General features: G+C 39.6%; 1 protein-coding gene, 1 non-coding gene and 1 pseudogene across 2 annotated transcripts; 1 reads left to right on the top strand and 2 right to left on the bottom strand.

Moving 5' to 3' along the window:
- Positions 1–1,751: 1,751 nt before the first annotated feature.
- On the bottom strand, positions 1,752–9,749 carry LOC112169852 (zinc finger CCCH domain-containing protein 5). Its single transcript, XM_024306910.2, has 9 exons — positions 9,252–9,749; positions 8,839–8,988; positions 8,602–8,736; positions 8,284–8,442; positions 5,788–5,880; positions 5,536–5,652; positions 4,023–4,097; positions 3,642–3,859; positions 1,752–3,313 (listed from the first exon to the last, which is right to left on the bottom strand). The coding sequence occupies exons 1-9, from the start codon at positions 9,582–9,584 to the stop codon at positions 2,533–2,535; spliced, it is 2,061 nt and encodes a 686-aa protein (XP_024162678.1). The 5' UTR covers positions 9,585–9,749; the 3' UTR covers positions 1,752–2,532.
- A 20,517-nt stretch (positions 9,750–30,266) lies between these two features.
- LOC112171203 lies at positions 30,267–60,357 on the top strand (annotated as a pseudogene).
- A 4,660-nt stretch (positions 60,358–65,017) lies between these two features.
- Positions 65,018–65,124, bottom strand: LOC112174984. Its single transcript, XR_002926284.1, has one exon. It is a non-coding gene; the product is annotated as a small nucleolar RNA R71 (small nucleolar RNA).
- Positions 65,125–72,089: the final 6,965 nt, after the last annotated feature.

The raw sequence follows: 72,089 nt of genomic DNA, 5'->3' as shown, positions 1-72,089 counted from the left end.
ATCCTGAAAAGGATCCTCTTCGTTCGAAGGATGATGACGAAGATGCGCTAGGGGCAGAAATGCCCTAGTTAAGTACAATAGGCGCATTATTGTACTTAGCTCAATGCACAAGACCGGACATCTCATTTGCCATGAACTTGTTAGCTAAGGTATAGCTCTGCGCCAACGCGACGCCATTGGATTGGTATAAAAGATATCTTTCGATACTATGTATGACTGATATGGGCATGTTTTATCCCTATAGAGAGATGATGGATTCGAACCCATCACACACCAGAAACGCCGCCAACACTGTCCTGCGTCCATTATCCCCATCCCAAAACGACATGTGTTTTGAAAGGTTATGTTGATATTTGGTATCTCTCTAACCCACACAAAGGTCATTCCCAAACTGGTTAAGTGTTCACCATGGGTAAAGACCATGATATCTTGGAGATCTACAAAACAGACCCTAGTCGCTATACCTTCGAACAATGCAGAGATTATTGCTCTTCACGAAGTGATTCGTGAATGTATATGGATTGAATTTATAGTTACGGATTCATAGTTACGCATGTTCGAACAATTGTAGTTTGAAGTCTACCACAGATGAGCCTACGAGCATATAGGATAATGCTGCTTGTTTTGAAGCAAGGCTGTATCAAAAGCGACAACACCAAGGATAATCAGTAATAACAAACTCTCCTCAAGATCAAAGTGAACTAGGTTCAATCTGAGGACAGTGTGGCAGGCTTGCTCCCTAATTTGTGTTTGGCCCAAACTCTAGGTTACTTGACCTAGTGGTAATAGGGTTTAATTAGAAGAATCTAGAGATTATCTTTCCTTGTATGATTCAGACTCTATGCATTATAATCCTCTATATAAAGAGGCACCTATTATCAATGAGAATATACAACAAATTCCTCTCAATTTCAGTTTCTCTACAACAAAAAGTGCATTTTTATGAGTGCGCCTCCTAATTTAATTTATGAACCTCCTCTTCTTCCAACCTTTTTACCAATAAGTTGACGATGATCTCCAATGACCACTCTCTCTCTTCCACAACAATGACCAATTGGCTGCTCATACACTCTCAATAAATTTAATTTTTTATCAGCCTAAATTGATTAAAAATTTTCATTTCTGTAATCATGTTCCCAATCGGATAAAGCTTATTCTTCATGTATAAACATTGCCAATTATATAAGTTTATTAAGTTACTGATGTCCATTAATTTCATAGTTTAATTAAGAGAAAAACAGTAGACTTGGCATTTGTTTTCGACATTAGTTATTGGTCGAGCCACCATCAACTTAATTAACACTTGGCACCTTCAAGTAAGTAAACGTGCCATAAAATTAATACAACACTACCCCTTCAAAAAACAAATTGATACGAAAGTAGAAGAAAACCTTCTAACAACGCAAACATCTATCGTTGGCCTTCTATCGCACTCAATTGTGAATTTGTGATAGGAGATGTTAACGGGGATATCTTCTCATAGTGGGTTTGTATTTGATGGCGTGGTTGCTTTGTTCCATCATAAGCATCTCTTTATCCTTATGATCTGCACTCAACGGTTTGAATTGCTCTGATAATCGAATTCGGTTCGTATTTGGATTATAGGATTTCATTTGCACTTCATTTCCTATAGCTTTGGATATCAAAACAAAATTATTGGCAGATTTAGGTCAGACTCGGATCAAATCGAATTCATTCACAGGTTTTCTAGTACTTGGAAAGTAAAAGACTGAAGAGGTACACAGACTAATTTAGAGCATCATTAGAAACTAAACATACACAAGCAACAAGCACCATGTCCTTGACATGTTTGATTCTAAGATTAATGGCTGTAACTAGATAATAAGCAAATATGAGTTACATTCTTCAGTGAGAGCTTTCTTCCAAATATGATTAGAGGAGAATGTCATGCACCTAACTTCCCTATGTTACAACTAATTTTTCTTACGATGACGTTTGCGATCGCCAGATCTATGGCTCGCATGGTGCTTATTGCGTCTCCTTCTAGATTCTTTGTTATCTTCAGAAGAATCCGTCACCTCATCAGAGCTATTGGAGTGCCTCCTATACCCTGATTGGCTGCTACCTCGTGATCTTTTTCCACTGTCACGTTCACCAATGCTGTTTACAGATTGTCTCCTGGAATTACGGTGTTTTGAACTAGTTACCTCTCTAGATTCATAATGTTCTGCCTTGCCAACTTTATCATCATAGTACAATTTAGATTCAAACTCACTTGATTCATCCCTTCCTTTGTATTGACCCGCCCCGCGAGATTCATGGCTTTCTGAACTTCCTGCCTTTCCTTCAGAATTATGTTTTTCCACGCAACCAGGTTCAGGTTCCCAGCGATCCTGTTTGTCAATCTGCACATCAGTGGCACATCTCGTATTATCTTGATCCAAAATGCAGGGCGCAGGGGTTCCATACGATTTCAAAATTTTAACAGGGGAATCTGCTTCCTTTATCTTTAAACTCAAATGACCCTTATTGTGTTTCAGATCTTGTGCCAGGGCTCGATCACCATCTGATTTATCTGCCACTTTTATCCCAGTGTTTTGATCGTTTGCTAGCATGACTAGAGTCTTTTTCTGCATCTTTGTCCAACATTTCTTCACTCAATTCAGCAGTACAAGACCTGGCGGAACTTTCCTGTTGCTTTAAGCTATTAGAAGCATTGCCAATATGCACCAAGCTTTTCCTTATTATATGGGGCTCATCACCTTTCCTGTTGCTGTCCGACCACTCTCCATCTGAATCATGAGCTTTACTCTTACGTTCCTTGTGATTATCTGCATATCTCGCTTTCCTCTTGTGTCCTGAACTTCTCCTGCAGTCATGGTATGATTCTCTGTCTCTAGTTGACCAATCTCCACCAACTTCATGAACTTTTTTCTCACAATCACCGTAATCATGATGCACTCCTGCTTTTCGTCGTTGGCTTGAGCTTTTCCTGGTGCTACCATGCTCAGTTACCCTGCTCTGTCCCCTCTTCAATAAATGCCCATCGGAATCAGTTTCATAGGTTTTGTTCTTGTGGTCTCCGTTTTCTTGTCTTGCGCTTTTCCTTCTGTGACCATGGTATATATCTCTATCCGTATCTCCATCCATATGCAACAATTCTCCATCAGATTCAATACAATACTTCCTGTTCTTCCTGTGATTGAAGTCCTTCAAGTAAGCGTTCTCTTCACCTGAAGGTCTATGGTGGCCGGTGCCCTTCGGAGCATTATTTTCATTGTCGTATCTTCTACTAGAACCAGTAAAACTTGAGCAACTCCCATCTCTAGAACTAGATCTTTGCACAACAAACCTGCCATGAAATGGAACCTCTGAGAACCTATCTATGAGCAAAAGAGGAATAAATACAAGCTAAAGCAGATAAAAACACTCCCCAACTGATATACTCATTTGCATTGCCAGCAATATAGAAGCATTCATACAAATAACTAGAAGTTCCAAGGAAGCTATAGTATGTTCACCGTACCAAGAAGTTTTGTTGGTGCCCATTCTCAAAACCTTGAGCCGGACCAGCTGGTAGTATATGGGCCAACTATTATTCATATTCTAATGACTACATAAACTAGATTTTACACACACTAGACTACGCAATCAATAACACTGTTAAAAGTACAGCATACCTCTGTGAATCCGTCATTGACTTCTTGCTAGAGTTCCTCAGCTGTCCAGAGTTATCCTCCATCATCTGTTTCTCGTATGCATCAGAATAACCAAATAATGCAACCATCTTTTCCACCCAATATTTTTGGGGTGGTCTATCACTATCAGCCCATTCATAGTCTCCACCAGGATTGCGGAAACAGTGGATAAAATTGCATGTCCTACCACGGGAACATGTCTGCAAGATGTAATGAGAAAGATTATCCACAGGATAACAGTAAGGCATAACAAATAACACATGATTCTAATGTTTGGAAACAAGTCCTGTAAAGTCTTATTCAATCTAACAAGCAAGACCAAATTTAACAGCGAAAGAGTAATATGAAAGGGACCAGCTGTACCTTGTACCTCGACTTCACATATTCCCCACATATGGCAACCTTCCATCTCGTCACATTGATGAAGTCACAACTTATCTGTCAAATACCATAACTGGATCAACAGAACTTTACCAAATCCCATCACAGAAAGTCATTCGTTTAAATAAGAAAGCAGACAAGACAAATGCAAAATTCTGTTACACAACCTGACAGCATAGTACTAAAACATAAATTGATTGAAAATTTGATAATATCAAATAAGCATCAAGACGTGTGATTTTCATATGTCAATCTGTAGGTATTGAGAAAACATCCTGGAACACCAACACTCAACCCAACCTGGAATATGGTTGCCACCCGTTGCATGTTTTATGAATAAAACTGCACTGGCCAGCCTGGCCGAATCTTAAAAGTTGGCACATAGCATTGTCCCATGTCCTATTGCAAAGTTGAATATTTTTGAAACAATAAGGGTACCACAGTGCTTTCAATTGCTTTATGCAACCATAATTAACTTCAGGTAAACCATACTGTTAACTGTAGAAGTGCAACTTGTGAAAATATTTTAAAACTCAAGGGTTGTTGTTGCAATTAAACCCTTGCAATCCCAATAACTGAGTAAACCCTTATAACATTGAGCATAAATTCTCCTAAAGGAGCAAAAGAATATCAATCCGAAACATAAAACAAATGCTACAGCCACCATCTTACAACAAAAGGGGAATACAAATGCCCTTCCATGCTTGCTGGTATGAAGGCATTTCCTTCGTCTTAAACAAGATTCTTACCCAATCCTCCTCTCTAAACAACTGATAACAGATTAACAGCAATATATTCCCCCAAGCAATAGATATATGTAAACCTGAGGAAAGAAGCTTTCCTTGTGCCTCTAAATTCATAACATTCCAGTTCCTACAGATTTTTGAAATGAAAATGATGCCCCCCTTCCATGGTCTCCTAATATTCAACCTAGTTTTATCCTTGCAGTAAAGCCCAAAGTACAATAGAACTTGAATCTACAATCCCTGGAAATGGCAACTTCCACACTGATTGAACCTAATATTCAACCTAGTATGTGCTGTACGGAAGGAAAACAAAGATGCATCTAGCAAATAGCATAGGCATTGGGGCTTCCTCAGAATCTCCATACCAAAAGAGAGCAGCTTTAGGATGCAACTCAGAACACAAATTCTGAATTACTGATCAGCGATTGAGAGATGCATGCACTAACAAGCAAACTGACTGAAACAGCCTGCCTCGTTGAAAATAACCACAACCATGTGGGAAGGAGGTGGGACGTCATTGATTAAGCTGATAGCCAGCTGTCATTAGAGACAAGTAAACAGCTAGGTTTTGAAGATATGTTGTAGGTGCTTCTTCATTAAAAGCATCAACAAATCAAAACGCAGACTTTGGTCTCTGTTCATTCATCACAGCCCCATAAGCATTTGTTTTTTATTTTATTTTATTTTTTTATTTTGGATTTACTCATAAAGTCTTAGGCATTTCCTCAAAAACCAAAGCAATGTAATACCTGCTTCCCAGCAAAGTAGCGACCATTGATAAATTGATGCGCCACCAAAGCTGACTCCAGTGCATTGTACTGTACGTACACATTTCCCCGCAAGTGGGGTGCACCATTTATGCACACCTGACATAGACATGAACGGGTAAGTGATCTTCTGAAGCTGTGGGATGTCTAAATGACAACTTGTCATCCTAAGATTGAAAATAGGGTGGTGGCGATACAGAGGTGATCTCAAAATTAAATGAAGCTGTCAAGAACCTTGAAATTTATAATTTCTCCAAACTTCAAGAACTTTGTATGAACATCCTCATAAAATTCTTCATAACAGCGCTCAATTTCTTCATCAGTGTACTGAAAAGAGAGAAGAAATATATTATACTAAATTTTGCCACGATGCACAGAGCTGAGCCATACATCCTCCATCAAGACAGACATCAAGAGATTTAATCGGTCATGTCTACAGATATTAAGAATGACTGTTCAGTTTTACTTTTTTCTTTTTTTGAAAAAAAAATTTCAACTTTGCACTGTGAAAAGATGCAAGTGAATTTCAAATTTACTTACTAAAGTATATGTCTATTAAACAAAGTAGAAACAAATTCATTCATACCTTGAATCTAAAGAATCACAGGGGACAAAGCTAGAGTTCCCTTCATCCCTTATGGTTCTAACTGCCAACTTAAAGATACAATTATACAAGAAAAAAATCTACAGCTAACTCGTGATGCATTGTCATGGCAGTAATTAGAACCAATAGGGTATATATTAATACAGCTGATAAACTCCACAGCTCCTCCACATTAAAAATGTTTGTCACATGCACTAAAAAAAAAAAAAAGACTAATCAACTCAAGACTTTTGACAAATAATAAAGACCATAATTCTCAGTGAACTTACATAGCTTATCCAAACCAATTCTACAAAATGTACACTTCACTAAACATTCTGTGAATTAAAGTAGCTTATCCAAACCATGAGATAACTCACGGTTGATCCACACATTTAGACTCAACTATAAAACTATATAAGTTTAGAAATATAAGCAAGATAACTGATTCCAGTTCCTTATAATGGTTAAACATAACTTCATGTGACATAAAGTATCAACAAGCTATTTACATTCTTCTCAATCTGATCATGGAAAACTAACTAATATCTCTGTAATAAGCAGATGAACTGGGTTATAGACATGAAAGCATAAGAACTCAATGGGACCTATCCCCTCTTTCCTTGTCTGATTTGAGGGGGATCCCATTGAGTTCTTAATAATATTTCTTTGCATAAATGTTTCAAAAAAATCCACATTTTCTTATGATTGATGTTTTGATTCGAATAAAGAAGATTGTGCGTTTCTTTTAAGATAGTTCCTTAATCTTTTGATTTCATTTTCCCTTTCCATTTAACATCACTACAGTAATGGAAGAGCTAATTGCAGTCACGTACTTCTTAAAGTTGCCGCCAACATTCCAAACTGTGGGATGTCAGAATTGATATAGGATAGACAGCTCCAATAACCCCAGAACAGATATATTGCCCAATGACTGATAGTAGTTAAGGAGCAAAAGTTGTAATACAGTAAACTCATGCACTTAAGAAACAATTGAAAACTTTAATGAGAAACAAATCTCAAATACAGATACTCAATTAGAAGTAGCATATGATATCTTAATGACAAACAGAAAATCAGGATAAGAACCATATCATCACTTTAACAGTACAGCTTTCTTGTACCTCGGCTCCTTTTTAATTGACAAAACTTAATATATTCTTTCAAGAAAATCTTTCAATATTTTTTTTCAATCAATAAAATCCTTCAAAATTAGAACATCTTAAACTGTACAAGATATGATTGTTTCTTCTTTGTTTTTCTATAAGAGACAGCTTGTATTGATAATTGAAGATAAGCATAGTACGATAAGGTGGACGGTATAATGTAGTTACACTTACTGTACAGTAGCAGAAAAATGAAAATACATACATATATATAATTATACATATGTATATGTATAACTATTACAATTAATTATACATGCATGCATAATCCATACAATAATTATACATCAATTATATCTAGCAATGGTTTGTATGGAGATTACAACCATTGGTAGATACATGCATAAATGCACACAGTTGTTTATGTACAACAAAAGTGAAAAGAAGAAATAAACAAGGAAGTGAAGCTTATAAGGAAGATGGTAATAAGACTAAGGAAACTAATCGATACACCATAGCAAGTTAAAGATAGCAAGAAGGATATACTAGGCATAATATCTTTAATTCAGTACAATCCAGGCTGAAAACCTGAATCTCCACCAAAGTGAACTCGCAATGAATCTGATTGCTTAAGTCAAAGAAGAAGAGTGCCAATCCTTATATGAAAAGAAGGAAAACTGAACTAAACTACAGCATTGAACTAAGACACATGGTATGCAATCAAATACAAATCCAAAAAGATAACATGTCAAAAAGAATGATAAACCAGTCCATACTCCTCAATACATCAACATGCCACAGAGAAAGAAGAGTTTATTTTATGTTAGATATGCCTCCTCAACAAAGTACATTTAATGGGTAGTATATCTTTTGACGTATAAATTGTCATTCTTTAATAAGGAACTCTATGAGCGGCTTTCAATCATTATGCAGTGACACCACACAAATACACAGATTCATAGATTCAATGAAAGTTCTGAAGGTCTCCAAAGTTATTATCAGGATACAAGAATCACATGCAGGCATGCAGCATTAACAGACCTCGAGCCCCTCATCCTGCTTCCAAGTAAGGCCAGGACCATTGTACATGTTCTTGATAAGCAGTGTGCATGATTTATCCGGGTAAAAATGGACTCTGCTGCAATGCTGACCAAACCGACAAGCTCCAGTTTTCAAATGGAAAGTACAATGATCTTTATCCTGACATGCACATAAGCTCAAAGATTATAGACTATAACCCTCACTGATGAATAAAATTACAGCACCAAAGCACACAATATAAGATAAATTGGCAGAGATATAACAATTACTAAGATAAAGTTGGATAGTATTAACAGACAGAGGGTGAAAGGAGCAAACCTGTTCAGTTCCAAAATGCGGTACTTGTTCAGCCACAGTCTCAATCAGCTGCTGCGCTGATAAAGATGCATTTTTGTAATCATCAAAAGCTTCAGATTGTGGAGGGAGAGGATTTGATGTAGGTCGATCAGAATCCTGTGGAAAAAATGACATCATCTGTCCTTAAGACTATATGGACAAACCCAAAGACCGTAAAGTATTGTGTATTTAATCCATGTTCCAATTGATGTTACACACCTCCTTTATACTTTGCTGGTCTTTATTCCTCTTTGGAACCTTGACTCTTTTCTTCTTGACAAGTACTTCATTTTCCTTCCAGATGATTTCAGCAGGACCCTCTTCTACATACTCCCAGTCATCTTCACCATCATCATTTGCATTTTTGATCTGCAACAAATATCACACTGAAACATAAAAAACCATCCCATCCTCCAGACAATGTGGTTCCACCCAATGCATTCGAATCGAAATTCAGTATGGATAGGATTCTCTCTTACTCCTACCTAGCAAATAATGCTAATCTCAAACATGATATTCGAGTTCTGATGAAATAGTAATTAAGCATCAAAGAACAAAATTTGGAAGTTAAAGTTACGTCTACCACAATCATATGTATTTCAACACAAAACAAGCACTAAATCGAAAACGACCTGTTGCTTGCGAGATAGTTCTTCGTCTTCCAGAGCCTTATTTCTACGCTCCTCTTCTTCGTGTTCGATTCGTTTCTGCTTTCGAATCTCCATGGCTTCAGTCCAAGCTCTCTCTCGCTCCTCAAACATGATCCTCACACTCACGGACCTCTTGGCCTCCTCTTGCTCCATGTTGATAAGCTCTTGCTCTTTGAGAGCGAGTTCCTTCCTCGTCTGCTTCCGCTTCATCTTCTTCATGGCTTTCCTCTTCTCCTTCCGGCTCATCCCCGCCTCTGTTTTAGGCTGAATGCCTCCGTCTCCTTCTTTGTCTGCTGGGGTTTCTGACTCTCCCATAATTCCCAAGCGCTCTTGGTTTCAGAAAGATGCGGGAATAAGGTTTTGGTGAACTAGAAATTTGGCCTGCGCTTTGCTGCGGGAAATTAGAAGAATCAAATACAAAAGAGAACTTATCACACATTATTGAAACAGCAAAATGTAAAGAGAAAATTTTATGAATGGCACCCCAAGTAATGCCCGCTCTGAATTTTAGTACATCAAGTTTCAAAACATAAACTTTGGTACATGAGGTTTCAAAACTGACCTAGTAAACATACATGACGTCAATGACGTCGTTAGTGTCGTGCCACCTGTCGTATTTCAAGGGATAATTTGGTCACTTCAAATTTTTTACTCTGAGCACTCAGCCTTCTCTCTTCTTCTTACTGTGGGCACCTAGCTCTCTCTCTCTCTCTCTCTCTCTCTCTCTCTCTCTCTCTCTTTCTCTCTCTCACACCTGCAGCGTGCAAGTACCACCAGTGACCTTACAACTGACCCCCCGCCAATCAGTCTCCAATCATCACCCATCAACTACACTTCGAATCCAAACACTACAATTCCGATCAAAACAACGCAAACAAATCCGATCAACACTACAATTAACGACCGATCAAAACAACGACTGATAAAAAAATACCCAAAAGCACTACAGAATTGACTTGGGATTCTTCGGAATTGGGTTCGTTGACTGATAAAAATACATTATTGCCCTTAGATAGGGAATTTCAGCTCCCAACACCTCTTCATCATCTTCCTTTGGACGAAATGGATTTTTCTTTGCATCTAAACTTCAACCGATCATGGGAGTGCTAGCAGGATGCGCTTTGTCCATGTTAAATCGCCTGAGCGTCCTTTGGACACACGCAGACTGGTGGATTAGTACTCTACAAACTAGGTGTTCTAGTTCAAGACCTAGACAGAATCAAGTTTTCCCAAGATCCTTCATCTCAAATTCGGATTTCAAGTAGCTCACAGTTTCTCATATTTCATTAAGAGTACCTATTATGTTCATATCATCGACATATACAGCTACAATTGCAAATCCGGACCTTGTTTTCTCTATGAATATGCAAAGGCATAATTCATCGTTCTTATATCCCTTCCTAATCAAGTAGTCACTTAGACAGGTATACCACATCCGCCCGGATTGTTTAAATCCGTAAAGTGAGCGTTTCAACCTAATTGCAAATGCACTCCGTGGTTTAGAGTCACTTGACTTGGATAATGTAAGGCCATCAGACACTTTCTTATATATCTCTGAATCAAGATCCCCATAGAGATATGCAGTAACCACATACATGAGCTACATTTCTAGTCCTTCGGAAACTGCCAGGCTAACTAAGTAGCGGAACGTTATAACATCCATTACGGGAGCGTATGTCTCCTCGTAGTCAATTATAGGGCGTTGTGAGAAACCTTGCACCACAAGGCGAGCCTTGTACCTCAGGACTTCATTCTTCTCATTACGCTTTTCTGACAAAGACCCATTTATGTCCTACAGGCTTTACTCTTGGTGGGGTTAGCTGACAGGACCCGCTCCGGATTTCACCCTGAAATCCGAAGAGGCCCTGCGGGGCCCACTTTAGAAGAAATTCTACCAAAAATTTGACAGAACTTCCCCTAAAAATGGACAACCCAAAACCTGTAGAAAAACATCCACACTTCTAAATCATCCATCCTTATTCTCCTGGAGCCACCCTGCTCCCTATATCACAACATCTCACATCTCTCATTTCATAAACAATTCTGAATTTTAGAATATTAATCTCATAGGTTATCAGAGCAATCTAATATGCAGGCGAACAAGAGAATAGAAAGCAAGATAAATGACCGATGCTCTTATAATGCGGAAGCTATGACAGCTATGCCTCAACCCCAAGTACGCTCGACCTCAAGCTAAACTGGCCTGCAAACTGGGCATTTAAAACCGAAGGGCCCAGGGGAAAACATTTAAAATCTGTTAGAGTGAGTGGACGAAAATTAAGTACTTTCAAATGTATAAGTAAAACTTAATGCTTTCCCAAGTTATTCTCTAAAATCTCGCATGCAGTAACAATCTTGAAAACACTCTTAATCACCCTCTTTACTGAAATCTCAATCACGTAACAAGAACATCTTGAAACCTCTTAAAATCTCATCCTCAATCCTTATAAAAACATCCTTTTCATGAGGCTCGTTTGATGACTAGAAAGGACTGCTGTCTAGTCATCTCATGCCATCTAGGAGGGACTGCCACCCAGATGACGCATCGGAAGGGACTGCCAACCGGAATAGGAGGCGGTGGAGAGAAGGGACTGCCAACTAGCCACAAGTAGTAGACGGGACTGCCGACTAACCACAGGTACTAGACGGGACTGCCGACTAACTACCTCATGTCATCTGGAAGGGACTGCCAACCAGGTGACGCATCGGATGGGACTGCCAACCGAGCTGTAGTCTGGAAGGGACTGCCAACCAGACTATTACCTAGAAGGGACTGCCAACTAGGTAAGATACGCATGCGCCAAAACTGGCCTCCTTAATAAACTGAATAGCCTCCTCAATAAACTGGAAATTGGAAACAACCTCTTTCAACTACTTGCTTTCAGAAAGAAACTCGCTGTTACTTCAATAAAACATTAAAAATTTACCGAAAGCATAACTCAGGATTATCTCGCTAAATCAAACCTCAATATCTCAATAAGTCCTCAAAAGCATCCTCGAAAGCATAAAATCAAATACTCTGTAAATCAATAAATGCTTTCGGAAAGAAAACTCAATCTAACTTCAAGGCTGATAAGTGCGGAGCTCAAAGCTCAATAAATTTCGATAAATCAATCATGCTCAAATATTCGATGAAACATTCGTACTCGTGAATCCTCATAAAAACCGATATTTGAAATCCAAAAATTCTCATAATATTTTCTGAATTAGTCACTTCCCGAAAATCATTTCCCAACTCAATAACTCATGAATGACTATCTCAAAAATCTACTAAAAGCCCTCGGGAAGGAATTTCAATACTAATCTCGTAATCCATAAATAAATCTCGATAAATCAACGCTCAAATATTCAAAACATAATTAAATCTCAATTGGAAGAAAATAATAATACTGCATGCGGAATTAATTTAAAAACAAATGTCCACTCACAGTACTATTTAGGCGACCATGCATACGAGTTCCTTCGTCGAGCAATAGCTCGGTATATCGCCCTGTACACAATTATATTCTGTGAATAGTTATTCGACAAATTAATACGATTCCTAAAATCAATTCCTCATAATTACATCTCCATTTCTCCTCGGATGCAACCCAAATTATATCACTAATACCATTTCGTTAATTTAAAGGTTCCAAGGCAGAACCGAGAGATATCCGACGGCCGGATTCTCGTAATTCGATAATCGAAACCATAAACTTCAAAAATTCATAATTAATTCCAAGCTTCTCCAAAATTCACTAAATTTCATAAACAACCTCTACAACAAATATAGAATTTAACTAGCTAAAAAAAAACAGAATATAAATCACTGTTCATAGACCGCACTATTCACCTTCGCACTATTCATGCGTGCCACTGTTCATGCGGCGCCCAACTCCTCCTCCGGCCACCAAATTTCAACCACAGAATCATCTCAACATTCTAAGCACTTTTCATAACTGTGACCAAGTGAGAAAATACCTTGAAATGCTCCAATTTTGCCGATGAACACAAACCCGGAAATCTCCAAACCCACCAATTTGGAAATCCTTCAAATTCACCTTCCAAACGTGGAAATTCCAACTAGAAGTCTTGAGGGAAGATGATCAGTGACTCGAGGCGCTCCTAATAGAGCCAATTTCACCGCCGAAGATAGCCGGAAACTGGGGAATTTCGCCGGGGAAGCAAACTGCTACAGTAACAGTGCTTGCATAAATTCGGGGTTTTCCGGCCAAATTGCCGATACCCACTGATACCATCGTATAGAGGAGGAAGAGACGGTCCAAGGACAACTGGAATCAAGTCAATCAGACGCCGGACGGTGAAGAAATCAGAAAAAGAAGGAGAGAAGGCGACGCGGGGGAAGAGGGGGAGAAAATCGGGGAGAGAGAAAAATGACGAGTTACCACAGTAACTCGTCCTATTTATAGAAAGTTACCATGAACAGTAACTTTACCATTTCGCTTATAACTTTCGTATACGAACTCCGATTTTTACGTACCACATATGCACGCGTTCGGTTTAACGTCCTCTACAACTTTCATGAAGGAAATTTTCTCAAATTTTGACCCGAACAAAAAGTCAACTTTTAGGGCCCCCTAAAATGTCGAAACGGAGCCAAAAAGTAAATGTAAAAGTCGTTTACCCATCGAAAGACTTGTAAATTGGTAAATTCGGGTTCGGGACGTCACAATCTCCCCACCTTATAAAAATTTCGTCCTCGAAATTCCATACTGTTGAAGTAGAGATGGGTGCACACACCAATCCATAGTAAACAGTCACGAAGATGAATAGTATATCAATCGTACGGCTGTGGCGATGATAAGGCACAGAAAAGATGTGCAAGTCTGCTCAAATCATGTAGACATTACCTTTAAAACTGATCCAAAACTTGACCAATTAGAACATGGAGATCAACCCTTAGAAGGAACAATCCTCTAGCTGAAATCTAGTCAATTGTTGTGATCTGAATAATCCTCACAGCATTCTTACTAAATTCAGTGTATTAGGAGGTAGATTTACTTCCACTCATTACTGACAGTCCTTAACAACTAAGGGAGAACATCGTCAAAGCATTATGTTTGAAGCAACCTGTAAATGGTTCAACTATTTGAGCAGAAACACCTACTAAAATTCTCAGAATAAAGACTCAAGGCTAAATCAAGGTCGGTTACTTGAACGAACTACACCTTGAAACTGCATAACGAAAATCAAATCTTCTTTGGATTAAGTTTTCCCTTTGCAATCTTAAGCCAACGACTGGAGTAGCTGATAATCTCGACAATCTCGATTACACAAGCAACCAAAAACATATACTTAGAACCCCAAATGTATCAATGTTCCAAGTTGGATACCCTTGTCTTACCTAACTATGTAGTAGTACATACTCACAAGTACACAACTTCGACGTCAAGAAACTTAGGTCAAATAATAGTTCAGATGACTCATGGTATCAATATCACAAACTATTCAGTTTGAATAGTAGCATTCATACTCTTTTTCATACAACTCGTACAGTGAAGATCCACTTTCACCAACAACATGATAATACATTTACTCACACTTAAAACAATTTCAATTCGTACACGAGTTATGGAAAGTCCAACAGTTAATAAAACACCACAAGATGCTCACTGATAACCCACATGTCTGAAACAACCAATTTCCTTAGCAACCACAAAAACCACACTTCCTCTTTGTCTATTTGTGCTTGGATTTTTGATCAAATGTCGTGCACGTAGAGGTCCCACAGTTGTCAAGCATATCAAAGAGTAGCCTCGAACCAACCTATAAGTTCTTAATCATGAAGGTTATAGGGTCACTATACTTTCTTTGCGCTACTTTGATACCCAACTAAAACATTGATCAACGCCTTGAGATGACATCTAAGTCAACCAGAGAAACTTCTTTGATACATACCCTGCTGGCCATAAGGCGACACATTTCGCATACCTGTTCATGTTCAAAATTTCTGTACCAGACTGCTAGCAAAGTAGTCCATTCTTTCTTCTCTACGTTACCACACCATAATATTCCAATAATCAACGTCAAACTTGCAAGTAGTTGAGTATAGCAAACTCTCCTGGCATGGCTCAAAGCCGGTATCCCCAAGTGACACTGTCATCGCTAAACCGAGGATAAAGTAGCTGAAGATCCACCCTCTAACAACACTTATTCAATAATATTCCAGCTACAACAACAATTTCAAAAACTAATCTGCGCTAACTAAGATTGCACCAAAATTTCTCAATCCTCATCTCGCTAAGCATAAATCCAACAACACAACTCAACCATAGTCGCTCAACAATTTAGTACTTCAAGAGTCAATTGAAACCCTTGATAAAACACAAGGTCCAAACAATTAATTTTTAAACTCAACTCCAACATCCTGCTAAGTCATCGTACCTACAACTTCCTATACTTCTCCAAATATGGGCCACCATACAGTAGAAATATCAATTAATGTGAGAACTAAATCTCAAACAGTTTAACCCATTCCACAAGTAACGATACCAAGGTAGTAAAACTCACTTAATTCCTTCAAAGCAAACTGTTAATATACGTATTCAACTCAAGCAGCAACCAATTTTCCTAGATGACAAAACGTTGTTCACAGAGTTTTTCCTCGAACAACAACCTTGATGCAAAACAGACACCTGTCCAACATCTCATTTCACACAAAGCGGTACCTGGATCTGAAATTAATCCAACCACCTGGCGATCCAATTCCTTCATTTAATCGCCGTCGACATAGGCCACTGTACAGACATACCGCATTACGTTTGACCCACATATAACAAGAATTATGGTCAAACCTTAATTAGAAATATTTCCGGAGCCAACTGAGAAACTTATTTCCTCAAAGTTATCCCACTAACCACTCTTACAATATCACAATCTAACTGTCTAGCAAAAACTTCACCAACAATCTATCACAATTAATCTTCAAGGCTCCACAATTTATAACTCGAAACATACTCTGTATCACAAGTAATTCCACTTGCACCATTATGAATACCCAACGAGATCACTACCACTATTCTCCAATTTTTAGGTACAACCATTTCAACCAAAACGGATAACCAATTAAGTACACGCAATAGGCACAATCTCATATATAAAAGTTGTTTCTCATCTTCTCAATTAAATACTGCCAAACATCGTAACTCGATTGTAAAGCTCTAAGCGTCCAACTAAATATTCAAGTTTCAAACATAAAACTATATCAAAAACTTAAATTCTGTCTATCTCCTTACTCAATACGATCCAAAACTTCAAAAGGATCAATTATAAGTCAATGTATCTAAAATCAATTTCTTCCAATCCGGACAAAACTATATCCAAATATCATGGTCTGGTCAAAAAGCCAAGATAACCAGTCATGATTTCCAAGTAATCTCCAACAACTGTCAATGATATCCTAAATGTCACTTACATGACATATGACATCATGTATCACAACTCCTGGAACTTGGTTCAACGTCAGAACCATTAATATTACTAATTCCATTTCCATCAACAATTCTGATTCCAAAGCAATTTATAGCAAACAGAGACAGCCCAAAGCTATGTCCACTCAACTCTAACAATCAAACACAAAATCGAACTCCAGTCTTGCACCTTAAACCTTGTCCCAACAAACTTGTTGGCATCGAGGGAGAGATAACCACCACATTCCCTCGGATCACATTTCGTAGCATAACTCAAACCTGTAGAGTAATCTACCATCACCAGGAAAAGGTGCAAGACACGTAATTAATCTGATACGCAGAGAAATCCCTATGAGGTCGACGTATAAGAGGCATAGCACCTGAAGGAAAATCAACTAACCACGTACCTTACATACTTGATGAATACTTCAGCACCGAAGAGTAAACGATGGGGAACCGCTGCAGTCGGGCCATCACTCGGGAGGTACTGAGTAACATCAAGCATATAAGGTAACTAGAATAGAAACGAGTCTACAGAACCTAACAACCTAATGCTCTGATACCAACTGACAGGACCCGCTCCGGATTTCACCCTGAAATCCGAAGAGGCCCTGCGGGGCCCACTTTAGAAGAAATTCTACCAAAAATTTGACAGAACTTCCCCTAAAAATGGACAACCCAAAACCTGTAGAAAAACATCCACACTTCTAAATCATCCATCCTTATTCTCCTGGAGCCACCCTGCTCCCTATATCACAACATCTCACATCTCTCATTTCATAAACAATTCTGAATTTTAGAATATTAATCTCATAGGTTATCAGAGCAATCTAATATACAGGCGAACAAGAGAATAGAAAGCAAGATAAATGACCGATGCTCTTATAATGCGGAAGCTATGACAGCTATGCCTCAACCCCAAGTACGCTCGACCTCAAGCTAAACTGGCCTGCAAACTGGGCATTTAAAACCGAAGGGCCCAGGGGAAAACATTTAAAATCTGTTAGAGTGAGTGGACGAAAATTAAGTACTTTCAAATGTATAAGTAAAACTTAATGCTTTCCCAAGTTATTCTCTAAAATCTCGCATGCAGTAACAATCTTGAAAACACTCTTAATCACCCTCTTTACTGAAATCTCAATCACGTAACAAGAACATCTTGAAACCTCTTAAAATCTCATCCTCAATCCTTATAAAAACATCCTTTTCATGAGGCTCGTTTGATGACTAGAAAGGACTGCTATCTAGTCATCTCATGCCATCTAGGAGGGACTGCCACCCAGATGACGCATCGGAAGGGACTGCCAACCGGAATAGGAGGCGGTGGAGAGAAGGGACTGCCAACTAGCCACAAGTAGTAGACGGGACTGCCGACTAACCACAGGTAGTAGACGGGACTGCCGACTAACTACCTCATGTCATCTGGAAGGGACTGCCAACCAGGTGACGCATCGGATGGGACTGCCAACCGAGCTGTAGTCTGGAAGGGACTGCCAACCAGACTATTACCTAGAAGGGACTGCCAACTAGGTAAGATACGCATGCGCCAAAACTGGCCTCCTTAATAAACTGAATAGCCTCCTCAATAAACTGGAAACTGGAAACAACCTCTTTCAACTACTTGCTTTCAGAAAGAAACTCGCTGTTACTTCAATAAAACATTAAAAATTTACCGAAAGCATAACTCAGGATTATCTCGCTAAATCAAACCTCAATATCTCAATAAGTCCTCGAAAGCATCCTCGAAAGCATAAAATCAAATACTCTGTAAATCAATAAATGCTTTCGGAAAGAAAACTCAATCTAACTTCAAGGCTGATAAGTGCGGAGCTCAAAGCTCAATAAATTTCGATAAATCAATCATGCTCAAATATTCGATGAAACATTCGTACTCGTGAATCCTCATAAAAACCGATATTTGAAATCCAAAAATTCTCATAATATTTTCTGAATTAGTCACTTCCCGAAAATCATTTCCCAACTCAATAACTCATGAATGACTATCTCAAAAATCTACTAAAAGCCCTCGGGAAGGAATTTCAATACTAATCTCATAATCCATAAATAAATCTCGATAAATCAACGCTCAAATATTCAAAACATAATTAAATCTCAATTGGAAGAAAATAATAATACTGCATGCGGAATTAATTTAAAAACAAATGTCCACTCACAGTACTATTTAGGCGACCATGCATACGAGTTCCTTCGTCGAGCAATAGCTCGGTATATCGCCCTGTACACAATTATATTCTGTGAATAGTTATTCGACAAATTAATACGATTCCTAAAATCAATTCCTCATAATTACATCTCCATTTCTCCTCGGATGCAACCCAAATTATATCACTAATACCATTTCGTTAATTTAAAGGTTCCAAGGCAGAACCGAGAGATATCCGACGGCCGGATTCTCGTAATTCGATAATCGAAACCATAAACTTCAAAAATTCATAATTAATTCCAAGCTTCTCCAAAATTCACTAAATTTCATAAACAACCTCTACAACAAATATAGGATTTAACTAGCTAAAAAAAACAGAATATAAATCACTGTTCATAGACCGCACTATTCACCTTCGCACTATTCATGCGTGCCACTGTTCATGCGGCGCCCAACTCCTCCTCCGGCCACCAAATTTCAACCACAGAATCATCTCAACATTCTAAGCACTTTTCATAACTGTGACCAAGTGAGAAAATACCTTGAAATGCTCCAATTTTGCCGATGAACACAAACCCGGAAATCTCCAAACCCACCAATTTGGAAATCCTTCAAATTCACCTTCCAAACGTGGAAATTCCAACTAGAAGTCTTGAGGGAAGATGATCAGTGACTCGAGGCGCTCCTAATAGAGCCAATTTCACCGCCGAAGATAGCTGGAAACTGGGGAATTTCGCCGGGGAAGCAAACTGCTACAGTAACAGTGCTTGCATAAATTCGGGGTTTTCCGGCCAAATTGCCGATACCCACTGATACCATCGTATAGAGGAGGAAGAGACGGTCCAAGGACAACTGGAATCAAGTCAATCGGACGCCGGACGGTGAAGAAATCAGAAAAAGAAGGAGAGAAGGCGACGCGGGGGAAGAGGGGGAGAAAATCGGGGAGAGAGAAAAATGACGAGTTACCACAGTAACTCGTCCTATTTATAGAAAGTTACCATAAACAGTAAATTTACCATTTCGCTTATAACTTTCGTATACGAACTCCGATTTTTACGTACCACATATGCACGCGTTCGGTTTAACGTCCTCTACAACTTTCATGAAGGAAATTTTCTCAAATTTTGACCCGAACAAAAAGTCAACTTTTAGGGCCCCCTAAAATGTCGAAACGGAGCCAAAAAGTAAATGTAAAAGTCGTTTACCCATCGAAAGACTTGTAAATTGGTAAATTCGGGTTCGGGACGTCACATTAGCACTACTGGACCAAATACCTATCTCTTTGCCAGAGAATCTAGTTCTGCCTAGATTGCTTCTTTCCATTTAGGTCAATCTGCTCTTTGTTGACATTCTGCAACAGAGCGTTGTTCGATATCATCGTGCTATATGATTTCTTGAGCAACAGTGTATGCAAATACATCATCAATGTGTATGGAAGATCTTTCCATCAACTCATACACACTCTCATAATCCATTGAGATTTATTTGTTCTCTGGAATCATTTCAAACATCGGAGCGTCCTCCAGTATTGATTCATGGACATAACTATAATCAGAGACAATCTCATGAGAGGGATTCCCTACATTGATGATTAATGAATTGATTTGTGCCTTACTCGCCCTTTTCTTCCTTGGGTGAGTGTCAGTCGAACCAAGTGGCCTCCCCTTCTTCCTTTGGGGAGCCACGGCCTCAACCACAGCTCCACTAAGTGTGGTTGCAGCGCCTCTTTCTGCTGCGCCGTGCCCTTTGTTAGGGACTTCTAACCTTGCAGGCACATCTGCAGATGGTATATGTGATCTCGTCACATTTATGATATCAGTAAACGCATCAGGCATCGAATCTGCTACGTTCTGAAGATTGATTATTCTTTTCACTTCACTTTCACATTGTGAAGTGAGAGGATCAAAATGAGACAGAGTGGGGACAAACCACGACAATTCCTGTCGTTCTATTGGAAAATCCTTTTTCCTATCTCCCCCTAACGACGGAAAGACTGTCTCATCAAAGTGACAATCCGCAAATCTAGCGGTAAAGAGATCGCCTGTTAAGGGTTCCAAATAGCGGATAATAGTTAGAGATTTGTATCCAACATAAATACCTAATCGTCTCTGAGGACCCATTTTGGTGCACTGTGGGGGCGCAATAGGCACATATACTGCGCAACCAAATATGCGTAAGTGTGAAATGTCAGGCTCATATCCAGTTACCAACTGGTACGCAGAAAATGGTTAGCTAGCAGTGGGTCTGAAACGAATAAGTAAAGCTGCGTGCAATATTGCATAACCCCAGGCAGATATAGGCAGGTTGGTATGCATAACCAGTGCCCTAGTCACCATCTGTAGCCTTTTGATGGTGGCTTCTGCGAGACCATTTTGTGTACGCACATGGGGTACAAGATGCTTTACATCGATCCCAATAGACATGCAATAATCATCAAATGCTTTTGATGTTAACTCTCCAACGTTATCAAGCCTAATACACTTGATGGGGTCATCAGGGTGGTGAGCCCTTAAACGTATAATCTGTGCTAGGAGTTTTGGAAATGCAGCATTTCTTGTGGACAATAATGCAACATGTGACCAGCGTGTCGAAGCATCCACCAGAACCATAAAGTACTTGAATGGTCTGCATTTTGGATGGATAGGTCCACAGATATCTCCTTGTATCCTTTGTAAGAATGGAATGTTTTGTTTTGTATCTTTAGCATAGGAAGGTCTCGATCCTTTTTTTCCTAAAGAGTAGGCTTTGCAAAATGAGTGATGTGCCTTTGAAATAGTCAATGAGACATAATGGGAGGGAGGTAGTGCTTCTGGTACTTCAGATGGCAATGACTGCATTTGAGTAGTATTAGGACTGACACCTTGTAGTGTGGACGATTTTTGTCCCATTTTATTTTTCACTCGAAAGAAAGAATGTCCGAGTGAGTTCTTTAAATTACAGATTATCATGTCACGACCAGAGTGCCCTAGGTGGTCATGCCAAAGCCTGTATGAGTCAGTGTCCCACATTTCATTGTTGGTGATAGCATAGGATTCAATGATCCGAATAGTAGTGAGGTACAGTCCACTAGATTGACTTATTAGTTTCTCTAAAATGTGTTTCCTTCCACATTCATTAGAGGTAATATAAAGGTATCGGTTCCATTCTCACAGTGGGTTTCTATATGACAACCGTTGGCACGAATATCTTTGAAACTTAACAAGGTTCGATTAGCTTTTGGTGCATACAGAGCGTTTATGACTTTAAACATTGTGATGTTAGGCAGCAAAAATTTGGCTGTTCCTCGCCCTTTTATTACTTGTGATGATCCAATCATCGTAGTCATAGAGTAATTATAGGCTATTAATTCACTGAATAATTGCCTATTTCTTATTATGGTGTGGGTAGTCCCACTATCAACTAAGCACTCAAGTTCTCCTCGATTCATTCTTGAATATTTTTTTTTTTTCAGCGTGGGTTGCTGCTTGATGGGGCAGGCTAGGCGGGTTGTAGCAGCAGACTGAGGGGGCAGGCTAGGCGCGCTGATCTGCAGGTAGCTCTAGCTGAGGCATGCGGAGGTAGCAGTGAGGTAGCGACTAGGCAGCAAACCGGTGCAGTAACGACGGGTGGAGGCAGCAAGCCGGTGCAGCAGCGACGGGTGCACTGATTGAGCTAGCGGGTGGGTTGGGCTGGGCTGGAAGCCGGTGCAGCAGAGACGGGTGGAGGTAGGATATGCGCAGCAGTGCACTGGGCCAACGAGCGGATGGGCTAGGCTTGGCTGGAGGCCAGTGCAGCAGTGTCGTTTCAAGTGCTAGGTGAGGCACGTGTGGGTTGGCAGAAGAAGAAAAAGATTTCTTTTTCTTCTAGGGTTTCGAAGGGAAGAAGAGAAAAAAAAAACTAGATTTTTTTTTTCTTGGCTATGGGCTGTGAGCGTGCTAATAACGTGTAAAAGTAAAATGAGGAGAATTGGTCTACTCATTTCATTAGATAGTCCCTTTATATAGGGTGAGGATTGCAATGGTAATAGCAATTACAATAATGACAATATATAATAGATGATTAAGCTGTAATCAATAATTTCATAATTCCCTCTTTGTCAGTTACTTTGACGAAGGCACATAATGTGTTTTTTCTTTAACACAAAAGAATTTTTACATATACTAGTTAGATAACCTGCGCTTTGTGGATCTTTTTGTTATAGACGTGTTATTGATGGAACTATAGTATAGGCCTAGGCACGCTCCCAACCTGTAACCAAATCAGGGCCTGGGACTGAGTTCAAATTAAACGGGCCGGGCCCAAACTTCATATTTCACCCATAAGGACTGGGAAAGGCCCGAACCGGATAGAAACGGGCCGGTCCTTACAAAATTGGGCCCAAAAATCATCAACAGGTAAATTTCCAGGAAAAAGGAAGAAAAAACCTACAGAACATTCTTCTGCAGTTCTAAACATTGCTAACAAATTACAAGCATTACAAGCCAACACATTGCCAATAAATTGAGGTTCCAAGTCAAGGCTACTAGCAGTTCTTTGACCTTTGCTTCCTTCACTTTAGCTTCACCATCTTCCATGCCCAACTGAGCCTTGCAAATATGAGTGAAATTGCGAAGTTTATACCTCGGATCAAGAACTAAGGTAAGCAAAAGAAGCTAATTGACATCATCGATGTTGCCAAAATATTTTTGAAACTTATTGTTCATCCTCATTGCCATCGGAGCCATGAGCGACTCTATTTCATTCTCATAAGCCATTTCAGGCTTCAAAAACAATCCATTAATCTCATCCTCTATTGCCACAATGTCATGGAAAGCTGAATGGGCAGTAGGCTTCAATGTAGCACTTATCCTCAATGTAACGTCGTAGAAAACTCGCAAAAACTTGCGGAAAATGGCAGCCTTTTCCAATCATCATTAGTAGGTGGTCCTACCCTCTTCCTACAACTTTTGGACTTAGCTTCCTCTACCACTTCTAATTCTTCATCTATCACTTCATCGAAATATTCATTATATTGATACACATTCTCTTCACCTAACTGAACAAAGGCCTTTTTCAACGCAATTGCTGTCTCCAACATTAAAAATGTGGAGTTCCACCTAGTCAGAACATCAAGAATGCAAACTTTGCTGGAATCCAAAATTTCTTTCTCAACACACAACTTGAACTTATCGAGCCTTGAAGAAGAAGACCTCACATACCTCACTGCATTTCTAATTGATGTAACCGACTTGTGTATAATAGACAAGCCGGATCTAACTATGAGGTTCAAAATGTGAGCCAAGCGCCTCACATGTAGATGCTACCCTCCCAAAATAGGGAGACTTGTCCACTTCAACATCTTCTTCCGAACATACTCCACTGCATGTTTGTTGGCAACATCATTATCAACCGAAATGGTCAATACTTTATCTATCTTCCATTGCACCAAGCACATTTCTAAAATCTTCCCAATGGTGACACCTGAATGATTGGGAATGCAACAAAGTTCAATATCCTTTTGTGCAAATTCCAACCTCCATTGATATAATGCATCGTCACCACCATGTAATTGACATTCTGTAAATTTGTCCACGTATCTGTGGTTAGATATAGTCTGTGTTTGCACAACTCACCCCTAAGCTCCTCTTTCTTGGCATCATACATAGCTAAGAATTTCTTCACAATGACCCTTCTACTAGGGATTTCCCACGAGGAATGGAAACCAAACAAAAGTATTTAAATCCCTGTTTTTCTACCTGACTAAAAGGTAATTCGTCCATAACTATCATCACAACAGCCTCTGTACAAGCTTCTAGAGACCACTGTCTCATCACTACAGAATTGGTATTCCCATCACTAGCCAACACCTTCTGTCCTTCCTCCAAATTTACTCTACCAGGATATTTTTTGCACACATTCTCGATATGACGTCTAAGAGTTAAAGTACCATTAAAAGAGGAATTGGCTTTGAACACAGTAGCACAATACTTACATCTGGCTTTGCTACAATGTCCGACTACATCTTCCTTCCCGTCTTGTTCCGAGTTCGTAAGTGGTTCGTCAAATTTCTCAAAATGGTCCTAAACATTGGACCGGCAACTACTATTTCGAGTCCGACTCGAATCCTCCCTCTTTCTCTTCGTTGTGTCCACCTGGCTTGAAGTCACCACACAACCATCAGTCGCTGCACCGCCATCAGTCGTTGTACTGCTAGAAGTCTCAGCACCACCATCAGTCGCCGCGACGCCCTCAGTCGCTGGACTAACCGGCACGATCTTAGTCCCAGAGGTGGCAATTTCAAACTGACGAAGTGATGAACTAGATTCAGTGGATTGTGGTTTCCGAACTCGATATAGGTAATAGGTTGATGAAAGCGAATTGAGCGCTTTTGGGATTGAAAGCGAACTAATCGCTTTTGGGATTGAAAGCAAACTGATAAAAGCATATTAGAAATCTGGGAAATTGCCAAATTGGGGGTTTTAGGGGTTCAAAGAATAGAGCGGCAAAGAGCTCAGGTCCTAGGTCGTGCTAATTGCTAAACGAGTAAGGTCAAAACTAGTCGTTGAGATGAGTATGAAGCCGATCACCGGTGGTAAATCTCATAGTAGGCTTGTATAATAGCCTATCACAGAGGGACATACGGCACTATGGGTTATATGGGCTCTTATCCAGGCTTTTGCACTGTTGAGATCTCATGCCCGAGACAGACCCGTTTTATTCATAAACGGTCCGAGTATTAAATTTTCGTGTTTTTTTTTATTTTTATTTCAAAGCCCGGCCCTTCCGAACCGGTTTTTCGGGTTTCCGGGTTAAAACGCCCAGGCCTACTATAGTGATTGCATAATAGATAAACGATATTGTCCAAAGGTCTAGACTTCTTTAACTTTTCATATGGAAACCTCCAAGTTCCGGATAGCTAGTGCTGCTTATTATCTACTTCTAATGAATTTAGACATTGAGTTATGGTTTTAAAGAAAGTAGTATCATGTGAAACAAATAAACAATATAAAATCCATAAATGTAAAGCTTTAATGAAACTGATAAAAATAAAATTAAAAAAATCATAAGTATGAGTTATTTGACTATAAAGAATTTTGGAAACTATATCTTTGCTTTTTCAAAGAATGAAGTAGCTTCTAGAATACAAAACAGAGGAACGAGGAACATTCCATTGTCTCAATTTTTTCTTTTTTTGGACATGTCTCATTCACATGTTGTTTGTACCATCAATTCATAAACTAAGCATTAAAACAAACATAATGAGAGAGCTCTCTATGCATTGAATTGTGCTGATATAAGAAACAAACAGAACCATATTGACTTCTAACCAACTTGACTAAACATTAATCAAATGAGTCAAGTATCAAATCCAACAGCCTGGCACAAACCCAATCCGATAAATTCAAGCTATTACTGCCTCTGTTGTGACCTTCATCCATTGACCACTAAATAACTAAAGTTTCAGAAACTCAAAAAGGTTGAAACTTTGGTTCAAGACAGCAGACACACAGAAGAATATCTCTAGAAAATTTCAGCTCAAACTAACGTGTAAATTGAAAAATATAGTCACCCAAATTCAACTGCAGAATTCATTCTCCTTCACATTTTCAACTCCATACACCTCACATCCTCCCAAAAATGACTCAAAAACTTTATTCACAACAAAAATAAACTACAAAAGAAAGAAATACTACCGATGATGTGCTAGGGTTGCCTCCCTAGAGAGCGCTTTGTTTAAGGACTTCATTGCCAGTCCATAAAACGTGAACTTTGTCAAGGTGTATACTTCTCAAGTGCGACCACCCTATTGTTTGGGGCTAAGGGACTCCTTGACATGTCATAGAGGCAAGACCAAGAGCTATCCATGAATATTGAAATTGGTGACCAAAAGTGGAGCTTCTTAATCTTCCTCTTCTTCTCAATTTTTCTTCTAGGAGCCAATCTTGCCCTCTCCCTTCAAAAGTGGTGTAGAAATGACGCTCGTAGGAACAATAGGAGGTAGAGGCTCTTGAGTGTGATGTGAAATAGTGAGTGCAAGTGCTCCAATTCCTTTCCAATCCATCACCTCATTGTAGAAATATTGGTCACTAAACGGTGGATTGAGAGGTAAAAGTACCTTAAGCTCAATCTTCTCATTAAGTACATAAATGCTCAACGTTCTACTCTCCACCTTGGGAAGCTCATGATGAATCTCAGTGGATGTGGGAGGAGGTAAAGTCCTTGACTCTTCAATTTCTTCATCATCACAAGGTATTAAAGGACTCTCGTCCTCCTTGGGAATATCGGCCTCAATAATTAAGGGAATATGGTGCAAGTCTTCAAGCTCCACATCCTCCTCACTAAACAAGCTATCCTCTTCTTCGGAATCATCTTCATATTTCTCTTCTTCATTATGAAGATTAGATTTCCAATATTGCACCGGTTCCTCCGAAGTGTAGTCTCTCAACCCGCTTGCTTCAAAATTTCCATAACCAAGCACACTTTCTTGTACATGAGCATCACCCTGTCGATCTTGAAGAGGCAACTCTTGCTCATGATGCTCAAAATATACTCCTTCTCTTGAATTAGGCTCCACTTGATTAAAGAAAGAATCTTGCTCATGACAAATGGTGAATGGTGTCTCTTGTGCAAGACTAGGCTCAAGTTGCTCATTGGAATGTGAAATCATTTCTTGAGAAGCTTGCAATTGAGCATTGAAGGCTTCCAATTTAGCATGCAATCGAGCTTGCAGGCTAGACATTGAGCTTGGGAGGCTTGCAATTGAGCATTAGAGGCTTCCAATTGAGCTAGTTGTTCTTCAAGTGATGGCTTCTTAAGCTCAAAAGCTTGCTCTTGTGGATATGCCTCGGGTACAAATGTCTCTTGATACATGCCCATCTTGTGCTCATATTCTTGCATAAAATCCGGGTACTCAAATCTCAAAGAACACTCAAAAGGTGAATGCCACGAAGAATTACAAAAAGCACAAGGTTGGTTGTGACAAGGCATAGGGCTCTCGGCATAGGGATTCCACTCTTGATAACTTCCATCATTATAACTTTGTTGCTTATATCCCCTACGATCATCACTTCCATAGCTCCATCGATCCATAGCTCAAAGTGATAATAAAAATAAGTACCTATGGATTCCCCAGAGTGCGATTAGTAACCAACAATTAAAAAGAAAATAGAAAACTAAGCACAAAAAACATAAACACTAATTAGAATAACAAACTTTTTCTTCTTCTTTTTTATTTTTTATTTTTTATTTTTGTAACAAAGAAACAAAAATATGCCAAAGTGACCTAGAACCGATTTACCCAGTGATTAAGGCTATTAAACCCTAATGCCCAGCAACGGCGCTATTTGACTTGATACATATTTACGCAAGCGTATGTATCATTGTCAAGATAGGGAAATATTATACCCAAAGTTATCGTACCACGGGGATTAGTGGCTAACCCACAATCCTTGGGTAGTCGGAATTAGAGTCACCAAGCAAACAAAGAAAAAGAAAAAGAAATTAAATAAATAAAAATGCTATTCTAAGGCACCAAGCCTTAGCAATGCTCAGCTTTGGTTAGCACCGAAGCCTAATCAAAGCTATTAGCCTAGTGATGACTATTTACAATGAAGTAGAAAGTGTCACCGAAAATGTAATTTGCATTTCTAATAACTAAAGTGCAAGAATTTAAATGAAAACTTTAACTAACTACTAAATTGAATAAAGGAAAGAAAAGTAAGAAATTTATATAAATAGGTCGGGATTGGTAGTTAGGGATGAATCGTAACCCTAATTCAATGCTCTAGATGCTAATTTGATTTACATGCAAATTATTAAAGATGGTGGAAGCAGTACCCAAGGCTTTTCAAGGCTCAAGGGTCGAAATTCTCTTTCATGGTATTCCTACTCCGGTTCAAGGGCCGTAGGAACTCACTTGACATGAATTAGAGCTAGTTCAATGGTCACTAATTCACATCAAGAGGCCTAGAGATCGAGGAATTAGGCAACTAAGCTCACCATAACCGCGATCAAGCTAATCATGTAGTGAACCATGCTTATATCTCCCACGATTATTAAATCGGGGTTCTAGCTTCAAAATCTAAGGATGTCATCCCCTAAATTTCAATCTAGAAATATTAAAACACATACCCAAGAGTTGACAATTCCTAAGCATGCATTCTAACCAATTATCACAAAACACAAGCATCCAATAATTAACAAATTTCATATATATATATATATATATATATATATATTAAATTAAGCATCTATTATATCAAATTTGGGCTAAGACATACAACCCTAACCCCCAACAAAGAAATTACTCACAACCCATAATCATAGACATCAAAATTACAAAATTCGAAGATAAAAGAGTAGAGAAGTGTAAGAGAAAACAAAGATAGTCACAATTAGCTAGGAAGCTAGTATGACTACCCTTGAATTACAACTCCCACAAATACCCAAATATCGAATCTAGTAGAGGTTGAAGCCCATGATAAATTCTTGAAGTCTTGGGTGAGTTATCCTTCAAATGCCCAAAAGAAAAGTAAAGAAAATGAGAAAAATGGAAGGGGAGGAGAGAAGAGGGCAGCAGCCCAAAGGCTGCCCCCCAATATTGGTGTGCTGTAGAATTGATATAAATCTATATGTAATTAGGATTTTATTTAATTAGGATATCCTGTAATTATGGAAAAATTGTTTCCTATTAGAGTTAGACTATTTCTTTGTACTTGTATATATACCCTCATTGTGGGATGAATAGAATCATTGAATTAACCCTGAATTGAAGTATTCTTTTCTACTTGGTATCAGAGCAGGTTCAATCCTTTGAACTTGCACTGCATTCTTTGAATCCTGAATCCTGAAAATCCACAAATCGCTGCGTACCACCACCATTGAATTCCAGGCCAAACCACCATCACCCTACCTTTTTTTGAAAAAAATTCAGATCCATCTTGAAACCCTAGAAAACCCAATCCTGCAAAAATCCCGAATTCCTCAATGGCCGGACCTGTAATTGAAGGCGAACAGTCAAATCCCGAGAAGGCAATGGTGCCATCCTCACAAGTCATCCATCACCACTACACCACCCAACAAGGCAGCTCTGCGTTCCCAACAAGTGTTGTCTTGAATGAATCCAACTACACCATATGGGCTCCTCTCATGCGGATGTGCATTGGCGCACGAGGGAAGGTTGGTTATCTAACCGGAGTGAAGGCTGAACCTGCCATAAATTATGCAGAGTATGAAGCTTGGGCCACAGACAATGAAAAGGTGAAAAGTTGGCTCATTGACTCCATGGAGTCCTCTCTTATGAACCGGTATATTCGTCTCCCTACTGTAAAAAATATTTGGGAAGCTGTAGAGAAAACTTTTTATGATGATTCTGATGAAACCCGGATCTATGAATTGAACAAGAACTGTTTTGAAGCAAAGCAAAATGGACGGCCTATTCCTACCTAATATAATGAGTTAGTGGCGATGTTCCAGGAGATTGATCAAGGGGTGGCCTCTCAGAATGATAATGTTGCAGCTGTAGTTCAAGAGACCTCAGCGATGTCCCGGATACGTGTTCACATGTTTTTGAGTAGACTTGACCTAGAGTATGATCAGGTGCGCGGAGAAATCCTGCGCAAGGAACCTAAATTCTCTTTGGAGCAGAGCTATGCTTACATTCGCAAGGTGCAATCAGAGAAATAGGCTATGAGGCATTCGATACCTACTGAATCTTCTGTTATGGCTGTCCAACGCAAACCAGGTCCTCCTCCAGGCTTCTTAGGTCCTTCTTCACAACGTCCTCTAGGTAAAACAAATCCATATGCAAATAGAAAGTGCATTGTGTGTGGGGAACTAGGTCATAGCAAGGAGCGGTGCTATGAAGTGATTGGTTACCCTGATTGGTGGGACTTCACCAAGAAACCACGAAAGAATCTGGGCAAGGCCGCCATTGCTACTACAGAGGAAGAGCGTCTAGACTATGCCTCCGCTAATGTAGTGCAATCAGGTATGAAGGGTAAGGTTACTTTGAATAATACATCGATAATTGATACATGTGCATCTGATCATATGACCAGTGACCCTAATCTTGTGAAAAACCTTAGACATTCCCCTCAAGTTGTTGTCTCTACTGCTGATGGTACTCCAACTCCGGTCACCAGAGAAGGTTATATTGTTTTATCTGATACATTAACCCTTGAATCTGTCTTAGTTGTTCCATCACTAGCTTATAATCTCCTGTATGTTGGTCAAATTATTTTAGCTCTTGCATGTATTGTGACGTTCTATCCGTCTTTCTATGTGTTTCAGGACATTCTGACTCGGCGGATCCTTGGTTATGGTGTTAGAAGGGGGAAATTGTACTACCTAGATCTGACAGAGATTGGAGAGAACCAGAAGCATCTTTTGGGGCAAGCTAATCAGATCAATGGGGTAGAGAATGCAAAGGAAGCTGTATGGTTATGGCATCGCCGTTTAGGTCATCTATCTTTTAGTTATCTTAAGAAGCTGCAACCTCATTTGTTTTCTATTGTCAGTGATTTGGGTTTCCATTGTGACATTTGAGAATTGGCCAAGAGCCACCGTGTTTCATATTCACCAAGTCTTAATAAAAGTCCTGTTCCTTTTATGAAAATTCACTCTGATGTCTGGGGTCCTGCGAAAATTTCTTCTCTTTCTAGAGCTCGATATTATGTAACGTTTATTGATGATTGTACTCGCATGACATGGATATCATTACTGAAGAATAAGAGTGATGTATTTGGGATGTTTACCGAATTTCACAAAATGGTGGCAACTCAGTATCAAAAATCCATTAGAGTGTTTCAGTCTGACAATGGTGGAGAGTTTGTGAATGGCCCTATGATTGAGTTTTGTCGGTCAAATGGAATTCATCATCAAACCTCCAATTCTTATACTCCTCAACAGAATGGTTTAGCAGAACGGAAGAACAGGCAGTTGATGGAAGTTGTTTGTGCTTCCTTGTTTGGCATGAATGTACCTTGGTCCTATTGGGGAGAAGTAGTAAAATTAGCAGCATATCTTATCAATCGTACTCCTTCACGGGTGATTGAGTTTCAGAATCCTCATCAGAAGCTTCATATACTTTTGACCATCCCTTCTATGCCTAATTTGGAGCCCTGGGTGTTTGGGTACACAGCCTATGTTCATATTCCCAAGCCTCAATGTAGCAAGCTTGATCCCCTTGCCTGTAAGTGTATCTTTGTTAGTTATGCTGACTTCCATAAGGGTTATCGATGTTATGATCCTCTTACTGGCACTATACATGTCTCTCTTGATGTTATTTTTTGTGAATCCGAGCCTTATTACTCAGGGGGAGCTTCTCAGTCTTCCCTTCAGGGGGAGAGAGGTTGTGAAGGGAATCCTCGTTCTATTATTGATTTTGATGTCTTTGAAGACTTGGAAAATTTGGAGGATAGATTTGAAGGTAGAAATTCGGAAACAGAAAATGCAGTTGCCGAACAGAGCATTGAGAATTCCGAAATAGAAAATGCTACTGCAGAACGAATTGTTGCGAATTCCGAAACATAAAATGTGACTGCTGAACAGAGTGTTATGAATTCCTAGACATAAGAGGTGACTTTTCTGGATAGTTTGAATCAAAATCAAGACGTATATGAAGCTCACACACAAGATATTCCCCCTTCTGCATCACCAACTGAAGATCCCGGTCAGAATGATCCTCCTCAGGTACCCCTAAACTTTAATGAATCTTCTGGGCTAGAAAGTGTCGAACCTAGGAAATCACAAAGGGTTACCAAAGGAATTCCTAAGAAACAATATGAACCAGATATCAAAGCCAAAGCTAAATACCCTATAGCTAATTTTATGTCTAACCATAGGATTTCTGGGTCACATGCACTTCTTGTTGATCAATTAACTACTGTATCTATTCCTAGTAACATGCAGGATGCATTGACGGATCCAAAATGGACAAGGGCGATGAATGAAAAATTGGAAGCTCTTCAAAAGAATGCAACATGGGAGCTAGTACCTATGCCGGTTGGAAAGAAGACTGTAGGATGTCATTGAGTATTTATTGTGAAGCTTAATGCGGATGGAACTATTAATAGATACAAGGCGAGGTTGGTTGCCAAAGGATATACACAACGCTATGGGATTGATTATGAGGAGACTTTTGCACCTGTGGCAAAGATTAATACAGTCCGGATTCTAATCTCACTTGCAGCAAACAAAGATTGGCCCTTGCACTAATTTGATGTGAAGAATGCATTTCTTAATGGGAATTTGGAGGAAGAAGTGTACATGGATGTGCCCCCAGGTGTTAAGAATTACCCAAGTGACGTTGGCAAAGTGTGTAAATTGAAGAAGTCGTTGTATGGCCTAAAGCAGTCTCCAAGAGCTTAGTTTGGAAGATTTTCAAAGTCCATGAAAGTCTTTGGATATAGACAGAGCAATTCTGACCATACCTTGTTCATCAAGCGCAAGAATGGTAAGATTACAGCTCTTATTGTGTATGTTGATGACATGATTGTTACAGGGGATGATTCGAAAGAGATAAATGAATTGCAAAAGTATTTGTCAAAGGAATTTGAAATGAAGGATCTGGGACAAATGAAGTATTTTTTGGGTATTGAAGTTGCAAGGTCTAAGAAGGGGATTTCACTTTCACAGAGGAAATATGTTTTTGATTTACTTGCTGAAACGGGGATGCTGGACTGTAGACCCATCGAGACACCCATTGAGATGAATCATGGACTTACTATCTATCCTGATCAAGTTCCAACTAATAAAGGAAGGTATCAATGTCTTGTAGGAAGGTTGATTTATCTTTCACATACTAGACCTGATATTGCTTATGTTGTGAGTGTTGTTAGTCAATTTATGCATTGTCCTAGTAAAGAGCATATGGATGCAGTCTTTCGTATTTTGAGGTACTTGAGGATGGCGCCAGGTAAAGGGTTACTATTTCAGAAAAAAGATGAATTGGAAGTTGTTGGATACACAGATGCAGATTGGGCTGGTGATAAAACTGACAGACGTTCTACATCTGGGTACTTCACTTTTGTTGGAGGGAACCTTGTCACTTGGCGTAGCAAAAAGCAGAAAGTTGTTGCCAGATCAAGTGCAGAAACTGGTTCCGAGGTATGGCACACGGAGTCTGTGAAATGTTGTGGATTCGTAATGTCTTGAAAGACCTGGGTTACAAGCTTAAAAAGCCTATGGATTTGCATTGTGATAATACAGCTGCCATTGAGATTGCACATAATCTAGTTCATCATGATAGAACAAAGCATGTGGAGGTTGACCGTCATTTTATTAAAGAAAAGCTTGACAAAAAGGTTATTCGCTTTCCATTTGTAAACTCAGATGAGCAATTAGCTGATGTTCTTACTAAAGGAGTGTCCAGAAAGGTATTTGACAGCTCAGTCGACAAGTTGGGCATGATAGACATCTATGCACCAACTTGAGGGGGAGTGTAGAATCGCTGTAAATCTATATGTAATTAGGATTTTATTTAATTAGGATATCTTGTAATTATGGAAAAATTGTTTCCTATTAGGGTTAGACTACTCCTTTGTATTTGTATATATACCCTCATTGTGGGATGAATAGAATTATCGAATTAACCCTGAATTGAAGTATTCTTTTCTACTCGGCGGTGCTATCATGTAGAGGAAGAGAGTGGGTAGGCTTTTATCAAGGGCCTGTGTGGCTGGGCGTGAGAGAGAGCAAAGGATAGCATGAGATAAGAGCCACGTGGCTGCCAAAGAGTGGAACAGAAAAAGAAAGAAAAAAATAAAAACGGAAAGAATTAAAAGAAGAAAGAAAATGGCTGGTTGTAGCACAATTATGATTAATTGAATGTTGATGCCATCATGACGTCATCATGGTGTCATTTTTTTTCCCCCTCTTTCTTTCTTTCTTTCTTTCATTCTTCTCCTTCTTTCTTCTTTCTTCTCTCTTCTCAATGCACTTCCGCAAATACTACCGGAGATAATTGGATTCCGCTCCCTTGATGGCGTTGACCACAGTTGACAATTTCGTCCTTTTGTCGGAAACTTCAATTTCACACTATTTTCTCCCGTTTCTGCAACTTTGCTTATTTTCTACAAAATAAATTAATTACACGTTAATTGACTTAAGGATTAGCTTAATTCACGTGTTTTAAATGCAATTACGTGCATATAAATGCATGTAATCAGATACTCACTATTATGATGGATCAGAAACATGCATGGGATACTCAGAAACTCAAAAGTGCACAACACAATCAGTAGAATCAATAAGATTGAAACTGGAATTAAAAAATTCAAAAGCAATTACTCTTGCTGTTCTTCATCTGCCTCAGACCAGTCAAAAATAGAACACATGTCTCTAGTGCAAGAGCTGCCAAACACCAATCAGTCTGAACTCTCTCTCCCAATTACAAACCTGTATTCTTTAATTGTTGCCTTCAAGTTGTAGCTTTTGGGCTTTCTTCAAAAACTAATTGAAATTTGAAAGCTCTGTATAGTTCGGAGCAAGGAGAGTAGGGCAAAAATTATGCTTAGGAGGGAAGAGATAGGAAAAAATTCGATCTAGGAGGCACAAGGGAGGAAGAGAGAAAGGAAAAACATAGGTAAATGGCAGAGTTGTAAAAAGAAATTAAAAATGGGGGCAAAATGGTCATTCCAATTATGCAGAAACAGTGCACTCATGCCTTACATATAAAATTACATCTTAGTAGTTGAAGTTCATTTAACTGGAGCTAGTACAAAAATGTTAGTTTTACAAGCAATTGTAGCAACTCCGGTACCTATGGATTTTGCTCCTTCTAACATATCCTTTTTTAGAATTCTCATCACACTTTTTTATTACCAAAAATGGTTTTTTCATTAACTTTGTTTATGTCCTTCTTCATTCTTCACCAAAAAAGTGAAGATCAAAGACTCTTCCCCTCATTCCACTGAAGTATTAGACTGAAAGTAATTGTAGCTAGCAAAAGTTACTGGTGGAGGTTGTTTAAAATGCTAACTGCTCCAATTGTTCAAAAGGTGATTGTTTCAGTTACAGCTGCAGTAGATACTAGAGTTGGTTAGCAAAAGTTTTTACTGGAGTTTGTTCAAAAAAGTGATTACTCCAGTTGTAGTTATAAAAAGCACTCCAGTTGATTGGTTGACTGCATTTGTACAAAGCACTCAGATTTAAATTGATTTTTAAAAAGTATATTTTCTATTTATTTTGTTGGAAGGGAAGCAAGCATTACTGACTACAAATAATTCAAAGGACATATTTCAGTTTACCACCCTGTACTTTACACCCGACATCATGTTAGTTCCTCCCCTTTCAATTTAATTAGCAACACCTCAATGCTCTCAATTTCAATCAGCCGTATCCAAAATTTTCAGAGACATCCAAAATAGACGTTAAATGGTGACCTAGCAGTGACATACTAAGCTAGTGGGCTCACATAAAGGGCTAAAATGGACATTTCATTCCATTTTCCTCCCAAAACTAAGACAACATCCAATAAAGTGAAAAAACTCATTGAAGAACATCAAAATAAAGTTTTGTTATAGAGTAACAAATTAACAATAGAAACCAAGGATGCCAAAAAAAATATGATAATAACATTGCAATACAACAACAACAACAACAATAATAATAATGGAATAATTATCTGCGGTATCTTCATCCTCTCCAAATCCCTCAGCAATCAAGTTCATCAAGTTATGTGCCACCTTAACATTCACCAAATCTTGCACATGTTCGAAGACTTTATTCACGATCTAAAGAAAAATTATCAGAGGTGAAAGACATTAGTAGTTCATTTAGTGATAACAAAACTCTTCCAGAATAGAAGTGAAATTCAAAAGGCAACATATGTTACCTGGATAAACCATTGATTACTTTGAGCAAATTGCTCAGCAAGCTCCATGAGCCATATTCGTAATATACATGCACATCAAAACAAAAAAAGAATTAACTTGGTGAAGAACTTGGCAACATAAGCAAAATTTAGCCCCCCTCAACTTAAATTTCTGGTTCTATCCTTGGTTTTCTCTTACTATTGCTATGTTTTTCTTCTGCTTAAGATCCAACAGAGATCATTTCATGTTTCGTGGGTCTCCTGATATCAAACATTGAAGACTTCGATACAAATCAGACTTGCCCAAATGATTTTCTAGAGATTTTGGATGAGTTATTTGTATTGCTTGTGTACTTCTGGTGGGTGAAAAATTGTGAAAACATGGTTTATTGTGTGAGATATAGACCAAAAAATACGATTTTCTAGAAAAGTTGAAAGTCAGAGAGAAATTTTGGAATAAAACATAAAACAGAGACAAAGAAAGACATATTCAAACATAGGCAGTCAGGAATTAGAATGTGTGAGATATATTTGGTTCTATAGTCCATTCTCTATTCTCTAATGCAGGTCAAGGCTGTGAGTACCAAGTAGACAGTCCGTCAGTCAAGCCTCCCATTTCTCATTCAAAGCCCTTCCTTCCTCCTTAAACAAAACGGGAGCTTCATCATTCTCCATACTTCACCGTAGCACCCACAGATAGCGATCGAATTTCGGCTAGTGCTCCTCCCTCTCTTCTGTCTTCTATTCCAAACCATCTGGGCTGCCACAATTCCACCCGGCTCTTCTCACTTTGCTTCTAATCCTAACCAAACCTGATCTTCCCCATACAACACCTTCTCTTTTGGCTTCATTTCCACAGACCCACCCACCCACCTCACCCCCTTCTTTTGCCATCGCCATAACCTACTCCGACGACGTCCCCGGCGGGTCCCATGGCCGCGTTGACTCCGCTGGGGCCCTCTACTTCCTCTCATCCGACGCCCTCAGCCTCATCGACGGCTCCTTCAATACCGTATAGGAATCCAACATCGCCAGTCGCTGCATCTCCTCTGCTGAGCTCAAAGATTCCAGCAACCTGGTGCTCTAGAACAGCACTGTTGCGGTCTAGTCCACTTTAAGAACCGGACGGATAAGATCGTGCCGTCATAGGACTTCACTGTGGGTATGGTTTTGCAATCTGGTATGTACTCGTTTAGGCTAATTAAGAATGAGAATCTGACTATGTTGTGGAACGATAGTATTGTGTATTGGAATCAAGGTTTGAACTCATCCGTTACTAACAATACCCCCAATTTAACTTCACCCACTTTAGGAGTGCAACCTATTGGTATTTTGACCATTTCTGATCCAAAGTTGGCCACTGTGGCTATTGTTTCTCATAGTAATGATTATGCTGAGGCTGGTGATATTTTGAGGTTCTTCAAGCTAGAGGGTGATGAGAATGTGAGGATTTATAGCTCTACTAAAGGTAGTGGGAGTACAATTGAGAGTTGGGCAGTTGTTACTGATCAGTGTTAGGTGTTTGGCTATTGTGGGAACATGGGAATTTGCAGTTATAATGATTCCAATCCCATATATGGCTGCCCTTCTCTTAATTTCAAGCCAATTAATCCCAAAGATAGCAGGCAAGGGTGTAGGAGGAAGAAGGAGATTAAGGACTGTCCTGAGAGTGTGACTATGTTGGATTTGGATCATACTAGGTTCTTGACCTACCCTCCTGAGACGGATTCACAGATTTTCTTTGTGGGTATCAGCCTGTAGGTTAAACTTTCTTGTTAATGATCCTGGTGATTCTTCAACATCATTGTCTGATGGCACAGGGCTCTGGTACTACAAGACACCAAGTTTTATCAGCGAGTATCACACTCTAACTTTGACTAGCAGTTCATATATTAAGGTTTGTGGACCAGTGATTCCAAATCCACCCTCTTTGTTGGATAGTGGCAAGAAAAAAGGTTGGAAGATGGGGGCTTGGATAGTGGTTCTTGTGGTTGTCGCTTCCCTTTTGGGTTTGATGGCATTAGCGGGTGGTCTATGGTGGTGGTTTTGCAGGAAAAGTTCAAGCTTTGGTGCATTGTCTGCTTAGTATGCTCTTCTTGAGTATGCTTTTGGTGCGCCAGTTCTGTTTTTGTACAAAGAACTCCAGCGCTCTACCAAGGGATTCAAGGAGAAGCTTGGAGCCGGAGGATTTAGAGCTGTTTATAAGGGCATTCTTGCCAATAGTGTGGCGACCCGAGAGAGGGGTCCCACAGCGCCGCGACTCCGAGCCAATGAGGAACCGACATGTCACGAATGACATCCCGATAACCCATCAACCCGAAATCGCAAGGCCTTTTAGGTTCAGTCTGTTGGTTTACAAAACACTTTCTTGGACAAGTCGTTCTAGCAACCAAACAACACATTTTCAAAGGCGGAATTTGAAATGGGCTAAGTGTTGTGGGCTTGCAATCGGAGCCCAATTTGAAAAATAAAACAAATCACTAAATAACTACAAGCATGGGAGACCCGCCCCAGGGTTACGGGTCTCCCGAAATTTTTGGTAAGCGAGTAGGAAATAAATAAATAAATAAATAAATTAGTAAGAAAGTAAACAAATAAGTTACTTCGAAATCCGATAATGGACCAAAAACCGTACTTTAGTAAAGACAAAGAGGAATACGCCAAGCCGGGCCATGTGCCTCTCCTATACGCTTCCCGACCACATGCTCAAAACCTGCACACTGTTGTAGGGGTGAGCTTTCGTCCTCGCATGCCCAGTAAGGGCCGACCCAACCATGCTAGGTTTGAAAATAATAATATACTTGAAAATATTTACTACATAATATTGTGCACGTTGATCGAAAATACTTTAAAAATAGGCAACCACAAACATTTATTTCTTTTATAAAGCATATGCAGTATGCTTCACACAATTTGGAGCTCCGAGATACTCACCTGCCGGCTAAACTCAAACACAACGGTGATCGACTCGGTTCGTCATCCTTCGAGAACCGGCCAACTACTCTGTAGTACTTCCGACTACAAGTAGCGAAAGTGTCTATTTCCTGGCCCTGAGTCTCCTATGACTGGTTCACTGTCTGTACTCACTCTTCCTCGACAAACATAGGAGCACGGCCCCCTCCGGAGGTTCACGGTTATCGACACCGTGGGATTCCTAGGAATCTACGCGTCTAGGTCCCATTCACTTTCAGGTCACAAGTATAAACATACAAGGGTACAGTATCTCAACATGTAAGTCTAGCCTCGGTTTTCGCAATTAGCAATTATCAGTTCTGAAAACACATGTATCACGAGGCATCGACTAATGAACAACCAAAAACGCACTTGCAGGCAACATACTATCTTAGTATAGCATTCCACATATATCGAAAACCTCTAACAAGGAAGGGACAGCTCACCCTACCTGGAATTGGAGTGCCCATCCACAATTAGGTTCGTTCTCGACTTTCGACACTTTGTCCACTTCCAAAGGCACACGCACGAGTCCTTTATAATAAAAGTAAATCAATAAGTAACTTGACGTCATTAACTTAATCAATCGAGCACCTAAGGCATTCACTTAATTTCCTTAAAGTCCACTAAATTAACCTTTAACATAAAAATCTACTATCCATTCCCAAATAATCCAAATGATATTGCATTTGAACCGTTTGGGATATGGTGATCAGGCTTCTTTCTATAATATGCTTCGGATTAAATAGGTGGTACCTTTGTCTAGCATTCCTTTCTTAAGCAACAAATACACTTACCATTCCCGAATAATCCAAATGATCGATATAGCATTTGAATTATTCGTGATATGGCGATTATACTTGGCACTTTCACTTTCCTTTATTTAGCATTTTACTTTAAGAAAACAAGGGTTATTTACCATTCTCGAATGATTTAGCTTACATGTTCATTCCGAGATATGATACCACTTGAGTACTTCCATTTGTAAATTGTTTCATGAACTTTAATCCAATACCCTAATTTAACTCAATCAAGCAAAATCCACCATTTTCATTTCCGAACCCCACTCAACATTGATAATTACTCAAGCTCCTCATTTTCTTTTTCAACAACCACTTACTGTACAATATGACAATTTAAACTCCGTCATCGTTTTAACTAACAACCCTAATCTTATCCACACATTTATTCATTTCAAGCTTGTCCACAGTATACTTTATTGTAAATGATAACTTTAAGAGGCATTAACCAATCAAGCAATTAACCGGGTTCCAACCATTTAATCTACAACAATTCAAACTCAATGCTTTCAATCGATAAGCCACAGTTACAACCATTTGAACATCACCACACCAACAGTACTCGGTAACTAGAGACCCAGACCCTTACCAATTCTTCTGTCCAAAACTGGAAGTCGATTTAACATGGCTGCACCAAAACACCATCACCCACTCGAACCCCTAACAGGTAGAACAAAATCAACAGTCAACCATCACCAACTTTCGTATCCAAAACAGGAACTGAGCCTAAATATCCTTACCATTTCTTCTTCAAGGGTGACTAAATTGAAGCCTCAACTCCAGGCTCTCCACTGCAAACCCAAAAACGCAGATTCTCCAAACCTCACACAATCCAATTTGAGCAACAGAAATTAGGTGTTAAATCTAAATCGAATTGGAGGCTTCAACCCAGACTAGGATGACGTAAGTTACCTAACAGAGACGATCCAGCGACCGTGAGCGGCGGAGCTACGGTGGTTGACGCGCCAGCGGCGGCGCGTGAAGCGCGTGCGGCTGCTCTGGTCGGAGTCGGAGGTCGGGAGCTTGGGTCTCGAAGGGTAGTGTAGCTCCGACTTCGTTTATGGAAGTGTAGAAGCTCGATTCGAGCTGTAGACCGGAGAATGAAGACATGCAGAGCCGAGAGCTCCGATGAGGTTAGAACGGCAACGTCAGGTGTCGGCGGCGAAGAGGAGTCCCTGGGTCTTTCTCCGCTTTGCTTGTTGAGTAGAACGACGGTGGCAGAAGGGCGTGGAAATCGCCGGAAGAGCGATGAGGGTCGAGGAAGAGTGACGCGCAGTCTTGGGTTGTCGCGTGTGAAGGAGGACGATGGTGCCTGGCCGTGATTTTGGTGAGGTTTGGGTCGGAATTCGGTTCTGGTTCGAAGGGTGGAGGCGGTGTGGTGAGATGGTGGCCGGAGCTGGGGTCTCCGGTGGTGGCAGAGTGAAGGAGAAGAGAGAGTGAGAGATCGGGGAGAGAGAGAGAATGCGGCCGAGAGGGAGAGGAAGGAGAAAAATGAGCTAGGGTTTCCACAATTTCCTATTTATACTTGCGTATGCGAAATGTCCATTTTGCCCTTGCGATGAATTACGGAATTCTCCTTGCTGATTCCTTTCGGGTTTTGGGCTCGTAACTTTTCTTTTTCTCGTTTTTCGTCGGAAACCTCCTAATTTATTTCGCGACTTCGCCCTAGGCCCGAATGGAAGAACTTTGGCCCAAACCTAAATTGTCGGCCCAATTGGTGGTCTCGACACCAAATTAATCTCCAAAGTTAATTCCTTCACTTAAATCACCTTGCGAAAAATCGTATTGGCGAAAAATTACCTTCTACAAATTAAATAAAATTTTCGGGGGCTCACACTCCACCCCCCTTAAAATAAATTTCGTCCTCGAAATTTGCCCAATGCATGAATGAGAGAGGTTACTTCTTTTCACCTCGGACTCGAGTGTTCACAAGACATAGTCTCACTTTCCCTTGACACATTTCAAACCTTTACCCTTCACATGGTTCATCTTACTTCACTCATGAGGACGACCTCATCAAACTCTATAACCATTTGTTTTTCGCAAATTGCAATTTTCCTCAATCACAATGTGTGTGTATATTGTCCCATCCAACTCATCTAAGCTCAATACCATAGGCAACGACATTATCATTTCAGCCTTCATGAATAATTCAAAGAGCCTTAAAACAAATCGGGGACTAACACTTAGTCACCCGCTAATCTCAATAACAACATACTGCAAGGCAGTGGTAAACCCACTTGTCAATCTCGTTTCCATAACTAAATGACCAATACATTGGTGTAAGAATTCCTCAAGTGTTGCTTGTAAACAATTCGCGTGGAACATCCCATCACGCATCAAGTTACGCAACATAATAACATTCATAAAACTTTCACAATTTTGTGCTTCCGTTAACTACATATCCCAATTTTGGGGCTATTCTTTATCACTTCCTCAAGTGTTCCTATTATACTTTTTATAGGATACACTTCTTTCTAGCTGAATAGCAACTCCGTTGCAACCGTGATATAATAGCTTACTTTTCAAAATCACCGAAAACAAAAGTGACGTCTACACCAAACTTCCACTTCAATGAGAGTAGAAAAATTACTCGGAATTGGAACCTTAAATATGAGTAGCAACCAAGAAAGAAAACAAGGCTTTCTTTGCATGTCTAACATAAATAAGTTTCGTAGAACGCCACTACGAATGACACGTTAACGATGTCATCTCTGAAATCAACCTCTTAGTTATCGACGATCTTGGTTGTCAAACCTCATACACCCTTATGCGTAACTTAGCGGATATTGTTTACTCCATAAACAAACAATTGTGACAGCTTGTCCATACGACATCGAAACCAAGCACACAATTCAGTAGACTTGATGTCACATTGTAAAATCGCGACATCTTGGTATTTACTACACATCACGCGACATCAATCCATGGGTCGCTAGGTATTGAGCGAACTGATGCGGCTGAAATAGCCTCACAATTTAACCCTGCAAAATGTAGTTATTAGTATAGGATAAGCAGGGATCGTTCAGTCCGGGGATTGTAGGGTACACCTACACAAAAAGGTCAATTAACAAATAAAAGAATAAAATGGGGGGTTTTGAAATTTGGTTCCTAATCTACTTAAAATAAAAACAAAACAAATAAAACTATATACAATGATCGACTTCCCTAACCTAGACCAATACCACTCAGAAATTACTAAGTGTAAAAACAGAAAATCCATTTCAACATGCTACAAAAATGTGCCCATCTTTAAATGCCTAGATAAGAGCCAAAATGAAAAGCCTCAGCGGATCAATCCACTTATCTGATTCGTTCTAATGTAGGTTTGGATCGGAAAAGTCCTTACCAAGCCTAATACTACTAAATTTCGAAAACACTCAGCGTAATTCTCTTAACTAGTAGTATTATCTAACCCTCGAATCAACTCACACGTGCAAATTAACCATTACACATAGAATTTAACAGGTAATTTCCAGAATCGTTTAATCATTAAAGCATGATTTTTACCACTTTTTAGAACTAATTGCTACTTGTTTAACTCAGCGCCTTAACAAATAACAATTACTCTTGGCAAATTAAGCAAACACACAAAAACTCTCACCGTTATTCTAGCATGCAAACTTATGAACCTAACTCTGAAAATTACCAAAACACATAAAAGGGCACAAGATTGTAACATGCATCATAAAAGAATTCTCAAAATTAACTCAATAATAAACTGAAAATCTCAAAAATATTAATAAAAATATTCTGAAAATTGCATGTCTCCAATTACACAACTCACAAATTGAAACACACAAAACCGAAACAAAAATTATAAGTAGAGTCATAGTTACACTTTGAAGCTTTCCTCAGCGGCTTAGCAACACGGTGATGAACTCGTCTCTGCGATGGTGGTGGAGCGTCCTTGACTCAGCGCCTTAGAGCTTTGTAGATTGATGGATGGATGGTGTCACGGTCTTGTAGGTGATGGAAGTTTAAGGAGTGAATTGGGCAGTCTTGGAATGGTTTTTGGCCAGGAAGTGATAGGCAATGAATTATCTTGGCTGGGAAGTGATCTTGGCTGTTTATAGGGGAGCATTGGTTGGCTTTTGTCGATCATACCCTTCATCATTGGACGGATGAGATTGCATCGTATTTCCTTTAATTTTCCAGCTGAAACATCTCCTTTATGGCCTTAACTCCTCTCATAATGGGGCAATTCCTTTAATTTCCAAGCTGAAACATCTTTCTCTTATTTATTTTCCAGTTGAAACATCTTTTTCTTTTATTCCTCACCTGAAAACGTCTTTCTCCTTTATTCCCCAACTGAAAACGTCTTTCTCCTTTATTTCCCTTCTTCATTGCTTGGTCAACTGTCTTAATGCTTTATTTTATGACTCCATCATTGCTGTTTCCAAGAGTTTCACCAGGCAATGTTTCCTACAACAAGCAGGAGAATATCAGATTTTTCTAGAGAAAATAAAATGTAAAGACCGCAAAAATAGTCGACAGTGAGGAATCCTGATCCAGCTAGGATTTTTCATGAATTTTACTTTTTCCGCTTATTTCACTCCAAATACTCAACAAGACTCTAAAAACGACTCAATGACTCAAAACACTAAACTTAAGGGAGAAACAAGGCTAAAATGGGGCACATATTCAATAATATCGTCACACTTTTTGCTCCTATCACGAACAAACCATCCAATGCTCAAGGCATCAAGTTGCAACAATACATTTCGATAAGGCTCAACGAAATTCGAGGATCACCAATCGAGGTTGACTCCTCGGAATTTGCAAAGTTCGTAGCATTTCCTTTCATGGTCCCAACCTTGAACTATCATTTTTACCCTTACGAACTCGTTTGATGTCAAAACTCAGAAATTAAATCATAAGCGCTCCTTCAACTTTTGGTCAAGCCAAAACAGTTGAATCGGTTATAAGCACTTTATTTCCTTGTGTCCTCGTTTGACAACAAGAAAAAGGAATTTCTAAATATTCTCTTCTAAAGTAACCCTTTACTTTCGAAGTGGGTGTCCTGAGTAAATTCATAGGTGAACAAACATTCTTTCAACCACCAGTTTTACATAAAAAGAATAACCAAAGAGAAAAGAAAACCACAACGAGACCAACATTTCAAGTTTCCAAGAAGTTGGAAAATAATTTTGAAGTTCACGACTAAAATTTTGGGATAAGCAATTTCAACCAAATCCCTAGATTCAAATCTAGAAATGCCGACTGAGACCGTCGTCAAAATTTTAGAAATTTAAAAGTAGTAGAGGTCGGATAAAACTACATTTCAAGTAGCTGCAGAGACAAATAGTAAAATCCTCGGAATTTCAATTTTGCTTGAAAACAGACTAGAGAAATTTTCAACTTTTGTACTTTTCAAACAAGATTTGTTGACAAGAACCTTTTGGTAGGTAAGGAAATAATTTCAAATGCATTTTGCTGAAACAGCCTTGAAGATAGTTTTGAGTTTGTTTTCAAAGTCTAGGTTGTAAAACTTCTAAAGAACCTAAATTTGTTCGAGCTTCGTGAAACAAAACATTTCAGTAAGAAAAACTCGATTGTGTAAGGTGTAGTCTCTTGACTTATGAGGAAAACATTTTGAGTAATGCAAGAGACGAAAATCAGCTTTTGTAGTAAAAAGCAAGAATGTAAAACAGTTAATGTAAATTCTTGGTGTGGAAGAAATGTTACGAATTCCTTGTCTCAAAAGCGAACAAGTGAGATAAATGCGTAATTTGTCACTCGTACTCATCTTTTACTTTGTTATGCCTCGAATCCCGGTGTAATGGATTTCTTCCCAAGCAAAACTAGGGGATACATCACTCCGAGAGAGCTACTGTTGACTTGTGATCTCTTCTTTCGATTCGAGTCTACAAAGGTTCGTACTTAAGTTCCTAATTAGGGTATACCTCTTCAAACAATTTCCCTACTAAGGTATCGAACCGAAGCTTTAGGCTCATCCACGCTAATCATCGTCATCAAGAGGAAACTAACTCGAACTTCAATCCTTTAAGGTAACGAAACCTTTGGAACGGTTGTCCCAATAGTAGACTCATGAGCTCGCCAATTGCACACAAGTATTTGTGTTCAAACCTTTCTCGACTTTTCTTTTCTCTTCTTCTTCTCTTTCTTTCTTTTTTTTTTTTTTTTTTTGAGGGCGAAGCCACAACATGTAGTTCTACATGGCACGTTGACCGTCTTTCTCCACATCCCTGTAGAATGAGGTCTTAAATCGACTTTTGAATTTTCAAATACTCCTTGACGTCACCATTTCAACTTCATTGTAACCACGTATTCGAAGTTGTCTTTCAAGAGTGCGCTACCAACTCGTCCACGTTCCGAAATTCGTGGCGGTATTGACTTCAAAGAAATCAAAGATTCCTTGAAGTAAAGAAAACTGGCTGCTAAAGTTATAATCCTTTAAAGATCTTTTCTTGACCACTTTTAGAGATGTTGCTAGTACCGCAATCATTTATTTTCCCAACAATTTCTCCAATTATAGGGAACATAATGGTAACCCAAGAGTAGTTTCTGTAACTCTGCTAGTCATTCCTCAATTTCTTGTGTTTCCCAACAAAATAATTTTGTCAACACAACAACACTACATAAGACAACAATAGATTCTCCCAAAGCAACAAAGTTTCATATCGTTCCACCAATTAACAATAAGATTGGGGAGATGCCGAGCTCAAGTAATACTCAATTTTTATGTTTGTGTTGCCATTACAAGTTTCCCTATCAGTCCACCACTTGGGAAACACTTGAGCGGTGTCTACTTTACTCGATAGTCACACCTTCTTTCGTAGAGCATCGATGGGGAACCGCTGCAGTCGGGCCATCACTCGGAAGAAAGAAGAGGAAATCGAGCGAAAATATGAACACCACTAATCCAAATGACTATATAGGGGTCATTATCTCACTTTTTACTCAACTTTTCACTCTGCTCCACACTACACTCTATATTTTTCAATACGTGCAACAATATATGTAGAACAACAACTTTAATCCATCAGTAAAATTTACTCTATAACGCTAGCATGGGGGTGCACAAATATTCCCTTCAACTTCATCTCTAACCCACTTTTTCGAGTATCAACTCACCTAACATAACATCGTTAACTCCTTAATGCTCAATCCCCTAATAATTAACCCAACACTATATCCAACCTTCACACTTACTACCTTTGGAGCGTTTGTGGTCGAGTGGCATCATGACGGCATTGGCAATTTAAAATTTAAACCAAACTTTAAAGCACCACAAGGAAACAAACAAAATTCTTTTTCAAGGAACCTCAAATGTACCTCTACATTTTAAATCCATTGGAATTTCTTTTAACGACTTGGAAGTAGCGGAAGTAGCCTCAATGAAAAATATTTGCAACTGAAATAAGGCAATAGGGAATCCTTCGGAAAGAATAAAATAAAGGAGGGACGTCAAAACATATTTTTACCAACATACTTTAAAATGTCCAAGAAATTCGAGCGTTTTGCCCAACCAAATTCGACACTTCAAAAATATGAGAAGGGTTGCTAGTTTTGCAAAAACGATTTCAAAAGTATTTCGGAACCTAGAGCTCTGATACCACTTTTACTGTGGCGACCCGAGAGAGGGGTCCCACAGCGCCGCGACTCCGAGCCAATGAGGAACCGACATGTCACGAATGACATCCCGATAACCCATCAACCCGAAATCGCAAGGCCTTTTAGGTTCAGTCTGTTGGTTTACAAAACACTTTCTTGGACAAGTCGTTCTAGCAACCAAACAACACATTTTCAAAGGCGGAATTTGAAATGGGCTAAGTGTTGTGGGCTTGCAATCGGAGCCCAATTTGAAAAATAAAACAAATCACTAAATAACTACAAGCATGGGAGACCCGCCCCAGGGTTACGGGTCTCCCGAAATTTTTGGTAAGCGAGTAGGAAATAAATAAATAAATAAATAAATTAGTAAGAAAGTAAACAAATAAGTTACTTCGAAATCCGATAATGGACCAAAAACCGTACTTTAGTAAAGACAAAGAGGAATAAGCCAAGCCGGGCCATGTGCCTCTCCTATACGCTTCCCGACCACATGCTCAAAACCTGCACACTGTTGTAGGGGTGAGCTTTCGTCCTCGCATGCCCAGTAAGGGCCGACCCAACCATGCTAGGTTTGAAAATAATAATATACTTGAAAATATTTACTACATAATATTGTGCACGTTGATCGAAAATACTTTAAAATAGGCAACCACAAACATTTATTTCTTTTATAAAGCATATGCAGTATGCTTCTGTGATGCCCCAGAAATTCGTATGTTTCTTTCCGAGGATTTTCCGGAATTTAAATTGTGGGTATCGGACGGTTTCGTGGCTCGTGGACGGAGCGGAAGTGTTTCGGACGAATTTTTATTCGTAAAGTGTGGAATTAGGGGGGGTTTCAAGGTTGACTTTTGATACGTTGAGATTCTCCGATAACTTCCTTCACGAAAGTTGTAGAGCGCGTCGATACGAGTTCGTGGATATGTGGAACGTGGAAATCGGAGTTCATATGAGGAAGTTATGGCCATCGGAAAAAGTTTCCATTTTAGTATATATGGGATTTTTCCGGAAAATTATTCATAAAATCAGATTTCCATTTTGGGAAGGATTTTTCTCTCTCCTCTCTCCCGAGTTTTCCCGAGCAGCCATCTTCACCGAGCTCGTTCTCCCTCCTCCGGCCACCAATCGACGAGATTCTTCTTCCTATCTCTTCGCCTCACTCCCATGTAGCACCCTGTGAAGTTTCACTATGTGGGTAGACCTGTGCACGACGCTACAAGGCCGAGAAGTCACACGGTGGAGCTGCAAATCGCCTTGATCGGAGTCGGAGATTCCGGCCACCTTTGCCGGTGTTTCTTGAGGGCTTTTGAAGCCCATAGGACGTTGATGCTTCTCCCAAAGCGGCTTGGGACGATTTCACTCGTGGAGGTCGAATTTTGGAATTGAAATTCTAGGGTTTCAATCGAGCTGTTTTGTTCTAAGGTAAAATTCGATAGTTTGGTTCATATTTGGACTTTGTTGTAGTTATGAAAGTTGAAATTGGGGTTGAGATGAAGAACTTTGGTGTTGGGAGTTTTGTCAAATTCCGACTTTGGTCCGGCGGCGGTGCCGCCACTGTGGTGGTGTTTTCCGGCGGTTTCCGGCCACCTCAGGGATAGTTTCTGTTCCTGAGTTCGATCTACTCGTCGATACGAGCATTTCGATATATTGTTTGTAATTTTTGGAGATCGTATGAGCATGTTGTGATTTTTTACGGTTTCGGACCGTTTGATGTTTCGATCCGTGAGGATTCGAGCTTCCGATCGACTTGTGGTTTTGGCATATCGATCGTAGAAATATTCCGGAGACATTGGGTGGTCTCGGATGTGGTTTCGCCTCGATTGGCGTCACTTTGGGGATTTTAGTTCAAAACGGGGGTTTCGGACTTAAATTGTTTGTGGATTGTTGCTAAGTTGAAACCGTATGTGATTAGGTGCTTGACGAGGTATCCTTGGACGGTTGTTTTGTGGTGTGGCTGCCTTGTTCTGTATTGAAGGCGCAGCGGGAGTTTCGAGGTGAGTAATCTCACAAGGTTCATTATGAACAGAATTACCATTATTGTTTGGCGTTAATTATTTAACTGCAAACTATAGTTGGTATTAGTAGGCATTCCTGAGCGAATGACTACGTATATGTATATTTACGTGAAATATATATATATATTCTTGTGGATGATGTGTGATGAATAATATGCATGATGGGTTCATATTATTGTTGAATGAGACTTTTCATAGAAACAATATTGTGGAAAAAGATGTTTTCTATTGTTTGAAAAGCATTGAGTTTGATGTTACATTTTGGAGTCAAGCGTGACTCATTTTAAATGTATTGGTCTTTGTACCAAGGGTCACAGATGGTGAGCAGGGATAGGGAAAGCCGGAATTAGATAGTCGTAACGTTTTTAGGTCAGGTGTGACTTACTTAACGTTGACTTGAGACCAAATGGGGTCTGAAAAGCATGGGTCGCAGATGGTGACCAACGGTTGGTTCTAAGACCAGACGGGGTATGAAAACCAAGAGTCACAGACGGTGATAGGTTGCAGATGGTAACCAATGATTTATCTGTGTTATGAGTCTAGTTACCATAGATGTATTGTGGCATTTCTGAGTGAATGAGTATGTGTGTACATATATATATTATGGGGTATATATATATACATATGTATTCATGTATTGGTTGCATTTCTGAGTGAATGACTATGTGTGTACATATATATATACATACGTATTCATGTATTAGTGGCTTCGTGGTGAATCTGTGTTGATGTGTTGTGTGTCTAGGTTGGACTGATTTGTTGTTGGTACATCATGGGGTTAGTGGGGAGCTATCTGATGCTTATGAGTACGTGTTTCTTTAAAAGAGAGTTTCGGGGATTCTTTCTTTTAAATGTCCTGGGAGGACTTGTGAATCATATTATATATGTCACAGATGGTGACTAATGGTTGATCTGAGACCAGATGGGGTCTGAAGATCATATGTCACAGATGGTGATAGGTCGCAGATGGTGACCAATGGTTGATTTCGAGATTGGATGGGGTCTGAAGATCATATGTCACAGATGGTGACAGGTCGCTGATAGTGACCAAGGCAAGAAATAAGGAATCACGCAGTTAGCCGGGCGAGTGGTTACGATAAGCTAGAGCGCTAGTATGTCTGCCATGGTACCTCATGGATCTAAGTAGGTTACTTATGACTCCTGGGTACGTATTTTGTCCAGGTTGGACTAAGAATCATATGCTATTTGTTAGGTTAACGATAGGTATGATTGATGTGCGTGTGTGTTTTATCCAAGTTGGATCAATTAATCATATTTGAATTGTGATGTTAACGATTTATATGATTTTGTCACGGTGTGGCTTTTGTGTTTTCCTTTTTGGGAAAGAGTATTGTTTTGGGAAGCATGGTATGTTTTCCTTATTCTCGAGTCGAAAGGTTTTCCTCGTGTTGGCGTGAGTTGTGCGGGCTTTTATCCCGTAAATTGGTGTGAGTTATTTTGAGTTACTCATACGGGCTTGCAAAAGCTTACCGGGTTTGTTGTGTGACAACCCGGTGCACTATTCAAACGGTGTAGGGGTTAATCTTGCAGGTCAGGGAAATCGTGGCTGAAGCTGAGGTATCTAGTTGGCAGCAGAACTGGTAGGAAGCAAATTTGATCTGGCTTTGCCATTGTTATGACTTCCGCTTTGTAGTGAACTCTGAGGAGTATTTACGTTTTATTTTGTGATGGCAATTTAATTCGTAAACTTATGTAATATATAACTCTGTTGAGCGAGTGTATATTAATTTGGATTGGTTCAGTGCATCAGTATGTACTTGTTTTAAGGGAAAGATGTTCCAGGTATTTGTATTGATGACTGAACGTTCACGCATATATAATTATGGGGTTATATATATCGATTTTTATTTGTGTAAAAATCAGGGGCGTGACAGTTTGGTATCAGAGCGTAAGGTGCATATTTGGTGACAATCAATACTCCTCGAGTGATGGCCCGTCTGCAGCGGATCCCCATCTGATGCTCTTCGGTATTGATATAGTCATTGGGTATGCAATGAGTGTTGGAATGTGAGTCTTCAGGGTAGTGTTGGCTCAGTGAATAAGTTGTAGGAGCTTAAGGTAGCTTCTAGGAGTTATAGTCTTTTGAGGAATGAGGACCTTTAGATTTAACTCTTATTTACGTAGGGGATAGAATTGTATCTTCTGACGTAGTGTGTGGTTGATTTGATTGATTGTTGGTTTAATTTGTGTAATGGAACGCTAGTTGAGAATCTAAGCATGAGGATGTAGTCACCAGTTGACTTATGTAGGCACGATATGGAAGATTAGGGAATTGATGACCGTAAGTGTGAGCTATGTGTATATCGTGTCTAAGTTATGGTGACTGATCACAGATGGTGATATATTGAGTCACAGATGGTGACTGATCACAGATGGTGATATATATTGAGTCACAGATGGTGACTGATCACAGATGGTGATCGATATTGCGTCACAGATGGTGACTGATCACAGATGGTGATATATTGAGTCACAGATGGTGACTGATCACAGATGGTGATATATATTGAGTCACAGATGGTGACTGATCACAGATGGTGATATATTGAGTCACAGATGGTGACTGATCACAGATGGTGATATATATTGAGTCACAGATGGTGACTGATCACAGATGGTGATCGATATTGCGTCACAGATGGTGACTGATCACAGATGGTGATATATTGAGTCACAGATGGTGACTGATCACAGATGGTGATATATATTGAGTCACAGATGGTGACTGATCACAGATGGTGATCGATATTGCGTCACAGATGGTGACTGATCACAGATGGTGATAGATATTGAGTCACAGAAGGTGACTGATCACAGATGGTGATATATATTGAGTCACAGATGGTGACTGATCACAGATGGTGATATATTGAGTCACAGATGGTGACTGATCACATATGGTGATAGATATTGAGTCACAGATGGTGACTGATCACAGATGGTGATATATTGAGTCACAGACGGTGACTGATCACAGGTGGTGATATATTGAGTCACAGATGGTGACTGATCACAGATGGTGATCGATATTGCGTCACAGATGGTGACTGATCACAGATGGTGATATATTGAAGTCACAGAAGGTGACTGATCACAGATGGTGATATATATTGAGTCACAGAAGGTGACTGATCACAGATGGTGATATATTGAATCACAGATGGTGACTGATCACAGATGGTGATATATTGAGTCATAGATGGTGACTGATCGCAGACGGTGATCAAGGCAGGAAATAGGTAATCACGTCCATAGTCGGACGAGTGGTTACGATTTCAATAGGGCGACAGTCTGTCTGCCATTATAGATTATGGGAGTAACGGTCGAGGTTGCTGAAGACTCATAAGTATGTAGTTAAAGGAGAATTCCTTGAGTATTCTTCTTTTATTGTCTAGATGAGACTTAATTTGCTACTTGATGGTTAAGTTAGCAAATAGAGCATGGTCACAGCGGTGACTCATGTTGTCCTTTCTGTGAAAAGGATATGGAATGTTAGAAGGAATCATGGTTGCATGATTTCCTCAAGCTGATGTGTGTGCAGATAAGAAAGTACCTTATCTAATTCTGCTTGTGTGCTAGAATAATGTGTGATAGTTGTGTACTTCTTTCCATGTGTTGTGTTGTGTTGAGTTTTGTCTGTTGTCTATGGTTAGACTTTTGAGTATGGCATGTGATGTGATGCATCCTTCATTGTTGTGGTAGTAGAGGGTCTATACCACTTTGATTGTAACTACAATGACAGGTAATGAGGTGTGTGCGGGTCAAGCGGGGCCAGACCTTAGCTTGATTTTGTGTTCCCAGGTTGGGTAGGCACTTATTAAGTTGTGATGCATAGGTTCGAGGTGAGTTGAAATGAAGGTTTCATTTTCAATTCTTGTAATGCAAGGTTTGCATTATTGACGATATGATGCAGATACTGTTGTGATAACAGGATTCTGAACTCTTTTGTGATCTGTGTATAGTGCTGCAGTCACAGAGTCTTTGTTGGATAGTGTACAAGGATGAGATCCATGGAATGATTGGGTTACCACCGAGCGGTGTGGTAAAGATTCCTAGTGCTGTGATACTAGGTAGGGTACCTGTATCTGTTGTTGATCTAGATATGTTGTACAGTGAGATAAGAACAGGTTGTTGAGGAATGAGAATTGGATGTGTGGATGATTTATCCGTACTTGTTGGTGTAGTACGTTTAAATTTCGGGACGAAATTTCTTTAAGGGGGGTAGAATGTGATGCCCCAGAAATTCGTATGTTTCTTTCCGAGGATTTTCCGGAATTTAAATTGTGGGTATCGGACGGTTTCGTGGCTCGTGGACGGAGCGGAAGTGTTTCGGACGAATTTTTATTCGTAAAGTGTGGAATTAGGGGGGGTTTCAAGGTTGACTTTTGATACGTTGAGATTCTCCGATAACTTCCTTCACGAAAGTTGTAGAGCGCGTCGATACGAGTTCGTGGATATGTGGAACGTGGAAATCGGAGTTCATATGAGGAAGTTATGGCCATCGGAAAAAGTTTCCATTTTAGTATATATGGGATTTTTCCGGAAAATTATTCATAAAATCAGATTTCCATTTTGGGAAGGATTTTTCTCTCTCCTCTCTCCCGAGTTTTCCCGAGCAGCCATCTTCACCGAGCTCGTTCTCCCTCCTCCGGCCACCAATCGACGAGATTCTTCTTCCTATCTCTTCGCCTCACTCCCATGTAGCACCCTGTGAAGTTTCACTATGTGGGTAGACCTGTGCACGACGCTACAAGGCCGAGAAGTCACACGGTGGAGCTGCAAATCGCCTTGATCGGAGTCGGAGATTCCGGCCACCTTTGCCGGTGTTTCTTGAGGGCTTTTGAAGCCCATAGGACGTTGATGCTTCTCCCAAAGCGGCTTGGGACGATTTCACTCGTGGAGGTCGAATTTTGGAATTGAAATTCTAGGGTTTCAATCGAGCTGTTTTGTTCTAAGGTAAAATTCGATAGTTTGGTTCATATTTGGACTTTGTTGTAGTTATGAAAGTTGAAATTGGGGTTGAGATGAAGAACTTTGGTGTTGGGAGTTTTGTCAAATTCCGACTTTGGTCCGGCGGCGGTGCCGCCACTGTGGTGGTGTTTTCCGGCGGTTTCCGGCCACCTCAGGGATAGTTTCTGTTCCTGAGTTCGATCTACTCGTCGATACGAGCATTTCGATATATTGTTTGTAATTTTTGGAGATCGTATGAGCATGTTGTGATTTTTTACGGTTTCGGACCGTTTGATGTTTCGATCCGTGAGGATTCGAGCTTCCGATCGACTTGTGGTTTTGGCATATCGATCGTAGAAATATTCCGGAGACATTGGGTGGTCTCGGATGTGGTTTCGCCTCGATTGGCGTCACTTTGGGGATTTTAGTTCAAAACGGGGGTTTCGGACTTAAATTGTTTGTGGATTGTTGCTAAGTTGAAACCGTATGTGATTAGGTGCTTGACGAGGTATCCTTGGACGGTTGTTTTGTGGTGTGGCTGCCTTGTTCTGTATTGAAGGCGCAGCGGGAGTTTCGAGGTGAGTAATCTCACAAGGTTCATTATGAACAGAATTACCATTATTGTTTGGCGTTAATTATTTAACTGCAAACTATAGTTGGTATTAGTAGGCATTCCTGAGCGAATGACTACGTATATGTATATTTACGTGAAATATATATATATATTCTTGTGGATGATGTGTGATGAATAATATGCATGATGGGTTCATATTATTGTTGAATGAGACTTTTCATAGAAACAATATTGTGGAAAAAGATGTTTTCTATTGTTTGAAAAGCATTGAGTTTGATGTTACATTTTGGAGTCAAGCGTGACTCATTTTAAATGTATTGGTCTTTGTACCAAGGGTCACAGATGGTGAGCAGGGATAGGGAAAGCCGGAATTAGATAGTCGTAACGTTTTTAGGTCAGGTGTGACTTACTTAACGTTGACTTGAGACCAAATGGGGTCTGAAAAGCATGGGTCGCAGATGGTGACCAACGGTTGGTTCTAAGACCAGACGGGGTATGAAACCAAGAGTCACAGACGGTGATAGGTTGCAGATGGTAACCAATGATTTATCTGTGTTATGAGTCTAGTTACCATAGATGTATTGTGGCATTTCTGAGTGAATGAGTATGTGTGTACATATATATATTATGGGGTATATATATATACATATGTATTCATGTATTGGTTGCATTTCTGAGTGAATGACTATGTGTGTACATATATATATACATACGTATTCATGTATTAGTGGCTTCGTGGTGAATCTGTGTTGATGTGTTGTGTGTCTAGGTTGGACTGATTTGTTGTTGGTACATCATGGGGTTAGTGGGGAGCTATCTGATGCTTATGAGTACGTGTTTCTTTAAAAGAGAGTTTCGGGGATTCTTTCTTTTAAATGTCCTGGGAGGACTTGTGAATCATATTATATATGTCACAGATGGTGACTAATGGTTGATCTGAGACCAGATGGGGTCTGAAGATCATATGTCACAGATGGTGATAGGTCGCAGATGGTGACCAATGGTTGATTTCGAGATTGGATGGGGTCTGAAGATCATATGTCACAGATGGTGACAGGTCGCTGATAGTGACCAAGGCAAGAAATAAGGAATCACGCAGTTAGCCGGGCGAGTGGTTACGATAAGCTAGAGCGCTAGTATGTCTGCCATGGTACCTCATGGATCTAAGTAGGTTACTTATGACTCCTGGGTACGTATTTTGTCCAGGTTGGACTAAGAATCATATGCTATTTGTTAGGTTAACGATAGGTATGATTGATGTGCGTGTGTGTTTTATCCAAGTTGGATCAATTAATCATATTTGAATTGTGATGTTAACGATTTATATGATTTTGTCACGGTGTGGCTTTTGTGTTTTCCTTTTTGGGAAAGAGTATTGTTTTGGGAAGCATGGTATGTTTTCCTTATTCTCGAGTCGAAAGGTTTTCCTCGTGTTGGCGTGAGTTGTGCGGGCTTTTATCCCGTAAATTGGTGTGAGTTATTTTGAGTTACTCATACGGGCTTGCAAAAGCTTACCGGGTTTGTTGTGTGACAACCCGGTGCACTATTCAAACGGTGTAGGGGTTAATCTTGCAGGTCAGGGAAATCGTGGCTGAAGCTGAGGTATCTAGTTGGCAGCAGAACTGGTAGGAAGCAAATTTGATCTGGCTTTGCCATTGTTATGACTTCCGCTTTGTAGTGAACTCTGAGGAGTATTTACGTTTTATTTTGTGATGGCAATTTAATTCGTAAACTTATGTAATATATAACTCTGTTGAGCGAGTGTATATTAATTTGGATTGGTTCAGTGCATCAGTATGTACTTGTTTTAAGGGAAAGATGTTCCAGGTATTTGTATTGATGACTGAACGTTCACGCATATATAATTATGGGGTTATATATATCGATTTTTATTTGTGTAAAAATCAGGGGCGTGACAGCTTCACACAATTTGGAGCTCCGAGATACTTACCTGCCGGCTAAACTCAAACACAACGGTGACCGACTCGGTTCGTCATCCTTCGAGAACCGGCCAACTACTCTGTAGTACTTCCGACTACAAGTAGCGAAAGTGTCCATTTCCTGGCCCTGAGTCTCCTATGACTGGTTCACTGTCTGTACTCACTCTTCCTCGACAAACATAGGAGCACGGCCCCCTCCGGAGGTTCACGGTTATCGACACCGTGGGATTCCTAGGAATCTACGCGTCTAGGTCCCATTCACTTTCAGGTCACAAGTATAAACATACAAGGGTACAGTATCTCAACATGTAAGTCTAGCCTCGGTTTTCGCAATTAGCAATTATCAGTTCTGAAAACACATGTATCACGAGGCATCGACTAATGAACAACCAAAAACGCACTTGCAGGCAACATACTATCTTAGTATAGCATTCCACATATATCGAAAACCTCTAACAAGGAAGGGACAGCTCACCCTACCTGGAATTGGAGTGCCCATCCACAATTAGGTTCGTTCTCGACTTTCGACACTTTGTCCACTTCCAAAGGCACACGCACGAGTCCTTTATAATAAAAGTAAATCAATAAGTAACTTGACATCATTAACTTAATCAATCGAGCACCTAAGGCATTCACTTAATTTCCTTAAAGTCCACTAAATTAACCTTTAACATAAAAATCTACTATCCATTCCCAAATAATCCAAATGATATTGCATTTGAACCGTTTGGGATATGGTGATCAGGCTTCTTTCTATAATATGCTTAGGATTAAATAGGTGGTACCTTTGTCTAGCATTCCTTTCTTAAGCAACAAATACACTTACCATTCCCGAATAATCCAAATGATCGATATAGCATTTGAATTATTCGTGATATGGCGATTATACTTGGCACTTTCACTTTCCTTTATTTAGCATTTTACTTTAAGAAAACAAGGGGTTATTTACCATTCTCGAATGATTTAGCTTACATGTTCATTCCGAGATATGATACCACTTGAGTACTTCCATTTGTAAATTGTTTCATGAACTTTAATCCAATACCCTAATTTAACTCAATCAAGCAAAATCCACCATTTTCATTTCCGAACCCCACTCAACATTGATAATTACTCAAGCTCCTCATTTTCTTTTTCAACAACCACTTACTGTACAATATGACAATTTAAACTCCGTCATCGTTTTAACTAACAACCCTAATCTTCTCCACACATTTATTCATTTCAAGCTTGTCCACAGTATACTTTATTGTAAATGATAACTTTAAGAGGCATTAACCAATCAAGCAATTAACCGGGTTCCAACCATTTAATCTACAACAATTCAAACTCAATGCTTTCAATCGATAAGCAACAGTTACAACCATTTGAACATCACCACACCAACAGTACTCGGTAACTAGAGACCCAGACCCTTACCAATTCTTCTGTCCAAAACTGGAAGTCGATTTAACATGGCTGCACCAAAACACCATCACCCACTCGAACCCCTAACAGGTAGAACAAAATCAACAGTCAACCATCACCAACTTTCGTATCCAAAACAGGAACTGAGCCTAAATATCCTTACCATTTCTTCTTCAAGGGTGACTAAATTGAAGCCTCAACTCCAGGCTCTCCACTGCAAACCCAAAAACGCAGATTCTCCAAACCTCACACAATCCAATTTGAGCAACAGAAATTAGGTGTTAAATCTAAATCGAATTGGAGGCTTCAACCCAGACTAGGATGACGTAAGTTACCTAACAGAGACGATCCAGCGATCGTGAGCGGCGGTGCTACGGTGGTTGACGCGCCAGCGGCGGCGCGTGAAGCGCGTGCGGCTGCTCTGGTCGGAGTCGGAGGTCGGGAGCTTGGGTCTCGAAGGGTAGTGTAGCTCCGACTTCGTTTATGGAAGTGTAGAAGCTCGATTCGAGCTGTAGACCGGAGAATGAAGACATGCAGAGCCGAGAGCTCCGATGAGGTTAGAACGGCAACGTCAGGTGTCGGCGGCGAAGAGGAGTCCCTGGGTCTTTCTCCGCTTTGCTTGTTGAGTAGAACGACGGTGGCAGAAGGGCGTGGAAATCGCCGGAAGAGCGATGAGGGTCGAGGAAGAGTGACGCGCAGTCTTGGGTTGTCGCGTGTGAAGGAGGACGATGGTGCCTGGCCGTGATTTTGGTGAGGTTTGGGTCGGAATTCGGTTCTGGTTCGAAGGGTGGAGGCGGTGTGGTGAGATGGTGGCCGGAGCTGGGGTCTCCGGTGGTGGCAGAGTGAAGGAGAAGAGAGAGTGAGAGATCGGGGAGAGAGAGAGAATGCGGCCGAGAGGGAGAGGAAGGAGAAAAATGAGCTAGGGTTTCCACAATTTCCTATTTATACTTGCGTATGCGAAATGTCCATTTTGCCCTTGCGATGAATTACGGAATTCTCCTTGCTGATTCCTTTCGGGTTTTGGGCTCGTAACTTTTCTTTTTCTCGTTTTTCGTCGGAAACCTCCTAATTTATTTCGCGACTTCGCCCTAGGCCCGAATGGAAGAACTTTGGCCCAAACCTAAATTGTCGGCCCAATTGGTGGTCTCGACACCAAATTAATCTCCAAAGTTAATTCCTTCACTTAAATCACCTTGCGAAAAATCGTATTGGCGAAAAATTACCTTCTACAAATTAAATAAAATTTTCGGGGGCTCACAAATAGAACTGCTGTTGCAGTAAAGCAACTCGAGGGCATTGAGCAAGGAGAAAAGCAGTTTAGGATGCTGGTTGCAACAATTAGTAGCACCCATCATTTAAATCTAGTGAGGCTGATTGGTTTTTCCTCTGAGGGCCGTCATAGGCTTTTAGTATATGAGTTCATGAAAAATGGGTCCCTTGATGATACAATAAAAAGGACTTCGATATATCTTTTGAAAATTCAAAATAGCTACAATTTTCCATAAGAAATATTGCTGGTCTTTTTGTTTAAAAATCTAAGTTTGTTAAAAGAAAAACATGTTATGTGCCTTCGTCAAAGTAATTGACGAATAAAGAATTAGGGAATTAGCGGTTACAGCTCAATCATTCATTATTGTTATTATTGTTATTGCTATTACCATTGTAATCCTCACCCTATATAAAGGGACTATCTAATGAAATGAGTAGATTAATTTCTCCATTTTACTTTTACACGTTATCAGCACGCTCAGAGCTAATAGCCAAGAAAAAAACCCTAATTTTTTTTTTCTTTTTCCCATCAACACCAGAAAAAAAAACCCAGATTTTTCATGCCGAGCCACGCCGCATCTTTCCTTGTCAAGCCAAGCCGCATGGCATGGCTCAATGCACAGAACCCACTGATAGGAGCATAAAATGCGACGTTTATAATGTTTAAACCCTATATTTTGCTAAGTTATTTCCTTTATCTTGATCAATTTAACTTAGTTAGTGTTTTACAGGTGAAAATGGAGTCTCAAAGTCCAAAAATGGCTAAGGAAGGCACAAGTGGCGCAGAAATGGAAAGAAATGAAGAAATGGAAGTTTTCCCAGTTTGACTAGGAAAAGGAATCCTAGTTGGAGTAGGAATCAGAAGCTGACTTGGATTCAAACTCTTAAGTCGCGGAAATTAGAAGTTCTACTTGAATAGGGAGACCCAATTCTACTCAGATAAGGAATCCTAGTGTGACAAGGAGTCCCTGTTGGATAAGGATTACTCAAGAAGGTTCCGGAAGAGTGTAGAAGAATCGCAGAAAAGAAGTTTGTATTCAACTAGGAAACCTACTTGCATATGGAGTTCTACTCATACTAGGAGAGCTATGGAATGTACAAGAAGCATCTAGAAGTCTCAAGAAGATCATATGCCGTGCACATGGAAGAGAAAGCAACAAGGAATTCGGATTTCAAAGCAATGTGGAATTTGGACTTCTTGTTGAGTAAGGATTGGAATTTCTTGAGGGTTCTTGAAGGTTCTATCAAGTTCTTGACGTTTCTACTTCAGAATAGGCGTGGAAGACATGTGAGAGGCATGTGATGCAAAGGGAAATCGAATTGGACTCAACTTGTGCATTAAAAGTCAAATCCATTACAGATTCGGAAATCTGCCTGTGCAGATCAGTCAACTTCAACGGAGTGTCAAAAATCGCTCAGAGCTCCGAAAATTATGATCTTTATATGGTTGGAAAGCTACAGATGTCTAGTTTCCAGAGCTTTTTACAGCTCATCAATAGCTATTTTCTAGAGAAAGTTATGGCCGTTTTAGTGGACTGAGGTCAATCCTGCCGGAAATCTGTTTTGAGAGAAAGAAGTCCTAAATCAACACGAACTAAGAGAAACCAAGTAGAAACGAATTGGGAGTGCCTTGAGACGTTCTACTATATATACCTTGTGTATTAGACGTTCAGGGTTGACACATTATTCTCCACAATTTCGTTTCTCACCGGTTTGCTCTTGAGTTTCAGGTTTTTGCATCTACAAGTTCCTAGCCGTGCCATCCTCCATCCTAGCCGTGAATTCTACCTTGTGTTGCTGCCTTGGATCTGCTTTGGACCTTGGGACGTAGTCAAGGGTTGTTCATACCATCTTCCCTATGTTTTCTTCACGGTTTAGTATGCTTGTAGTTGTAATTTTCTGTTTTGATTCTTTTAAGAGTGAAACCGAAACTATGAGTTAACAATCTGATTTTTGAATGCGATTTTGATGTTCTTTTCAATGATTGATTGGTTTATGCGTGTTTGATCTTTATTTGTTGCCGAAATATGGAATGATAATCTGGTTTTGTTTTATGGAAAACTTTTATGTGTTCTTGTTCTTTGGGTGCGCAACTTAGGATGATTGCATGTAATTGGAGCTAGTAATTAGGTGAACGCTTGTTGATCCTAGTTCGTTAAAGTAGTAAAGGCTTTGTACAAAGGTCGAGATCAGATTATGCATGTAATGAAAAGACTTGCTTTGAGTACTTGAATTTGCATGTTTATTGACTAAACTTTCACTTGTGCTTAATGATTCGAATGCATGAGATCATGAGTTGCTTTGATTGTGTGATACCTGCATTTGAAGTATATTGTTTAGGCGCTTGTTCTACTCAATTGTGTAAAGGGAAGTCATATAAGGGACATTGGGCGCTTGTAACTTTGTTTCTTGGTTGATATCGTTTCATGGTAACTAAAAGATTAAAGATTGCATGAATGGATTGTTCTTGATTAGTTCTTGAAAAATTGTTCTTCAAAAAATTCTTCTTTTCCCACCTATGTAAATAAAAACGTTTTCAATCTTTGTTTATTTTCTGAAAATTTATGTTTTCAATCTTCAAAAAACCCCCCATCTTTATGTTTTCTTGTTTGTGTAAATAAATAAAATTAACTTAGATTTTTAGGTAGCATGTTAACCTAGTTAAATAAAAATAATAAATAAAAAAAAATAAATGTTTTTAATTCGTGAATAGTGTCTCCGTGAATAGTAAATATGTGTTTGTTTTAGTTTTAGTGTTTTTTAGGAGTTTGTTATGAGTTTGTTAGGTCTCCTTAATTTAAGGGATAGGTTCCTAAATTTTAGGGAAAGTAGTTAGAGTTAGTTTTGACTTAGTATTTTGTGTTTGACTTAGTCAATAATTTGTTTTCTTATTAATTAAGTAAACTTAATCCTTGTTGTATATGGATTTCTAATGTGATATGGATTTGTAAAATGTATTTAAGTAGGAGTAGGATTTCTAAACCCATTCTAACTTGGTTTTCTTTGTTTCTTTCGAATTCTATGTCTATATATATACTTGTATATTTTGTTTTTCTCTCATTCTTTGTTTTCTAATTCGTATGAATGTAAGATTGTTCTCTAACTTTTGTTTGTTCTAATTTTATGCATGCTTGTACTTGTAAAAATTATAATTTCGTAAAATTTGTATATTCTATTCTTTAATTTGTTTCTCACATGTTAGCACCCTCAATCCCCGGCTTGAACGATCCCTGCTTATCCTATACTAACGCTCGACATTTTCAGGGTTTAAATTGGCGATTGCTTTTGCACGTATCAATTTTTGGCGCCGTTGCCGGGGATTGAAAAGTCTTCATGTGATGAAAACGCCACTAAGGTATTGATTTGGTAAGGGGCCGTGAACTTTAATGGAATAGGTGAAGTCCCTTTGTTAATATTAGCCTAAACCCCTTTCTAGAACCTGAATCAGGTCTATTAAGGTTGAGGGCGGCTTTTATTAACAATCGAACAATGTCTTGCACTTAGTATTTTTTCTTATCTAAGTAAGTATAGCCTATGTGGAATGGTGTCTAGAAAGGGGACAACGTTCATGACGGGTTTTGAATCCAGAACGGCAATTGCCAAAATGGGTTCTACCTCTCGTGCTCGTCCTCCCCCTATCTGGCCATTTCAGTAAGGTTGCCCAAAGGATTTGAAAAAGACTATGTGTATAGCCAAGGACTTGGGCCGTACGTCCAAAACAAAGTTCATGACGCCTCATTGAGTCAATATACTTAGACAATTTTCGAAAATAATTGGCTTGGGTATGAATGTTGTAGGTCATAACGGAATAGGTGAAAGTTCTTTTATTAATGCTTGTCAAGCAACTCTTTTTATCAAGTAGGCGCACCTTAGTAATGCAGAGTGTCTAGGTTGATTGGATACAAGAAGTGCTAGCAAAGGGTCTCGTCCCCTGCTAAACAAGTGAGCTGAGCTCCGCTAAAATTGTTCCTCTACTACCTGGCTCTGTGTGAAAAGAGTTACCAAAAGATAGATAGGGGGAGACTTGCATTAACATTAGAATCTTTGGGCCGCACGTCTAAACCTTGACTTAACAACTACTTATTTAAGTTGATTACTTCGAAAGTTGTAGAAGTTTGTAACTAACCACTATAAATTTTCGTTGACCATGTGTATACTTGTATATATGTGACGTTTTAGTGTGTGTACCTTGGTCCACGTCTTGTTTATATTTTACTAACTTTATTCTTTATTCTATTTCAGGATCAATGAATGTCTGGATCATCTGACCCACCTAAGTACACCAAAACTCCTCTTCACGTCATCCAAGATAGACTTGAGAGATTGAAGAAAAACTCGGATCTCTTTGACGTCCAAGTTACCACTCCCCTTCAATTTCGTGAGCTTCAAATAGATAGTGAAGGGAATAGAGTAGAGGGAGGATCAGAAGCTTCTGACACTTCAGTTGTTCCATCACCACACCAAACGCCACCTCCATCACCTCGTGCACTCTTAGTCATACCATCACCACCACCACAAATGGCTCTCACCATCAGGCAACTTTCTACATCCGTCATCCCACCTGGTGGCGTCCCTACTTGCATAACCTACCCTGCTGCAGCTGAGGGGTTAACAGCTGATTTTGAGTTGAAGTCTGGATTGCTTCATCATCTTCCTACATTCCATGGACTCTCTATGGAAGATCCCAACAACCACTTGATGGAATTTCAGTTCATCTGCACTAGCATGAAGCCTCAAGGAGCTGATGAGCATATTTTGAAGTTAAAAGCCTTCCCATTTTCGTTGGCTGACAAGGCAAAGCAATGGCTTTATGAGTTGCCAAGTGGACGGATTACATCTTGGGCTGATATGATGAAGGCGTTTCTTGAGAAGTATTTCCCTACATCTCGCATCATCATGCTTAGGAAGAAGATAAGTGGAATTCAACAAGGGCAAGATGAGTCCTACGCAGATTACTATGAGAGGTTCAAGTCTCTCACCACTCAATGCCCTCAACATGGCATGAAGGATGAGACCTTGCTCACTTGTTTTTATGATGGGCTCACCAACTTGGAAAGAGACATGCTAGATGCAGCTTCTGGTGGATCGTTTGTTGACAAGGAACCTGCGGCTGGAATGGTTCTGATTGAGAATAGGGCCTTGAATCAACAACAATATGGAAGCTCTAGGCCCAAATCCACCACCACACGTGAAAGGGTCCATGAGGTAAGTACTTTAGCTCAATTGGAGGATAAAATTAACAAACTTACTTCTCTTGTGTCTCAGGGAGCGCATGGACAAGTTATGGTGTGTGGAGTTTGCTCAATGCAAGGGCATGTGTCTGATCAATGCCCTCAACTCATGGAAAGTGGAGGACAGGAAGGTGTTAACGCCATAGGTTTCCAACAAGGGTACCAACATCCTAGGAATGATCCTTACTCGAATACCTACAATCCTGGATGGAGGGATCACCCCAATTTTCGTTGGAAGGACAATGACAACGTTCAAAGTGCACCTCAAGGGTTCCAACAACGTCCTCAAGGCTTTTATCAAAAGCCTCAACCTCCTAACCCTACTCCTTTCAATTCGAATTATAATTCAAATGCTTCTTCTTCTTCTTCTAATGATGAATTGATCCGAACTCTAACCAAATCTACTCAAGCTTTAATTGCAGGTCAAACTCATCATGGGAATCAGATCAATGCCATATCCACGGATGTGAATGAGATGAAGAAGCAAATGAGTCAAGTTGTGGAGTTTATGGGTAAGTTTCATGAGCAAGGAAAATTACCAAGTGGTACCATCCCTAATCCTCACTTTGAGCAAGCAAAGGTCGTCACTACAAGGAGTGGTAAGACCCTTGTAGACCCTCCAAAGCCTCCTAAGAAGGTTTCAACGTCAACATTAGAGGAGGAGGAGGACCCTGCAACGTCTAAGGCTCATGTGACACCTCCTACTGCAGAACCGAAACCTAAAGGACAAGTTTCTAACTCTTTCAATTCGGTTATTACTAATCCATCTTCTTCTCCTTTGCCTTTCCCAAGCAGATATGCTAAGTCCAAGAAGGATGAAGCCGAAAAGGCCATCTTGGAAACTTTTAAGAAAGTGCAAATCAACATTCCTCTCCTTGAGGCCATTAAGCAAATTCCTAAGTATGCAAAATTTTTGAAGGAACTTTGCACCACAAGGAGACAAAACCGTGAGAGAGAAGTGGTGAAGGTAAGTGAGAACGTCTCAGCTGTGCTTCAACGCAAAATGCCTGACAAGTGTAAGGATCCAGGGAGTTTTTCTATCCCTTGTGTTATTGGAACCACTAGATTTGAAAATGCCATGCTAGACTTAGGTGCGTCTATAAATGTTATGCCATATTCTGTTTATGCATCTCTAGGTCTAGGTGAACTTAAACATGATAATGTTATTATTCAATTGGCAGATCGATCTAATGCATACCCTAAGGGGTTAGTTGAGGATGTACTTGTGCAGGTGGGTGAGTTAATCTTCCCAGCTGATTTTTACGTCCTAGAGATGGAGGAGCCTTCTCCCAAGTCAACGCCACTTTTGCTAGGTCGTCCCTTCATGAGGACGGCTAGGACTAAAATTGATGTGTATTCTGGCACCTTGTCAATGGAATTCGATGGAGAAGTTGTTGGCTTCAACATTTTTGAAGCTATGAGGTATCCCCTAAGTGATTTTCAATCATGTTTTTCTATTGATATACTTGATGAACTTGCGCAGAAATTCATGGAGATTATGGAGGATGATGCCATGGCTTCAACCATTGCAAGTGGCGTTGGCATTCTTGAAAATGGCGTCACCATACCTAAGGAAGAGCTCACGGATTCTTATGAATCTATCCACCTAGAAAACGTTGCTTCTCTTGAGGCAACGTCCTATGTAGGTAGGTCAAGTCCTTCTTTTTCACTTTCCATCTCTACTAATAAACCTTTACCTTCAGTGATCCAGGCACCTACCCTAGAACTAAAGCCATTGCCAGATCATTTGAAGTATGTTTATTTGGGAGATAAAGAGACATTGCCTGTAATCATTTCATCATCCTTGACGCCAACTCAAGAGGACAAACTTGTGGAGATGCTTAAGAGACACAAAACTGCAATTGGTTGGACCTTGGCAGATATCAAGGGAATTAGCCCTACCACCTGTGTCCATAGGATTTTGCTTGAGGAGGGAGCTAAGCCAACTAGGGAGGCTCAAAGACGATTGAATCCACCCATGATGGAAGTTGTGAAGAAAGAAGTCATCAAGCTTCTTGATTGTGGCGTCATATACCCTATTTCAGATTCTAAGTGGGTTTCACCAGTTCAAGTTGTGCCAAAGAAGTCTGGAATAACTGTTGTGAAGAATGCAGAGAATGAGTTAGTGCCTCAGAGAACTGTGACTGGACATCGAGTTTGTATTGACTATAGGAAGCTCAACGCCACTACTAGGAAGGATCACTTCCCTTTGCCATTCATTGATCAGATGCTTGAGAGGTTAGCTGGCCATGAGTTTTATTGCTTCTTGGATGGATATTCTGGTTACAATCAAATCGCCATTGCTCATGAGGATCAAGAGAAAACGACCTTCACTTGTCCTTTTGGAACGTTTGCCTACAGAAGAATGCCATTCGGACTATGCAACGCCCCAGGTACGTTTCAAAGGTGCATGGTAAGTATCTTTTCTGATTTTATTGAGAAAATTATTGAAGTTTTTATGGATGACTTTTCTGTCTTTGGTAAAGATTTCGAAAATTGCTTAAGTAACTTAGAATTGATACTTGTACGTTGTGAAGAAACTAACCTTGTTTTAAATTGGGAAAAATGTCACTTTATGGTTAAACAAGGAATAGTTTTAGGGCATATTATCTCTAAACGTGGAATTGAAGTAGATAAAGCTAAAGTAGATCTTGTTAGATACTTACCATACCCCACAAGTGTGAGGGAGGTCCGTTCTTTTCTTGGACATGCAGGTTTCTACAGGCGCTTTATCAAGGACTTCTCCAAGATTTCTAGGCCCCTATGTCGTCTACTTCAAAAGAAAGTGGCGTTTGAGTTTGATGAGGATTGCAAGAAGGCATTCAACACTTTGAAGGAGCTTCTAACGTCTGCACCAATTATGCTTCCACCAGATTGGTCTCTACCCTTTGAGATCATGTGTGACGCCTCAGATTATGCCATTGGGGCCGTGCTAGGACAAAGAAGGGACAAGAAGCCCCACGCCATCTACTATGCTTCTAGGACCCTTAATGATGCTCAACTCAATTACTCTACAACTGAAAAAGAACTTTTAGCTGTTGTTTTTGCCTTAGAGAAATTTCGATCTTATTTATTGGGTACTAAAGTTATTATTTATTCTGATCATGCAGCTTTAAGGTACCTAATGTCCAAGAAGGAGGCAAAACCACGGCTAATTCGTTGGATACTCTTGCTTCAAGAGTTTGACGTTGAAATCAAGGACAAGAAGGGCTCTGACAACGTTGTGGCAGATCACTTGAGTAGGCTAGTGAGTGAAGAGGACGCCATACCCTTAGTGGAGATGTTTCCGGATGAACAACTCTTCGGAATCCAGGTAAGTGAGCCTTGGTATGCAGATATTGTTAATTATTTGGTGTCCAAAACGTTCCCTAGTAATATGCTAAGTGTTCAACGTGATAGACTTAAGTTTTTAGCTAGACAATATGTTTGGGATGATCCTTACTTGTGGAAATATTGTTCTGATAAATTGATAAGGAGATGTGTGCCTAATAATGAACAAAAAGCTATTCTTGAGTTTTGTCATTCTAAACAATGTGGTGGTCACTTTGGCTCGGATAGAACTGCTAGGAAGGTGTTGGAATGTGGTTTTTATTGGCCTACTATATTTAAAGATGCATATAATTTTTGTATGACATGTGATAGGTGCCAAAGAACTGGTAATTTAGGACCTAGAGATCAAATGCCTTTAACTCCTGTTATAATAGTCGAAATCTTTGATGTTTGGGGTATAGATTTCATGGGTCCTTTTCCTTCATCTAATGGGTTCCTTTATATTCTCTTGGCTGTTGATTATGTTTCTAAGTGGGTGGAAGCGAAAGCCACCAGGACTAATGATTCTAAGGTTGTTGCAGAGTTTATAAAGTCTAATATTTTTAGTAGGTTTGGCATGCCTAGAGCACTCATTAGTGATGGAGGTTCTCACTTTTGCAACAAGACCATTGAAGCGTTGCTTAGGAAGTATCATGTGACCCATAAGGTTTCAACGCCTTATCATCCTCAAACAAGTGGACAAGCAGAAGTTTCAAATAGGGAGATCAAGAGGATACTTGAGAAAACCGTGGGTCCTTCAAGGAAGGATTGGAGCCAACGTTTGGAGGATGCTCTTTGGGCATATAGGACGGCTTTCAAGACACCAATTGGGATGTCACCATTTCGTTTGGTGTATGGGAAACCGTGTCACTTACCTGTGGAGTTGGAGCATCGAGCTTGGTGGGCAATCAAGACATTCAACATGGAATTGGATGAAGCTGGACTTCATAGGAAATTGCAACTCAATGAGCTTGAGGAAATTCGGAATGATGCCTATGATAGTGCACGGATTTACAAGGAAAAGACAAAGGCTTTTCATGATAAGATGATTCGTGGAAAGACCTTTGTAATTGGTCAAAAAGTTCTTTTATTTCATTCTAGATTGAGACTTTTTCCTGGTAAGTTACGTTCTAGATGGGTTGGTCCTTTTATAGTTACTAATGTCTTTCCTCATGGTGCTATACAGATAAAGAGTCATATAACTGGAGCGGAATTCAAAGTGAATGGACATCGTCTTAAGCCTTACTATGAGGCGTTTGTGGAGCATAATGTGGAGGATGTACCCCTCCAAGAGGCGCCACAACCAGAAGAGTAAATGAAGGTGCAAGTCTAGGCTGAAAGACTTTAAACATTAAGCGCTGCATGGGAGGCAACCCATTTCATCCGTAGCTGTGGAGGAGCCATCAACGCAGATTTGCATTCTTGAACTCTTCCCTTCTCTTTTATTTTCGAGAACTTTGTCTTTGTTTTAGGTTTCTTTGCGTTAACTCTTATGCCATGCTTGATTGATGCTTTGTATGCTTTATACTTGTTTATACATTGAGGACAATGCATGATTTAAGTGTGGGGGAAGGGTTTAACGTTTCACTTTGTTTTAGGAGCTAGTTTTGTGGTTATAAAAAGAAAACAAAATAAAAAAACGGAAAAATCAGAAAAATAAAAAATTTGCGTTAACTTTTGTTTTAAGTTTTGTGTTTACTATTTCGGTTTTATACTTATGTGTTTTGCTTGTTTGTTTATTGTTAGAGTCAAAATGATTTTTGGGTAAATATCTTCTTCATCGTAGGCGCATCCAATGGGATGTGATGTCTAAGGTCTAGTTTGGATATGAGAAGTGCTAGCAAAGGGTCTCGTCCCCTGCTAAACAAGTGAGCTGAGCTCCGCCAAAATCGTTCCTCTCTTCACCTGGTCATGTTCCAAAGGAGTTACCGAAAGGAGAAGGGAAATATCCCTAAGTTCCAAACGTTTTTGTCATGTTTGTTGCGTCATTTATATGTTGTTTTTGTGTTGTTTTGTGATTGAGTCTTAGGATGCCCTTTTAACTGTCTAGGATGAGCTTATATCTCTGAAATTAAGGCTAAAAGAGGATCACAAGATTGAGATAATGTTTGATGATATTCTTTGGTTAATTATGATTTATGAAAAGCATATGAATGTGTAGTAGATATGGTATGTGCGTAACTATGGTACAGAATATGAACATGTGGAAGACAAGTTATGATTCATAATAACCCTTGTGAGAATTTGAGCCATGTGCCCTTTCTTTGTGAGTGATTAATGAAAAAATGAATTATACTCTTATTTTCTTGGCGATGATTTTGTTGATCTCATTATTCTTTCATCTTGATTGATTACTTGCCATAGATTAAGTTTGATGGACTAGAGAATGCTAGAATTCACTTTTGTGCTTGTTGAGACGTTTATGATCAATATATGGCCCTGATTCTGGAGAGGATAAAGGTACTTACTTAGGATGTTACCACCATAGCCAAATAAAGCCTGTGTCCCTATTTGTGCCCGTCGTGGGACTCCCCTAGTTTAACCATTTTGAACCTACATTGAGCCTTTTCTTTCATCACCCTTAAAATTCCTTAACCCTTAACCTTAGTATAGTTATATCTTTACCCTTTGTTCTAAAGACTTAGTGGAGCATATTTTTGAGACTTTGCTTGGAGTTTTGGCGTCAAGGAAGACTTTTGAAGACATGAAGAAGTTCAAGTGTGGGGGTAGACTTGTCCATATGTAATCTTTGTATGTTATTGCCGAAAAAAAAAAAAAAAAAAGAATGAAATCGTAAAAAATTATCAAGAAAATAATATTTCGGCAATTAAAGGAAAAAAATATGAAGTATTGTATATGTTTATGGATTTTAGTCCCCTATACTTAGTGGATTTGGAGTTGTTTTAAATTGAAGGCCCATTGTTGAAAAATTTGGTCTTTGTCCAATTGACTTGTTCAAAAGAAGGTTAGAATGAAGTTTGGGCCCAACATAATGGTACTTGGCCCTTTTATAAGCCTTTGAGGGAGGACTTGGCGTCTACATGCTTTGGTGGATTCGAAATATGGTCTCTCTACATCTACAAGTGCTCTACTAGGTTTTTAGGATACTTTATGATTTCCCTATCCCTTCGTTTCTTTTAACCTTAAGCCTTGGCCCCATTACAACCTTAAATTGTAAGACCTCTTTGATCCTTAAGATGGGACAGCCTTTGATCTGTGGAGATGAGTTATGACTGTTGAACTTATGGCTTGGGTTCATCTGTGCAAGTAGTTGATATCTTTCATGAGATCTTTAAAAAATGAATATATGTGCTTTCGTTTCTTATACATATGTGATTTACTTGTTATTCTTTCACATATACTTGAGTGATAAGCTTTTAAGCATGAGCCTTGAATCTGAGAGAAGAAAGAGTGATATATCCATGTGA

Source organism: Rosa chinensis, chromosome 6 (assembly GCF_002994745.2).
Source record: "Rosa chinensis cultivar Old Blush chromosome 6, RchiOBHm-V2, whole genome shotgun sequence".
Lineage (NCBI taxonomy): Eukaryota > Viridiplantae > Streptophyta > Magnoliopsida > Rosales > Rosaceae > Rosa > Rosa chinensis.
This window is presented reverse-complemented; position numbering and strand designations above follow the sequence as displayed.

Bases quoted from the DNA above. Each gene is read 5' to 3' on its own strand.
- LOC112169852 (XM_024306910.2), bottom strand. From the start codon at position 9,584: ATGGGAGAGTCAGAAACCCCAGCAGACAAAGAAGGAGACGGAGGCATT. The intron at 8,443-8,601 runs GTTTGCTCCTTT...TGTGCATGTCAG, and splicing joins CGCATTTTGGAACTGAACAG to GATAAAGATCATTGTACTTT. The intron at 3,314-3,641 runs GTATGCTGTACT...ATTTCATGGCAG, and splicing joins TCAATGACGGATTCACAGAG to GTTTGTTGTGCAAAGATCTA.